At 39.6% G+C, this 72089-nt stretch overlaps 1 protein-coding gene and 1 long non-coding RNA gene across 3 annotated transcripts; one reads left to right on the plus strand and one right to left on the minus strand.

The window, feature by feature from the left end:
* Positions 1 to 26071: 26071 nt before the first annotated feature.
* ZNF366 (zinc finger protein 366) lies at positions 26072 to 48142 on the minus strand. 2 transcript variants are annotated; one of them, XM_066180725.1, is made up of 5 exons: positions 48082 to 48142; positions 42134 to 43462; positions 39881 to 40072; positions 34004 to 34178; positions 26072 to 32011 (listed from the first exon to the last, which is right to left on the minus strand). In XM_066180725.1, the coding sequence occupies exons 2-5, from the start codon at positions 43430 to 43432 to the stop codon at positions 31476 to 31478; spliced, it is 2202 nt and encodes a 733-aa protein (XP_066036822.1). In that variant the 5' UTR covers positions 43433 to 43462; positions 48082 to 48142; the 3' UTR covers positions 26072 to 31475. The 2 variants fall into 2 exon arrangements, with proteins under 2 accessions (XP_066036822.1, XP_066036821.1); XM_066180724.1 differs by lacking the exon at positions 48082 to 48142 and adding an exon at positions 44603 to 46601.
* Positions 30068 to 46640, plus strand: LOC136288027 (uncharacterized). Its single transcript, XR_010720470.1, has 4 exons — positions 30068 to 30104; positions 41968 to 42059; positions 43147 to 43297; positions 46556 to 46640. It is a non-coding gene; the product is annotated as an uncharacterized lncRNA (long non-coding RNA).
* Positions 48143 to 72089: the final 23947 nt, after the last annotated feature.

Raw genomic sequence — 72089 nt, forward strand, 5'->3', positions numbered from 1 at the left:
ACATGCTCTAACTACAAACCCTTGTGTATGGTACCCTTCTGTAGCAGTAAGTAAAGTCAGCTTCGAAGTTCTTGTGCCAAGCAGCCACTCAAAATAAATGCAGGAACACTGATGTTAGAGGGAAGTTGAGTTAGGGACCATGTGCACAGATCAGATATATGGGATCAAAGTCAACTTGGCCTGAAGCTTGTGTCTGCATGAAGGATAAAAGCCCTCTTGTTAGTTAAAGGAGACTCCTTCCTATGGAGGCAAAGGCAGTAATCCAGCAGCCAGTCCGGAATGTGTGGAGGTGCTGCCCTGGCTTGTTTATCTTTTGGATTTTTACCCTTTGCTGATCTTCCCACAATGCTGCAGAGAGCAACCTGGAGTGCATTAAGGATGGCAACACGTGAGAGGAGGGTAAAGGGCAGGTGGAACAGATGATGTCTGTCAGAGCCTGACCAGGAGAGAGGGAAAAGTCTGAGCGGACTGAGTGTGACAGGGTGTTGAAGCTTGGCTGCATGGCTGGTCCCGCAGATCGGCCTTTGGCTTCTGTGAGCACAGTCACAGCAAGAACTGGTGGTTGGGTTGGGGTATGCTTGACAAAGGGGGTCTTTGCAAACAAGCTTCCCAGCCTAGTGAGGGTAGCCAGGAAGGGTTGCTATGACATGGAGAGACCCATCTCGAATGCTTGTGCACAAATCTGTGAGCATAAGGAATATGCAGGAGGATTGTGTTCACACAACTGTAGATCTAAGACCTTGTTAGGATTGTGGTGATGTGGTGGGATAGCTCTCATGACTGCAGTGCTGCAGTGGAGAGATGCAGAAAAGACTGGGTGGATGAGGATGGGAGAGAGGAGAGACTGAGTTCTGTACAAAGCAGGTGCATGGATTTTGCCTTGGGACAGGTGATGAGTGAATAGAGAGCTTTTGGGTGAGGATCAGAGGACAGATGAGCACAGGGATGTCTCCTTTTATCTTCTTTTTGCCAGAGCTGGGATTAAATGCTCGAGACAGTATTTCTTCTTCGGACTCAGATGTTTATTAATTCTTATCTCTATTACAGTCTCACAGGCTGTGAGTTCTACAGCACTTCTAGCTAGCAAAGTAAAAATGGAGCCCTATCTATCTCTCTGCAAGGCCTTCTAAGTAGAAACAGTCCAATTGAGAAATGACATCTAAATTATTTTTATTTTTAACCCAATAACCAACCACCCATGGCCCACAACGAGGACTTTTCTATCCAATTACAAAATACCACCTAAACCCATGAAGAAGAAGGTTAAAAGGGACTAACTTCTGCCCTAAAACCTCCATCTTGCTTTATACATACATATTACTGTATTCTAAAACCTTAAACTCTAAGTTTTCCACCACGTGATATCACACACTTCTATTCAAACTACACACCCATAATCCCAGTGCTATCATTCAGTTTTGGAAGCCTTTGCCATGGCCTCAGGTCGAATGCAGTGTTTTCTTGGGGGTCAGTGCCTGTCAGCCCGGAAAGCCTAAAATTCTCAGTGTCCAGGGTTCCAATACAGGGATACTTCAGTGGTTATCTGCTGCATACTGCCTGATAAAGAGGGTGCACACGCACACACAAACACAGTGAAGCATTCTTTAAGCAGCTGGAGAATGTCTCAGTCACAGACCCTAGTTCCTATCTGGGCTTTAGGCATCCTGCTGGAAGGACAGCATAGCTGGACACAATCCATCTAGGAGATTTCTGGAATGTACTGAGGGTAATGTCTTGGTGCATGTGGCAGAGGAATGGGTAAGGGAAGATGCTCTCTTGGACCTGTGACTCATAAATGCACAATTGCTGGATAGTGTAAAGGGCAGCATTGTTTGCTGCACTAATAATGATTCTTGTGGAGTCAGAAGAGTGAAGTTTATGATCCTGAGAGGAGTAATCTAGATCCAGAGCTTCAGAAGAGTAGGTTTTGACATGTTCAGGGACTTACCTCCAGGTTCCTGTAGGAAACTACCCCAGAAGGAAAATGCCTGGGATGATCTTGTTGATCTTCAGAGGCAACATTCTCAGAGCACTGGAATGATCTGTCTCAATGTGTATAAAGTCAAGCAAGCTGACAAAGGGCCAAAATGATTACAGACCTCCTGGCTGAGCTCAAACACAAGAAAGATGCACACAGAAGGTAGAAGCAGGATAGGCTGCCAAGGAGGAGTGCAAAGAAATTGCCTGTGCATTCAGAAATGGAGTCAGGAAAACCAAAGATTAGTTGCACTTGAAACTAGCAAAGAATGTGAAGGATGGCAAGAAAGGTCTTTTCTCAGGATACTGGCAGCAAAAGAAAGTTTGAGGAGAATGTGGCCCTACTGGTCAGTGGGAGAGGGAAACTAGTGATAAATGGCAGGGAGAAGACTGAGGCACTCTGCCTTTTTGCCACCAAGTTTGTCAGAGGCAAAAAGGCTGAGAGAAATGGGTTCGCTCAGCCTTAAGAAGAGAAGGCTTAGAGAAAAATCTTATTCCTGTCTACAGCATCCTGATCAGATGACAAAGAGGTGGTGGAGCTAGACTATTCTCAGAAATGCATGATAGGATTGGGCACAATTGTCACAAGCTGAAACATGGGACATTCTGGTCAGGTACTGGGATCAAATACTGAATACTGAAAGAGTTTACCCAAAGACGCTGTAAAATCTCTATTCTTGGAGGCCTTCAGGACTCACCTGGAACCTGGACATGGCCCTAAGAAACTTGACCTTTTTAGACCCACTCTGAGCTGGGATTTGGAGGTCCATTTCAAACTGAGTTGTTCTGTTATACACCTGGATGACCTACTGACTATCCTGTCTTGTGAGAAACAAATGAAAAATTTGTATTCCCAAAACGCCATGATGTAGCTGTCTTCTACGCAATTGTACAGAAAAGGTTCTCTTTTTAGTCTCTTTGATACTGAAACTGGTGATTTCCCATGCTGGCCCCAATGCTCACTTGAGATGTCAGGGTTATGAGTTACTGATGCCTTGGGAAAGCTGACCTGAAACAGGTCAGAGCTAGAAATAAAGACTGGACAAAGCTAGAGAATAAAGTAGGTATTTATTGAAAGGCCTTTAGGATACACCTTGGGCAGGACTAGAGCCTGACCAGGGCTACACCCAGGGTGGACTGAGAATAGTCACAAAATGGATGATCTGTCACAAGATCTTACATTTTTATAAGTTTTGGTTCATTTTCACATTGGGATTTAACTGTCCAGTTATGGCTTCAGGTTGTGAGGTCTCATCCTTCTTGTTCCTCCCTTCAGGCCACCCTTGTTTGTGCTATTGGGCCTGAAAGTTGTCCTTGGTCTTCAGCTGGAAAAGGATTTGTTTTGTCTGCCTACTCTGAAGAGAGCTTACCAGCACTTAATGTGAGGCTCAGAACTACACCCCTAGGCAGCACAGAATCTGAAAATACAAAAGCTAAAACTTAAGACATCATTCCAATGGAAGTTCTGGACTTAAACCTGGCCTCTCAAATCATATGACAGCCATGTGCTCTACAAAGAGCCATGATGGTAGCTAGTCTGCCTAATTCCAACACAAGGGGATGTATGCTTACAGGAGCCAGCCCAGTATCCACTCCAGCACCTGGCCCAGAAAAGAAATTGCCATCTTAGTTTACATTAAGGTGTTTTCTTCAAGGTTTGTATTTTATAGACTGTAAGTTGAACTTTTTGTGCCCAGTTTCCTAAGTTGTAAGCTAGTCCTTTTTTTGAGTTTCTGTTGAGGGAAGTTTGTGGAATCTCACTCCTGCTGACCTGTGTGAGGTTCTTGAAGAGAGATTAAGGCCTCACCCATATCCAGCAGAAACTGCAACATCAAAATGACATATAAAATCACCAGTCTTGTGGCTGATAGGCAATTCAGGCTAGCAATTTATCCCATTTACTTTAGGAACTGGACGTCTTGTAGCAGGAGTCTTGGCAGCACCAATCTTGATGGAAAATTTTCGAAAAGAATATTGGAAAAGGTAATAGCAATACTTGAAACAGCTGAGTGAGAATTCCCATGGCTTAACCCCAGGCAGCAGCCAAGCCCTACACAGCTGCTCACTCACTCCCCCACCAGAGAGATCAGGGAGATAATTGGAAGGATGAAAGCTGGAGAACTCATGGGCTGAGAAAAATACAGTTTAATAGGGAAAGCAAAGGCTGTGCACACAAGCAAGACAAAACAAGGAATCCACTCACTACTTCCCATGGGCATGCAATGCCATGGTGTAGTCTAGGAGGGCAGGGCCTCATCATGCAAATGGTTACTGGGGAAGGCAAATGCCATCCCTCCAAGTGTGCCCCCATTCCTCTTTCTGTCCTTGCTTTACACACTGATCTTGGTGCCTCGTGGTCTGGAATATCCCTCTGGTCAGTTGGGGTCACCTGTCCTGGCTGTGTCTCCTCCCAGGCACCCCCAGTCCCCTCCCCAGTGTGGCAGTACCAAAAGCAGTAAAGGCCTTGGCTCTGTGCAAGCCCTGCCCAGCAACTGCATAAACATCTCTGTGTTATCAATCCTGAGCTCAGCACTAATCCAAAACACAGCCCCAGGCCGGCCACTGAGATGAGAATTAATTCTACCTCAGCCTGAACCAGCACACCAAGTAACAACTCTTTTGCAATTATTCCATCCATAAGTACTTGCAAATGCTCTAACACTTCTTTCAGTTTTATGACAGTAATTGAATCTTGCTCTGGATGGCAAGATTTGAATTTTTTTTTTTTTTCCTGATTTAACTGTTAGAAAGAGTGGTCCTGCAGTCCTTTCAGCCACCGTGTCCTGCAGAACTGGAGACAGAGAGCCCAGCATAACTTGTTAGAACAGGAAAGAGAATCAGTTCACAAATCCGCTTTATATAATTTAAAAAGTCTTAAGTTTATGCTTAAACATGAGCAAAATCATCTAGAAAATTTCTCATCCTCCTTCTCTATAATACCATCACTTGGGGACGGGTAAAGGGAAGGGAGGAATAAAAAGGAGAAATAAAAGGCAGAGACATTGTTAAGAACTTCTTCTTTATATTTGAAGCTTTATCAGTTCTCACATCAGAATGACAGAAAAAGAGAACTGTGATGGAGAAAGGATGATACATCTACAGAATTGCCATAGTGGTTAGGTACTTTCAGGGGAAATTCAGACCACAAAATTTGCTCTGATGCACTTTTACTACCCTTTGGAAGGGTTTAAGATTTGTAAGCATTGGCAAATAAAAGCTTTGAAAAATTTCTCACAAAATGCTAAGAAAAGTGTATGCTTGAATTTAGGAAAGAACCTGCAGTGTCTGTTACCCTAATACAGCATTTTTTGGATGGTCACATGGATGAAAACATCAGCATGTCAAATTTTAGGCCTGAGAGTTTACACCACATGCACTTTTGCATGGGCCCAACTTGTTGGAATGCAAGGCATTTCTCCCTTGAGTTGTCATGTATCTTCATCTTCTGTGCACTTCCAAGCAAAATAGTTTCCTACCTTGAAGAATGTGATGGGGAAAACTGTGGTGCCTTGTAATATTTTTATTACCAAAGACCATTTCAGATTTTTCCATTTTTTTTCATGTGTTTGTGTCACAATCTCAGTGACAACTCTATTTTGGGTTGATTTTTTTATTATTATTTCTTACGAACAAAGCACTGAACTATAGAGTAACTTACAATGAGAGAGATTTCTGGAGGTCACCTTGTTCCCCCCCCCATTACAAATCAGCAGAGAATGGCATGAGGTATCAACAGAGAAAGGAAATCAAATGCCTTGCCTGTGCAATTGTAGCCATGTGCATATAACTCCCTTTTTTTACCAGTGAAATCAACCTTGTTCTTTCACTTTTTATTCCTTTTAAGAAGCACATATTTTCAGTTAACTCTCTTGCTTTGCACATGGTTACAGGTAGCTCGCGTTCTTGCCTACTCCTAAAATGACTGTGAGTGTATTAAGTATGGGCTGAGAACCACTCCAAATTAGGGCTTGCAACAGTAACTAGCTTTTACTGTTTTGTCCCTAAGTTGGGATGCTTAAAAGTATCCTGTGCCCTCCAGAGAGTGGAGCAAAAAGCTGTTCTTGCACTGACAGGTGATTTTAAGTAACTCACTGCTGCTCCATTCTATTCTGCCCACAGACTAATCCTTACCTACTGGGTAAACGTAACCAGTCACCTTCTGCTACAGGTGAATCTCTACAAAACATAGTACACAGTGTGAAGTCCCATATACTTCATTAATGTTCTGTTGATATTTATATCAGTCTTTTAAAATATCTTTTCCTTAGGGTCAGAGTATATGTAGTACTTCCTGAACCAAGTCAATAGTTCCCATGCCAGTCATCTAATGGAGTACTTATATAGTTAGCCACGCCTTTTCCTTTAAGTCCTAGGGGTTGGAGTGTTTGTGATGTTTTTCCAAAAGATATTTTTCTGATGAGCTTTTTCCAGATCTTGATGACGTATCTAGAAATGTCCAGGATCAAGAAAAGACTTTTCACACTGCCGCAACAGCAGCAATAAGAAGCAATATCCCAGCATGGCTCTGACTATTCCTGTGTGAGAGTATGTTTTAAGGCTTGTAAGTAGTATTGGTCTTGCTGTGCTGTCTCCTCTACACCCAGATTTGAAGTCCAAACACCAAGCTGCTTTCTCTCCCAGTCAGAGCAGTTAGATGTTTGCTCCAGTCCCAATGTGACAAGTCAAGGTGTTTCTCTCTCTCGTGCTCACATATGAAGCCAGGTGTGATTTTGTTCCTCCATTTTATTGTGCTTGGTCCTATTGCTGCCCTATAATTTAGCAAGAGGTCTAAAACTGTGTTGAATTTGCCTATTATCATGCACATTGCCGTGATGTTTTGTTCACCTACATGCCTAAAAGCTGAAAGTCTTCCTGTTAGCTGCAGGGAATAATTTACACTTGTGGTTTTTGGTCTTTCAAATATTCAAGGCCATTTCTATAAATAGTAAGTCAGGCCATTAGTGTGTGTTTTGAGCAAGACTGCTCCTGTAATTAGTCAAGACATTTATGCGGGCAGCCTGGGAGCAGCAAGTTAGAGTCACACTGCTCTGTTCTTCTGTTTGGTTTCTTAATATTTCTGTTCTTAAATTTGCACACTGAGAGGAAACCCATGAAAACAGGGTTTTGGGGAGAGAGGAAACAAGACCTGCTTCTCCATGGCAGAAGAAAAGGACACTACTGTGTGTTTACTTCATCAGAGCTGTTTTCCTATACTGGTGGCAGTCACAATTTCTGGTGTCAATCAGGGCAAATAAAAGAAATGAGTGAGGGTAATATCAAATTATCTGGTTTGTATTATGCCAAGAATGTTTCCCATTTCTTTCAACACCCATGATACCCTATTAAATAGCCCAGTATGCTTCCAAAAAATACACATTTAAATACACTGAAATACACTGAAAATTATTGTAATGCTGAATAATTGAATCAGGTCTACTATGCAGTACCTTAGAAAATTTCCTGTGAATAGCATGAGAGACTGCCATCTCTCTTTGATTCTGAGTGCCAGTAGAGGTGTATTCTCAAAATGATCAAAATGATGTTATGACCATAACCATAAACTCATGTGAGAACTGAAATCTGTTCCTTAGAAACACCTGAGATAATTTAGCCATCCTGATTTCTCACCTTCTAGCCAGAAACACCAAGGGTCTAAGAAGTAACATTCATGTAAAGGGATTATTCCATGTATCTTATGGACAAAGATGTACTTATGGCCAAAATGTTGGCATTTGCCTCAGTTTTAAAGAGACTTTTCCTGGCAATTTAGGGACAGAATTTCAGATACTGTTTCACATGGATTTTCTCTGCTGTCTGGCTGCTCAGAAAATTGTACAAGATAAGGTGTCCCAGAAATTAGGCACTTCAGTTTGGATGCCTTCCTTAAAATTGTTGTTGGTAGTTTTGGCTGGCAGCTATATGATATCTTGGTGACTTCCTGATGTAAAATTAATTAAAAGCTCTTTCCAGTCAAGTCACAGTCAATTCACTCTAAGTGTACTTAACAAGGGTGATTTACTTCACAAGCCCTTCCTTGTGCCAGAAATACATGTGTGTAAGGATGATGGAGAGCAGTGTTATCTTGGTTTTTTTTCCCTACATGCCTTGTAAATCCAAAGATCCTGAAATCTTAAAAATTAATCTGAAAACTTCCATAAAACATACATTATCTTGAAATAGAAGTAATTTTGTATTACAGTATACTTCATTCAGATACATGAAGCACCTGGACTTTTGTAGAAACTCAAGAAAATATAAAAGTCAGACCCATTGGTGTAAAATAACTGTGTGCCACTTTGCTTCATTTCAGCTCTGGGATTCTCTTCTGCTGTAAGAGAATTTTTCAGTGGGTTCCAACACCAAGCATCCAGTCTGTAGACCTGGTAAATATGTTTAAAAGGCCAGCTCAGCAAATGCTATTATTTAAACAATAAGCAGAAACTTAATACATGAAAATGCTTCCTGTTTCTCTAAATGACCTTTAGGGGACAGATGAAAGTATAGAACAGAGAATATCAGACATTTTTTAAAACTGCCTTTTTGAGTATCAGAGACAAATCCAGTCCAGAAACACAGGAAAATCCACAGCAGATTTTCAATTTATTGCACAGAACTAATTTTGGCCTGGTCTAATCTAACTTATTTTCCTCATTGTGTGAGTCAATAAAGGGCTTTTTTTTTTTTTTTAGATTTTAAATTTAAAATTTAAGAATTTTTTTTAAGATTCATGCCTCATCATTGGCAAATGCTGCCTGTATTGATCTTTATCTCTGCACATAAATTTATCTCTGTGAGGGCAGTGTTATTGCTTAGCACACGCCCTCCTGCTCTGCCAGGTAAGAGAAGAGACAGAGACTTTTACCTTTATAACAGAGGGTTCTTTCTTCTTGTATTTCACAACTGCTGCTGATGCTGACTTGAAACTCCGAATTCACTATTTTTACAGCAAAACAGTGGTAAAGGTGGCTTGCTACATCTGGATCCAGCTATGTCTTTTTCTGCAAAGCTAGGGCTAGACTGTAATTGAGTTTACTGATGGATTCAAATGTTTGAAAACTAGTAAGGCCAAAGGGCTTTCTGAGTAAAAAAAATATTCTGCTTGCATACTCCACTGAAGCCAGCTGGTTCTTTGTGCACTTCCCCTCCTTAATGATGAATGTGACACTGCTCTTCTGGCATAGAACATCTTTTTGTCTGCATAAACTTTACACTGTGGCTGTAGGCTATAAATTTTGGCAGCAAGGACAGAAACTGGGCAAGTCCACAGAAGGGTATTTTGCTGTTTCAAGGGACCAGGTAATTGCACGTGCATTTTGAAATATGGCAAATGAAATAATGTGAGATTAGCTCACAGTATTACAAAGCATTTACATCTGGAATCAGACCTGGCAATACAAATAACATCATCATGTGGAATTCAGCAAAAGCAGAAGGCAAATAAAGGCAAGGCAAAGTAATAACTTTTTCAGGCAATGAAAAAAGAGCTGTATCTCAAAATCCTCTGTGTCCCATACAAAGTGACCAGCTAGAGCAAACTCTATGTACACAGGAGAAACTTTCTCCAGCTGGAGACCCAGAGAGCTAGTGCTGGTTATACTGGATATTCCACAGAACAAAATTTATTCATACAGTGAAAAAACCAAAGCAAACACAACCACCTACCTCTCTGAAAAAAAACAAAAACAAACCCAAAACAACAAACCAAAACCAAAACCAAAAAAAAAAACCAGACCAAAAATACCAACAAAGAAACATGCAAAAACCCCCCAAACCAAAAACAAAATAAAAACAAAGCAAAAACAAAACAAAACAAACCCCAAAATAAAACCCCACCACAACAAAACCCTAAACAAAGAAACCCCAGACAACTAGGAAACACTGTTTCCTCTAGGCCATAGTTACCTAAAATTCACTGTGTCTATTGCATGGCTTATAAATAAAATTAATTTTTTACATACTTTGGATGTAAGGAGAAATGTAGTTAATATTTCTGATGTGTTAGGGCAACTGCAAATTTGTGTTTGACCCAGTGAGCACAGTTTACCTAAGTCCAATTACTTGCCATATTTTAGATGATGTATTGGGTTTGCATGGTCTGGGTTTTGGTAGCAGGGGTGCCAGAGAGGTGGCTTCTGTGAGAGGCTGCTGGAAGCTTCCACCATGTCTGGCAGAGCCAGTCCCTGGTGACTCCAAAGATGGATGTGCCACTGGCCAAGGCTGGGCCAGTTAGAAATGATGGTAATGCCTCTGTGATAGCAGATTAAAGAAGAAAGGGAAAAGTTGCTGTTATTGCACTGTTGTAATTGCAGTCTGAGAAGAGGAGAGTGAGAACATGTGAGAGTAACTCTGTGGACACTGAAGTCAGTGAAGAAGCAGGGGCAGGAGATGTTCCAGGTGCCAAGATTGCTCTGCAGCCCATGGAGATCTATGAGTGTGGGAATACACAAGACAGAGAGTAAGATAGACTTAATTAGCATAGTTAGTCTGATGACTAGGATGCCATGGCAAGGACAAACAGAACTTTGAGATCATGAGAAGATGGGATTAAACCTGCTTAAGGGAAGAGATTCAATCAACCCCCTACGATAAAGATGTAAAATGCATAAATTGCTTTTATGATCTTTTAACCTAATTATTGTAGTAGAAATTATTAACCTTACTGAAATGGTATGTAATCTCTTGGAAAACCTGAGTAAAAGTGATTTCTAATCACCAAAATCAGTCTTCCTGTCTCTCCATCAATCGCCAATACATGGGGTGTGCAGGGATCCACCTGCAACCCATGGAGGAGCCCACACTGGAGCAGGCTGTGACCCTGTGGGAGGCCCATGGAGAGAGGAGCCCTGCTCCCAGTCTGGAGCAGCCTGTCCCTGAAGGACTGCACCCCGTGGAGCAGTCTGGGGAGGACTGTTGCCCGTGGGATGGACTCGCACTGGAGAAGCTCATGGAGATCTGTCTCCCGTGGGAGGGACCCCACAGTGCAGCAGGGGAAGGACTCCTCTCCCTGAGCAGTGGGAGAAGCCACAGGTCATGAACTGACCTTAACCCCCATTCCCTCTCTCCTTGTGCACTGGGGGAGGAGGTGGAGCTGGGAAGGAGGGAGAGGTGGGGGGAAGGTGTGTTTAAGGGTTTATTTTACTTCTCACTGTCCTGCTCTGATTTTTTTTAGTAATGAATTCACTTCATATCTCTAACTTGAGCCTATTTTGCCTGTGATGGTATTTGGTGGGGGATCTTTCCCAGTCCATATCTCAATCCATGAACCCTTTGTTAAATTTTCTCTCCTCTGGGCAGTTTGCAGATGGGAGGGAATGAACAGCTTTGGTGGGTGCCAGGCACCAGTGCCAACCCACAAGAGGTATTTTCAACATGATCCTTCTCTCTGTTCAACACCTGTACTAAAGTATTGCTGTTATGGATACCTTGCAGGTAAACACAACCTTTGGTTTTTATTGCATTCCTGCTGAATTCTGTACTGCATTTGCTGATAGAACAGGCATCTACTGGCTACAATAAATTTGTAAGTACTTAGAAGACAGTCTACTTAAACCCCACTACCTCGTTTGCAACTTAATGGGACTATGACCTTCGTTTCACCTATCTGAAGACACAACATTGAGGAAACACATTCTTGTGTAAAAGCTTTTGTTCACAAAATTGAATTTTTTCTTACTGTGACACTGATAAAATAAAAATACGTGCTCTATCACTTTGAGCATGAGATGTTTGCTCTAAAGAACTTCACAAACTGTTATGCTAGCAAAGTGATTGCAGTTTTTGAACAGTTTCAAGCAGTAATGGAAATACAGAATAATGCTAGAAGTTATTTATGTATGGTTTTAAAGATGCCCCAGAGGTTATAGTGACCTTCATCCTTCCACCTCTACACATAAAAGAACAATCAGAAGAATTTTGTGGTTAAATATATTTCCTTCTCTTGAGTCACTGTAAACACGTTACCAAAATGCTAAATGAAAAAAGAAAAAAATCCAATCATATGAGGTATACATTATGGGGTTTTCTATTCTGAACACATTTTATTGTTTTTGTACTGATGTCCCAAGTTTGGTGTCCATGGTTCTCAGCAGCCAGGAGTCAAATATTAAATGAGCATTGTTGTATTCCAAAAAACTCCTGAAATGCCTGACAAATGGTCAACTGCTGTGCAAATCTATTCCGGTGAACAAAACTGAAACTTTTCTTCACTAAATGCAGGATCAGAAAGCCAGAGTTCCCTGCTCTTGCACCTTGTCTCTGCAGCAGGACTGAAAATAGACCTTAATACATCACCTTAGTTACAAAAGTTTCATCTCTGAAGGAATTATGTCCTTAATGTTCCCTCCAAGGTCTCATATCATTGTGTGAAAATGTTATTTCTCCAACATATTTAGGATGCTCAACTATGAAGGCTGATGTCATATGGAATCTGCAGCTTGTCCAGAGAGGTACTGATGTTCTCCCTCACATGTGCTACAAGGGTGACTAGACATGCTTTAGACTTCACAATAAAAAAAGCTTAACCAGTCCAATACCTTTCTACTAATACTTTAAAAACAAAACTTTTGGAACTCGTACTCTTAAAATCATATCCTGTGTCGTATGTGGTTGGAGGGAATGTAGTTTCCAGGAGAATAAGCAGCTGTGCAATATAAATAGTCATCCTTTTCCAATTAAGAGGCAAACTGACACCAAGACACATTGACTTCTCCATGCTATGTCATTTATTATTCATGCAGTTTCCCAATATACATTAATGTAATTTCCTTGACAAGGTGCCCACTGTGGATCTTCTTACTTTTCCTATATGGAAGAACAATAGCAGGAAGGAGAAATATGTGCACATTATTTAAACTGAGGAAGGGACAGGTGCAAAATTCAGTGATTTTTAGCTGAATAGCACAAAATGTTTACACAAATTCAAATGGGAACGACTTAGATATATGTTAATAAGGCATTTGCAAGAACTGATGTCATGCAAGGATGACACAGGAGCTAGAATTCTAACACTTTTGCTGGAAAGTTCAAGGAAATAAGCACAACACCCTGAGAAAGAATGCAATGGAGATTTGTTAGAAAACACCAGTCATCAGTGAGGTCACATGGATGTTGGACATATCACACTACAATATTAACTCTTGTAAATCTGTGTTGGTCTCCTTCATTACAGGGATTTGTAAGGAAATAAATGGAACTTCCACACTGTTTGATGCATTTTACAACAACAATAATAATTATTATTATGATATATTATTATATATTATATAAGCATAATATAATATAATAATATAATAAATATATAGTAAAAATTGTTACATTTGTAGAATGAGTATATAATAATATTTTTCATCATTATATATTATGACATATTATGATAATCATGTTATTATAATTTGTTATTATTATTAATGTTGAGTATTCAAACATATACTTGAAATATTTATTTGAATAACTGCAGCAAAAGTTTCAATAGTGGTTTGCAAGCAGACATTTTATTAGGAGTGCCTTGGGGCATTACAAAAAGGGTACATAAGGGTCAGTTCTATCTTTACTTTTAAAGTACATGACTTAGTTTTCATCTAGGTTCTAGGGACTCACCACACCTAGCCTCAGCCAACAGATTGAAAATATTCTCTGGCTAAACTGGTCTTTGGCAGAAAACTAAATTTTTTAATAAATATTTTCCCCAAGTATGTTCTGTCTTCCAGGAAGAAAAATTAACCCTTGTTTTGGCCAAATAATGGAATTCCTGGGAATCAGTGAAAGTTTTCACTGTAGTTGAAGTTTACTTTATTTTAGCTGAAATTAAAGACCTCTTTTCTGAATAGTGTCTTTGCAAACTGTTGTCTATCAGCAGCGATTAAACAACATCTTCTCTCACACGTCTTGACTTTGCAAGCCCAAAAAAATTTCTTTCTTTTCTGAAGAGGAGTACACAGTGCATGCCCAGAGGCTTCAGGCAGTCAAGGAACCTGGCCAGTAAAGAAAAATAGCACTCTGCCTGAAAAATATGTTTCATATCCATGTTGAGACAACTAGCAGAAGCTATAAGACAGTGAGTGCAGGTCTCCTTTCATGGGCTCCTGTCCTTCCATTTACCCTTTTCACATTTTTTGAGATTTCAGACAGTACTGTGTCAAGTGGACAACAGAAACCAGAAGTTTTAACTTTATATAAGTAGCAGGGTAAAAACTAGAAAAGAAATTTAAAGAAACAGTCAAAAATCAAGAAATCAAAACTAATCCTTAGCAGCTCAAATGTCCCTGCTCCCAAACGTCCAGACTCCTGTAATGAGACAGCTGCACCACAATTTGCAAAGCTTTTGACATGGTTTCCCATGGTGTCCTAGTACCAAAGGTGGTGAGCTAGAGATTGGATATGCAGATGGTCAAGTATGTGGAAAACTGGCATGATTGCAGGACTCAAGGGTTGTGTGACCATGAATATAGAGAGTGCTGTCTGGTTCCTCACTGAGTCTCCTCAGGGAACCAATATGAGACCCGTTCTGCTAAATGTCTCTGTTAATGACCTGGATCATCATAAATTCACCCACAGCAAGCCTGCTAGTGATAACAAGCCAGGGGATGGCAGATATGCCAGAGGGCATGCTGAGAGGAAGCTGAAATTCTCAAGAAACAAGGTGTCAAGAGCCTCAAAGAGTTTAACAAGGACAAGTCCAAAGTCCTAGTGCAACACCACAGAGAATGGAATGAGTGGTTCAAAGTTATCTTTGATGGAGCCAAAGCCAAACCCTTCATGGAAGTGCACAGTGACAGGACTGGAGGGAACAGGAACAAATCAGAACACAGGAATGACAAATTGTTTTCATTGAGGAATTCCACTGGATTGGAACAGATTTCCCTGAGAGATGGTGGAGTTTTCATCCCTGGGAGAGGTTAAAAACTCAGCTGACATCTTCAGGCACCTGAACTACTTGGATCCATTTTCAGCAAGATGTTGGACTGGATGACCTCCAGAGGTCCCTTCCAACCTCACTTATCCTGTGATTCTCCAACTCCATAAATACTGTGTTCTCCTCAGATGCTGAAGATATTAATATAACAAATCTATTTTCTTTTGTCAGTTGGACAACTGGTAGTTTCCATGGTAACAAGGGGAATTCCTATGTCTCAATTTTTCCCACTTGTTAAATTAATTCCCACACTTTAGGGAGATTTAAGTGAAGGTGAAAGAATTCCTGATTCCCACAGGATTATCCTTTTTTTTTCACCATGCTGTTTCTTTATCAGATGGGGATTTTGGAATACAATGTTCAGTCAATTGTCTGCACGAGGTTGTTGGTGCCAGTAAAACATGTGGAGAGACATTTTACCATCTGCTTATTGCACAAAAGTAGCTAGAAAAAAGGAAACTACTCTTATCTCTTTCACTGGAGTTTCACTAACAGCTTCTCATGCAAGAAAAAAAATCAACATTAAATTATTGCTACCGTAAAAATGTATACCATAAAAAAGGCAATTAAGTTATATTCCCAGTTTTAAAGGTACTATTAAAAACCAACAAATACGTTACTTGCTTGGAAAAGGGGCAATTACGTTTTATATATCCACTGAAATCCCTCATTTTGTTTCTCTGATTTTGTGTTGCTTTTTAGGTGATTTAGAAACACACTTAGTTTCAGCAGTGTCTGTGGTGCTGTAAAACTAAGTCTTTTTGCTATTTACCTTAATAGTTCTCAGATTGCATCCCACATAGTTACCAAAAGGGAAACATCAGCTATATTTACAATGTCAAGAAAGACAACTTTTTTTTCCTTAAGCTTTCATCTTGTTTGCTCCCTTAAAAGCACTAAAAATGAATTGAAAAGAATTTCCTGGGGAAAACCCTGAAACACTTAGATAAAATAGAAGGAAATGACAGTGAAAGAGAATGACAGACCTGTGTGTCATGGATGGGGGTGGGAGACTCCAAATTATGAAGCAGAGGGTAAGAAGTGAAGTCTTTCTTCATAGTCAGTGGCTAAAAAGTCATGACATTATTAATCATTTGTATAGGACAAGAAATGTGCATGGCTCTGTGCTGTGAAAGATAAACAAATAGAAGAATCTGTCATGGGTTTATATTTAAAGGAAGGGGAAAAGTCAAAGGAACACAGTACTGTACATGTAACCATCACGGCTTTCAAGTTTTAGAGAACAGTTGAAGTTTTTATAAGGTCAGGAGTAGCTACAATTGAAAATTGCTTTCTGAATAACTTCTATCCAAAAAAGTTGTTTCAAATCAACCTGTTTCTCTCCTGCAAAGCTGTACTGGCTTTGTAAAATTCTGCAGTCAGAAAGGCTTGTAATTCAGAAAAGCTTCAAGCTGCATTTTGGAATCTATTCTGCAAAAAAAAAAAAATTATTACTTGAAGTCATTAAATTATATTACATAAGTAACATAAATTGTGCTCATAGATGTTTCTGGGGCACCGAATAGAAACATCAGTACCTCTTTATCTGTAGTGTAATATGTGACTTATATTTGCACTATACTGAAATATTTTGTGGACAAGAAGTTGGTGTATTTGCCACAAACGTTTATCCAGGTAAGTTGGGTACTCACTCAGAAGAGTCTCCTTACACAACCAGCAAAGAGGATTGTGATGTGTGTGTCTGTTTTCTCTGAGGATGAATCACAGGAACAGGGAGAGCAGATTTGGAGGCTGAGACAATTACTGCCGTCCATTTGCTGAAAGGGAATCCTAGAAGAGCTTGAGCTCAGAAAGCATTTTTCTGAGGCAATGCTTCAAATTACTCTTCATTCATACCAAGGATTTCAGCTGACTTTAGGACCAGCTTACTTACTGGTAAGTAAGGAGTTCAGCCCCTTTCCCACTGATGAATTAACTAACCCTCCTATTTGATAGACTGGGCTAGCTAGGGATATGCCACACTTACAAGCAGCCGAGCATTTACTAAATCAGAGTGGTTTTGACTCTCAGCCATTGCTGCTAAGAGCAATTTTGGCAAATGGGTCACATTGTTTTACATTTTGGTTTGTATATCATCAGCTGGAGTAACTTTTCAGAACAATGCTGAATGCTTGTTACATACTGCTTCAAGCATGTCAGTATATATTAATGTTACACTGAGCAGACATTTCATTTCACAGAAGGAGTCACAGAGGTTTAGGCGTAAAAGATGACACTCAAAGATGTGAAACAAAATTAATTTTAAAGTACCAAAGGCAAGCTGCATTTAACCTTGTGTACTGGTTTTAAGAATCAATTTTTTTTTCTAGTTTAATTCATATTCCAAGGGATTTGAATCAAGTCCGATTCACAGTACTGTGGCGTTTAATTATCTAAATCTGCAAGAATGCTCCGCTTTACTTGTATATAGTTCATATTCATCCTCTCAATACCCAACCTGTGAGTTAAACTCCCGCTTAAATAAATCTGTTTTCTTTTAACAAATACAACACTTCTAGGTTAAAACATGCTGGTAACTATCAGGGTTCATAATTTGACATATTGGTAGTTCTCAAACCTCAGTATAGATGGCTAGTAGACTCTCATACAAATCTCACTGAGAAAATTATCAGAAACCTTTTTGTTTAGCAAGAGATGGAACAGTAGTAACTGCTGTCTGAGTCACAGACTAGCAAGGTTCTAAGGAAAGCCTGGTCTGTGCCAGTCAAAAAGCTTCATTTGGGACGTTCTGCAAACACAGATGACTGGTTGAGATCAGATCATAAAGGTGCATATGTGTAAGTGTGACATGAATCTAACAAAAATGCATTCAAAAAAGAGCCAGAACCAGCCAAGAAAGTACCAGAAGGATGGATGGATCTGGAACAGATCCAGGGTAGGAGAGAAAGTTCTAATTTTGTACAGAATTCGGGTTTAAAACAGATTTGATTTTCTGAACAAAGAAATTGCCTCCTGTTGCTTGTCCCTACTATATTCCAAGAGAGAGAATTTTATGTACTTTCTTTGTAAACACACACCCTGAATTGCAAACTTTACAGACTTAACATGTAATATGTAAAGACTCTTGGCTGAAAGCAGATATATACACCTCAGGGTACTTGATGTTTGATTCAAAGCTACCACTTTCCTAAAATCCACTGCCTTTTCAAACTCTCCTCCTCAGCTTTTTTTACACAGTTGCAAGTGAGTATTTATCCTAGGCTGAAAAAACTAGGCAATTCAAGGATCTAAATGAAACTTGTTTTTTTCTCCGTGCATGCTGTGCAATAACATAAATAGCAGAACACGTCACTATATCATTCTCTCCCTGCAGTGCTCCCTGTTGATGTCAAGCATGCCTCCAGAAAGGCACAGAATCATGGAATCTATATTGGAAAAGACCTCTAAGATCATTGAATCATAACAATGCCATGTCCACCACTAAAATCTGTCCCTCAGTACTATGTCTACACATCTTTTAAACATCTCCAGGGTAGTGACTCAACCACTTCCTGTGCAGGCTAATCCGTACTTGACAACCCTTTCTGTGAACAAATTTTTCATAATATCCAATTTAATCCTTCCCTAGAGCAACATAAGTACTTCTCTTATTCTATTATTTGGAAGAAGAAGCTGATCCCCATCAGGCTACAACTCCTTTCAGGTAGTTGCAGAGAGCAATAATGTTCTCCAGAGCTTCTTTTTCTCCAGTCTAAACAGCCCCAGCTCCCTCAACCACTCTTTAGAGGACTTGTGCTCCAGACCCTTCAAGGGCTTTGTTGCCCTTCTCTGGACACACTCTGTCATCCTGACATTTTCATTGTCATGAAGGGCCCAGAACTGAACACAGGGTTTGAGATGTGCCCTCACCAGTGCCCAGCACAGGGGGACAATCCCTGCCCTGCTCCTGCTGGCCACACCATTGCTGCTACAGCCCAGGATGCCATTGGCCTTCTTGGCCACCTGGGCACTGCTGGCTCCTGTTCAGTCACTGTCACCAGCACCCCCAGGCCCTTTTCCTGTGGGCAGCTTTCCAGCCACTCTGCCCCAGCCTGTGGCCCTGCCTGGGGTTGTTGTGAGCCAAGGGCAGGGCCCAGCCCTGGGCCTTGTTGAACCTCCCACCACTGGCCCCAGCCCATGATCCAGCCTGTGCAGATCCCTCTGCAGAGCCTTCCTGCCCTCCAGCAGATCAGCACTCCCACCCAGCTTAAGTGTCACCTGCAAAATGACTGAGGGGATTGGCTAAAACAGCCTTCATTCCTGAGGAAGCTCCCTAGGTGCTGGTCTGGGCTGTTTTAAGCTAGTGTAGACCCACATCCTACTGTGCAACTTTGTGAGAATATCCCTTGCCTTAATTCACCTTTCAATTCTCTGGGAATTCTCTGGTGGAAATTAGTGGAAATGATCAGCAAGAGGTAAAAGATTCTCCTGGGGTCTTGACTCAAAAATGCCATGGTCACAATGATGAAGCAGCTTGGAGGGAAAGTTATTCTGCCAAAAGTATTATATTCTTCTATGAATACTCTTAGTTCATTCCTGTTGTGGATTCCTTATCTCTCTGGATAAGGTGAATAGAGGGTACACTGCAGATCCTATAGTTGGATATTACAAATGTCAAATTATTCTAATTTCCTTAAAGTCTTTCTAATCACTTTTTGATTACCAGTTGCTCAATTGAATAGTAAAAAATAAAAATGCTAGGATATAGGCTATAACAGGGGTGGGGGGTTTTGTTTCAGTTGGAGACTAAAATAAAGGCTCCCCATTTCCTTCTTGCTGCTGTTCCAAGCTTCTCCTTCCCCTTCAGGAAGGACCAAAGGAGACCTGTATTCAAACACATGGCTTATATTAATGTTATGATGTTCTTAGATGGAACAGATATTCCTGCTAACTTGGTGTCCTCCAGGAAGAATACTGATACCAGCTCAAGTGACAAGACAGAAAAGAAGAGCAAGAAAGTGCTCTCATATAACCAGTTCAACAAAAAAGTGATGAAGCTCTTCCTACTGGGTTAGTATTCCTAGCCAGCAAGATAAATGTAATCAAACTGCAGTGGACCCTTCAGTTCCTGTTTTGATTACCACCTTTCATGGTCCAGTTTTTCCCAGGGATTTGCAGGTCACAAATTAACATTTGAACATGGAGTAAGTGCTTCTCTAGGAGCTGCTACAATGATTCTCTTTTGCAAGAACTCATTTTTTGTCTTTTCCGGTTTGCCATGGGTAATGGTAGTTTTTTCTGCTGGCTAGCACAATAAAGCTGAAGTAAAGCCTTGGGTCAAGACCCATATTTTATAGGGTCAAACTGTTCTTTATCTAGCTCAGCATCTCTGACTGCACTGCTGGTCAGGCAGAAGAAGAAGGAAGTTTGCATGTCAGGAAGATTGCTTCCTATTGCAGCATGAATAGCCCAACTGGTAGCAAGTTGGCTGTGTGCCATTAAAAATTGAACAGCCAAGTCAAACTGGGTCAGGTTTACACTTTACCAGAGCAATACTGTCTAGTCAGACACCAACACAGGAGCATTTTCAGATCAGAGCCTCCTCAGCCATGGGAGAAGGAAGAGAGAGTAAAGGAAGTTTGGCTGTCAGAAACCTTATTTTATCTTCTATTGTAAATACACAACTGGCAGCTGCTCAGACATTCAAAGTTGAAAGGTCTACTGCCACCTGTTTTAGGTACATCCCTTCCTCAGTAATGGGCTGAAAATTTAAGCTGCAGACAGCAGCCTCAACTGAGAGCTATAGCTGTTTTCCATCTGAGTTGTGGGGTGGACGATGTCGTCTTGTAAGTCCTGCCTGCGTGCCTTGCCTAAGGACAAACAGCTCAGGTTGGCATCATCATTGCCACTGGATGAGGTGACCACTGCTCTGGCTATCAGGCCCAATCTGCTGCCCATTAAAGACAGGAGGCTGACCTGAGATGCTGTTCAAGTATGCTGAACTGTCTCCATGTAGTCCTCTTCACATGTGCTACACTTGGATTATGGTAAAGCAAGTCAGTTCTGAAGGTCAATTCAACTTCCCTGTAGATCATGGTTTTAAAAATTACCCTTTGAAAAGCAACATTAATAGAATGGCTGAAGACAAGAGGTTTTAAATTTACATTTAGACATAGAGAGTGAAATCCCATCCACCACAAATATCAAGCTACTGCTACTTTCTCACACAGTGGACCTTAACACGCTTTGGAGCAGCATGAAGTTTTCCTCTATATTTGGTCTTATAGTCTGGCTAACATAACCACCCACAGCTTCCCACTTGTTAAGAGGATGTGCCAGTAGCAGCTGCCTAGAGGAAAGAATAAGCAAAAGGAAGATGGAGCAGAAGGGGAAAAAGGATTGCTAGAAAAGACAGCTGAGGCAAGTGACGCTATTCCCCCTCTCACACAGCAGAGCTCCGTAACAACTAAATGTATAACAGAAAAGGACATTATTCAGGTTGTAAAGGCAAACACAAACAGGCTAGCAGAAATAAAGGAGTGAGGAGATGGACAAGAAATTGGTTGAATTGTCTCCATCAGCATGGAAAAAAGAGAGCTCACACATTCAGTGAGGGAGATCAGTCAGCCACCGTGCTGAGGGAGCAGCAAAATGTAGGAGAGAGGCTGAAGGGAAGAATTTCTGTCTCCTCAGAACACGAAGCTAAAGCCGAGAGTGTGGAATGTTTGCTTTACAGATGTTGGAAACCCATAAGAGCAAAATGAGAAAAGGAGCACAATATCCTTGTCACATTGCTGCTGAAGGTGTTAGGAGAATGGCTTGTAGCCTGCAGTGGTGAAGGACCTGAGAAAATGAAGGTAGAGTTAAGTGAAGGGAGGAGCTAAGAGAAGTGAAATACACAGCTGTGTCTCAGTTATGACTGCACTTTTCTCCCAGTTGAGCTATGAAGCTGGTTTTCAGCCTAATTGACTTCTCCTGAGTGTATTCATGCTCTCCTGAAAGGCGCCTTTCCTAAAATAATTCCAGCCACTGTACAGAGTGGGTCTAATCAAGACCCTACCCCTTGCATCCCCTCAGACTGAGCTTTATGGGAGAAATTGTAAGTGCTGACTCATGGTAGTCATGGCGTACAGATGTAGTTCTCTTTTGTGCACTTTTTCCATCCTTTCTTTCCCTAGAGCAAGGCTGACCCCAATTTTCCTTTGTGCCACAGGGCAACCCTGACCACTTTCTCCCTGGGAGCCACAGGGTCTGAAGCGTGTGACTCCCTGTCAGTGGGGAAAAGCCTCATGTCTCTCCCACAAACCTGGTTGCAATGGCTTATAACCCATGAGACCAAGGTGAAAAACTTTGGTTCTGTAACCAGCTTGTAAAATACAAGAGACTCCTTGGCTGGAGAGGACAGGGCTACAGGGAGAGGGAGTTGTGGTTCTGCTGATGCCTCCAGGCATCCATTTAACTGAATTAGAAAATGGCAGGAGGGTCAGAACTGAGAAACTACAATATAACAAAGAAAAAATGGAGAGTCAATCTTGAAAAGCTACTTATTCAATTAAATGGTTTTGGTGGACTTTCAGGTTTGACCAGAATAGGTAGAACAGCTTTCTACTTACTGGGTAAGTAGGCCTTATCATCAAGTTAACAACATAAAGCAGCTCTAAAACAAAAGAAATTTTAGGGATGTTTACTATACAATGTAAAAGGCATTTGGTATTGGTAAGATGATCTATTTTATTAATCAAGTAGACTTCCAAAATGATTATGCTGTCTTTCCCTGCTCCTCTAACTCTTTTTGTATGTCTCATGGCTATTTGGGACAAGACTTTAAGACAAAAAGTTGAAGACACTTGAAAACAAAAAATCAAAATGGAGAAATTTTCTGATGTACAAATAATTGCTCCTCTCCTTTGGACAACGCTATAATTGAGGTGCTTGAGCTGCAGAAAAGAGAATCACAGAATCACTAGGCTGGAAGAGACTTTGAAGATCATTGGGTCCAACCAGAAATGTCTCTGCAGCAGTGTCCTCAGAGATCATCCTGACCACTTAGAATCCCCTGTAGAAAGATTACTGGTGGTCTAAACACTAAGGTCCTAAGGAGTTAATGAGAACAAGTAAATGGAAAGAGAAGAAACTTTTTTTTTTTAATAAAAAAGAGCAGAAGAATAAGAAAATGTATTTTGCTATTTTGCCACTGTCTGTCAAAAACATATGCAATTAATCTTTCACTCTCCTCTCTATGCATAATAGGATCTACACAAATATTGGCTCTAAATGAAAGCCTAAAAATGCACAGTTAAAGCTCTAGAATAAAATAAATCTGTTAAGTATCCAACAGGAATGAGTAGTGGCATGGTTTCATGCTGTACAGGTATTGGATCTGCTAGTACGAGTCCGGTGGGAAGACCACTGACGTCACTGCTGAAATCAGGAATGCTCATCCTGATGTCCTCATCAGATGTTCATTAGTGAAATGGGCCCAACTACTTAAAACATTTCTGTCTTACAGCGGTGTGCTACAAAAAAGTGGGTTGAACAGGCCGCACAAACATGCCTCATCCCCTTCTGAGTGAAATCAGGCAGGTTTTCTGAACCTGGGGATAATATATTCAGAATGAAGTGGCTGCAGTGTAACGGGTGACATTTGCACAAGGCTCCCTCATGATCCGTTCTGCCAGCTGGCTGGGGGTGGTTCCTCCCACAGAGGGCTGGTAACAAACATGTGTGAGCCACCGTGGTCGTGAGCAGCCCCAGACACTTCTGTAGGAAACATTGCAGTGGAATTCGTTTTCCTAGTGTCTAGCCTTGACTATTCATGTGAAGTCTGTCTCATACAATCCTTTTAGAACCTGCTGCATAGCAGCTTTAGTAAAAACTCTCATTAGAGAATGGCTATTACTGCTTTCCACCAAAGATCAAGCTTCTAGGCAGTGTCTGCATGCATGTTTATTAGACCTATATAATTTTGGACCTGTCTCATCTTGGTGCTGCTCTCACAGGCCTTCAGGACAGACTGTACCTGGCACAATGCTGTTTCAATTTTAGTGTAGCTTTCTTCACAGCAAGAGTGCACCGCTGTTGTCAGTTCTCATTATATTTATGTTGCTGGCTAGCTTTATAACCTGATTTTGAAAAATCATTTTGGCCTTTGAAACAAACAAAAAAGATCATGATTTACTGTTTCGAGGAAAGTCTTATAACTTGTAGTAGAAATTCTGTAAAGAATAAAGCAACTTCCAGAATCCCTTGCAACATATCATTCATATCAATACATATTGATAAATATTCTTTGGGGTTTATATCTGCCACTTACCTTGTATAAGTGTATTTCTTTAAGAGACATTGATGTGACACTTTCTCTGACATTTTTAAACAGTTCATATTTCCATTAATTTCATAATAGTTCTCCTTAATGTAGAAATACCTTTCTAGTTTTCACACAACTCCATCATTGTCAGCTTTACTGCAACCCATTTTTTAGTTGGCTAATTAGTGTCTTGAGCATAATTCATTCCTCAGTGATTTTCCATTCAGAAATGTAAGGTATTTAAGTACTGAAAAAAGTGTGTACGATCACAGAATCCCAAATCCAAAAATACAAGCTAACATTCTTTACTGATGTAAATTGATGAAGGTCTTTTGAATAAAATGTTCCCACTACAAGAAATACGTCAGTACAGGAAATAATTCAGTAACAAGAAAGTCTGGCTTCACCCAAATTAAATAATTTCTGTGATGGGATAGATTTAAAGCATTTTTTTCAGAGAGGATAATCAAAATGATAGGACACCAGAAGCCTTATTCATAATCTATCTGTTTTCTGTTCAGCTGCACTTTCATTACAGGAAACCATTGGGAAAAATTATGCTATGTGATTCATCATATAGCATATACCATTATAACACAAATTATCATATATAGAAACAGCATGAGCAGCATGTTTCATCATTTGCAAATGCTGAAATTACTGACATCCTGCATGTATTATTAGATCAGATTTTTGCTTTATGAACCAGTGGGCAAATACATTTAGCTGTATCACACTGCATGAGCCTAGGAGTGTATTAATGGGACAAATTCAGTAAGAGGTTGTGTATTAATTTGGCAGTCTCCATACCTTTAGATTCTTTGGGCCTTTCAACGTGTCACTATTGTGACAGAAATGCTCCCCTGGAGCATTTGAGAGGCTCTCTTTCTCATCTACTTAATTTCTGATAATTTGGAAGTGTAAGTGAAACCTTAAATGAACATGGCTCAGTTTTGAGCTATTTTGGAGAGGAAGTTTGTGAAAAATTCCAGACATATATTTTTCTAAATCATATTTTTGTGACTGACAAAGAAGAAACTTTGAGATTCACTGATACTGAGTCACATGGGAATGAACTAGGTCACTCTCCAACATAACCCCATCCTCCTCATGTAGAGGAAGTCTATAATCCTAATAAGTAGTTGTTACCTACCATCAAAGCATCAGGGAAAACATAAGAAAATAGAGAAGAAAACAAAGGCTTAGTTCTGATGATTTTTTTAGACTCCAGCACCTATTTTTACTGTTTGCATAAGCCTTCTTCCACTTTTTAAGGAATATACCTCTGATAATTAGAAACAGAATATCTATCTTTGTTACCATTGGAGTTATGTTATAGCAAACATTCCAGTTGCTTTCTCTATGCTCAAAAAGTTTGAAGTGCTCTCTGTGAAGTCTGATGATGCCAATTCAATCAGGATCTCATTCAACAAACAAATTCAAGTGGCTAATTAGTTTTTAAAAGTGATCCTTTCATTTAGAAGTAACATTAAGTCTCTTATTCCAATTTTCTACTTATTCCTTAAACTATAAGGAATTCTATTTTCTTGAGTTCAATCTTACCCTGCAGCTGGTTGTTTTTTCCCCTCTTTTTACATGATGCAGTTCTTCAAAAAATCTCTAAGAGAAAGGTCTTTCTCTTTTAGCTTGTCTGAAGCCAAATTGACAAATACTGTAATCACTTCAGAACATTTTTCATGTCCTCTGTGTGGTCTGTAATAATAAAATTATCTCTCTGCTTTAGGGGACCAGGCAGCTCTTCTGCTCTTGTCTTTTAACTAGTCCTCCATCATTGATTTAGCCTTCCCTTTACAAGAATCACTCTTCAGTGGTGCTCAGTGAGGGATGACCTTGTCAGACCAAACCCATGCATTTTCTATATAAAATACCTAGAACGCCAAGAGCTCCGTATCCATTTCGATACAAAGTACAGCAGCTTCTCCAGTACATATTTATTTCCTTAAATTAATACAATACATCATACATACTTTTACTATTGAGATAGAAAGCCAGAAACTAAGGATTCACATATAGTTGGTTCACTTCATGAGCTGTGGCTTTAAATAGGAACTCGATGTTCTAAGTGAAATAAATACGCATCACATTATTTGCAAAATCTGTTAGGAGTACAAAATGTTAGCTCTGTTACATCTTGTTCAGCTAAGCAGACATGACATTTTCAAAACTGTTAATAATTATTAAAACTTCTAGGAATAATAAATACGGTACTTATATTACTTCTTAACTGTACACTCAAAACAGCAGAGTCCAGCAGCACCATATGAAGAGAGAAATCAAAGAATAGGTAGTAGACAAACACAGAGTTGTAAAAAGGTGGGTACAGTAGCATTACTTGGTCTTTCCAGCAACTTGTTTTACAGGAAACAGCACAGGATAAACATTAATTATGGTATTACCATAAAGTATTTTGAGCTTCTGAACACAGAGCACCTGTCTTGCTGTCACAAACTGAGGGCTGTCTGGCAGCCAGGAAAACTCAGTTTCACAAGGAGATGGCTGAGTCCCTGTGGCCAGACTGAAAACACCTTGTTCCAAGGTCACATACAACTTTGCTTCCCTAGTAAATATGTTGTCTATCTTCACCCTTAAACTTTATAAGCCCAGATTTTGGCTTTTCCTCCACCTACTCTGCACTCCAGTGTGTCTTGCAGAACTCTCCCAGAAAAACCTCTAACTTAACAAACCACATGCCTTCTTCTTTTGCCCAGACTCATTATGGTAGGGCAAATTTTTCTTTCCTCAGCCTGACTTCTGGAAGCATCTCAGCTGTGCAAGTTTGTAGCTACTCTTATTTGCTGTAATGCCCTCTGAAAGGATGAGAAAAGGATGCATCAACAATGCAGGGAAATGGTATAGATGTGCTTTTGTATAGAGGTGGTGGAGACTGGGCTTTAGTTTCTTGTGTCCCCATAAACTGAAAACCCAAGTAACACTGAATAATAGTAAGATAAATACTTTTTTTCCACAACATAGCTAGAAGACGATAGATAAACTCACATTAGGAATGAGAAAAAGAAGAAAATATATCCCCCAATGTCCAGGACACAGGCAATGTCTCTATTGGACTTCTGAGCCTCTACACAAGGCAAAATAAGGAAGCTAATCCCTTGAAAATTACTAATGGGAAATAGCTTCATTATGACAGCAAATTTCTATAAAGCATTTTCAAAGCTATTAAAAAGCAAAGGCTGTTACTGTCTGTTCCCTAAGCGGTGCCAATGTAAATAGTGTGAAAATAACTAATGTTTGAAAAGCAAGGTGCTTCACAATGAAGGCTGTTATTTAGTTTTTAATTTGTCCCTTGAGGCCTCTCTGGAACAAGTGTCTTAGACCCATTTGCATTATGTTCTACAGTAGGGAGGACTTTCATCCCCTAATCACTTCGTTTGGGTCACTTAGCACTGTCTTCTTACCTCAGTAACAATTTTGTTTGTAATTTCTCTTACTGATTATTTGCAGTTTTAAATGAGGTTTTTTCTTACTATTCTAACATGAATTAGACTTGTGTGTTTCAGAATTAGCTTAGTGTGACTATGTGACTGGGCAAAATCTCAAAGTCTCATTGTGAAGAAATATTCTGCTTTCTAGAAAAATGTGATGAGAAGGGGTTCATGTTATGAATGACTTGCAAATAGTATTGCCATTCTTGGACTTTTTTCCTGCTGTGTGTATCTGTCAGGTGCTTCTGCTCCAGTGAGAACTGGAACTGTCCAAGTGGGTAAATTTACTGCATTGAGTGTGGCTGAAGGAGTTTGGATTAACCATTTAGACAACGCAGAATTGTCTGCAGTGATTTCCTTTCCTAAGGACGCATCTGGCACATTGTCTTACAAGGTCAGAAAGGAAACTGTGGACTGCGTGCTTCCAGTAGACATAGTTTTTGCAGTTGCAGAATGACATAATCACAGAAGCATTTAGGTAAGGAAAGACCTCTAAAATCATTAAGTCCAACCTTTGACCAATCACCACCTGGTCAGCTAGACTAAATGCCACATCCAGTCATTTCTTGAATGCCTCCAGGGATGTTGTCTGGCTTGTTGCCCTTCTCTGGTCTCCCTCCAGCACCTCAATGTCTTTCTTGGAGTGAGGGGCCCAGAACTGAACACAGGGTTTGAGGTGTGGCCTCACCAGTGCCCAGTACAGGGGGACAATCCCTGCCCTGCTCCTGCTGGCCACACCATTGCTGCTACAGCCCAGGATGCCATTGCCCTTCTTGGCCACCTGGGCACTGCTGGCTCCTGTTCAGTCACTGTCACCAGCACCCCCAGGCCCTTTTCCTGTGGGCAGCTTTCCAGCCACTCTGCCCCAGCCTGTGGCCCTGCCTGGGGTTGTTGTGAGCCAAGGGCAGGGCCCAGCCCTGGGCCTTGTTGAACCTCCCACCATTGGCCCCAGCCCATGATCCAGCCTGTGCAGATCCCTCTGCAGAGCCTTCCTGCCCTCCAGCAGATCAACACTCCCACCCAGCTTAGTGTCACCTGCAAAATGACTGAGTGAAGGGGCTCTCCATCCCCTCATCCAGAGGATTAGTCAAGATATTAAACAGGGCTGGGCCCAGTTCTGACCCCTGAGGAGCACCATTGGTGACTGCTGCTAACTGCAGTTAACTCCATTCATCACCACTCTGTGGGCCAGCCATGCAGACAGGTTTGTACCCACGAGAAGAGGTCACCTGCCCAAGCCATGCGCTGCCAGCTTTTCCAGGAGAATACCATGGGAAGTAGTATCAAAGGCTTTGCTGAAACCCAGGTAGAATACAGCCTTTGATATTAGTGGATGGGAGCGGAATTCTGCTGAAAATGTCTCCTTTGCTCTATTTGTCCGGACTGCAATTTATACGTAATACTTTGTTTCTTTCTTGGTAAGGATTGTCTTGCTGACCTATGGCACTCTCCAATAAACACACAAGACTTTGCAATGGAAAAGCTGTGTACTTTCCTACTTTGCTCACCACAGGAGTGAAGGATTTGCTAAATTCCAGCCACCTGCATGATCATCTTTCTAGAAATTGCAGAGATTCCTGATTCCTTGCTTATTCTTCTTATCCTGGGAACTAATATATCTGGAAAGGTGGAGTGGACTGATCTTGAACCATGCACAGCAGGAAACTACACCACCAAGAGGGAGATAATTTCTAAGAATTAGTGACTCCCAGCTCTTGGCTGTATACCCCTCAAATGGGAGCTTTTGTCTGGCAGGGACAAGCTAGGGTCAAGAAGTTAACTGAAGGAATTTCTTCCATCTCTGAGGGACCATCTACTAGACCATGCTGAATTTCTACCTGATCATTTCCCCTATAGTCTAAGAAAGAATACAGTTTCACTCGTTATTCTAAAAATTTTCTAGTTGCTTTGCTTGACCAATGTCTTCCTTGAAAGAAAAATGGCTTCTTTTGCAGTAGGCATTGTCTTACAGCTAAAGCAAGGAAGAAGAATGTTTATGATGGAACAGTTCATCCCTGAAGAAACATGACTATGTACCTCTAAAATACACACCTCACTTTCAAAGCCTTGTTAAATTCTAGGATTAAAGTGACCTATCTTCCAGTCCAACTTGGCATAACATTTTTATTTTTAAAAATACGCACATCAGACATAAAGTTAATTTGGAACAATCACCTGGATGTGACTCTTTCTTTCATCAACAATTTTTTCTGCATGAATTTCTGCATGTGTTATGCCATATTTGAGCCTTAAAAAAGGAAAACACTGCCTAAAGCCTTGGACCACACAAATCCAGTTTTATATGAGGAATAAGGACTTTGTCCTGTGAATGCTGATTAACCAGTAGGTGTGAGGATCATTAATTTGCCAGGTGTGTGTTTTCTTACAGGGCAGAGAGCTGCAGCTGCATGACTTGTCTTAGCAAGCTATAAGTAGATGACTACAGTTAATTATAACTTGCTATATAGACGGCATGATTGGAATATATTTCAAATCAAGAACTTGGCAGGTAAGTGAAGAAAGTAGTAATATTTGAAAGCGATGTACCATATATATAGATTTCAACCTTTTGGGCTCGGATGTCTGAAGGACATAGGACAAATTTTATGATTAATTTAATTTTTATTTCCATGTGAGCCATAGGATGGCGCAGGGCTGCTTTTTGTCTTTCTTGAAGATGCAGGAACTTATATGCTGTTCAGAGTATTCATGCAATTAAAAGTTTAATGGTATGTGTTTTTTACATGTTTGCTATAAACTTATAATAATATGGGAATCAGAGGATGAAAAGCTGAGTTTGACTCCGTGAAAACAGCATGAGTGAAATTTGTCTGAAAGGCCTGCAGCTTACAGCTCAAGTTTAATAAGAGAAGATTTCTGACCCCAATAAGAGGAAAGTTTTCCTCTGCGAGGTACTGCTTTTTCTGTAAGGGTGATTTTTACCTTCTGAAACAAAAACTGATGAGATCTGTGCTTTTAAAAATTATCCTTACTAGTCATGATAAACTGAAGAGATCAATGGCAAAGCTGCATAATTTTTCCAATTAAATGATTCACACTGTGTTGTGTGTAACTATGGCAAGACTGTGAATGCCGCATGCTGATGCTGCCCAGTAAATGTATTGGTCTAAGCAGGCAGTAGAAAAAAAAGTGACCACACAATCTATGCTATTCCACTTCAAGAATTTCTGAATATTCCCATACTGGCTGAAACACAGCAAAGCACTAACATTCCTTGTGCCAGAGGACTAGCTTTTGTAATAAATTCCAGTCCTTCCAAAGCCTTACAGAACTGTCCTTTATTGCCTCCCAAGACATTAGTATTTCTTATTAATTTTGTCCCCATTTCTCATTGTAAGCAGCTGAACTAAGAGTCACTTCAGTAAATCAGAGTATTTGGACTGTGTTAGTTCTGAATGTTGACAGTGTTTTCATGCATGTCATATTTAATAGTACTCTGGTTTATAATGTGAAATACTTTGTATTTTCAGGTATTTTTGAGGCATATGGTTAGAAGTGTTCATATATATTTAGTCAGATAATAAATCAGATGCTAAAGTATGTTGCTTTCTGCTAAGTAGAAAATTGCATGTAAGTATCTATCCCCATATAATAGGAAGTAAACTTCTGTACCCAACCCATTGTCTGTTATACATTAAATGGATAAATATAAACCTGTTATTTTTTCAATATCTATTGCATTTCTTGGTGACCTCGAGCTGCTTTATTCTTGTAATATATGTGCTTTACCCTAATTTTTTTTTAATAATTTGGCTTATTAATTTCTAAATACTACTACAGACTTCCAGGCTTTAGTAGCTTACAATTCATCTTAAAATCTTTCTGGTTACCATTTTCCAGCTGTTTCAAAATGTCCATTTTAAATGCCTATAAGCATCGTTTGTTTTTCCATTTTTCTTTCCAGCAATTCTTTCAAACTCTTGTTCCTGTGCTTGAAATACAAGTAATCAGAGAGAGAGTGACCAAGTCTGGCCTTTTCAAAGGACCTAAAGCTGAGATGTTCTTTGTTGTTTGCAAGCTCTCCCTCTCCACGTCTCTCCTCTTTGTCTGCATTCCCTATCCTCTTCCCCAGTCCTCCCTCACTTAACACCTCTTCCTTCTCATTGCAGTAGGACTCTCTGAAGTCCTTGATCACGTACTCAGGCTTGCCAGAGAGATCTTGAGCCATGTACAGCTTGTTGTCATCGTGATGGTAGGTGGCAGGGCTGTACCTCTCTGCCTCGTAGCAGTTGTCTTCCTCTTCCTCCTGGCACGAGCTTCCCTTGGCACTTTCACCATCAGAATGAAATGAGATTCCCTTCCCTTGGCTTTTCTGGGAAAGATCAAATGGCTCTTCCTGTTCCAAGCTTCTCAAGACATTTGTCTGGGACAAAGCAATCCTTCCTCTTCCAAAACCTTGTAGTGGTTTGAGGGGAGGAGAAAAGGAAAAAATTATATATAGGCAATTTTACTAGTTGATACATGGCTTAAAAACAAAATCTGAGGTGTCTTTGTATTTCATATTTTACTTTTGTCTTCCATCCAGCTATCTCCAAGTACTTCACTTGTTATATCTCATGGCACCTCCTTCGAGAGCAAAAAGGAGTGCTATTTTATACACTTCACAACCAGATTAGGACACAAAAAACAATGTTTTATACAGCCAGACCCTGGATGATGTAGCTGGGAAGGAAAGTGAAATGATCTGGCCTTTTGTAAAGCAAATTTAGCCAATCAACCTCCTCACTTCCTCCTTCCTATTCTTTTTTTAAAAGAAAATTTGGATCTAAAGCATCACAGTCCATAATCCAAGTCCCAGGTTTTGTATCTTGTTTTTCAGAGGAGTGGATGAGACTAAAAACATGGTCGTGTGTTTGTTCTATGGACACTGTGGTTCGAAGTTAAGACTTCAAAAATGAAAAGACAACAGTCTCAGCAGTCTATGAGTCTCCTTAATTTTTCCCCTTTCATCCACTTGAGTTCAGTTGATTGAGAAATCTACTCAGTTATCCAATCAACTTCAGTTGATTGAGAACCAATCAACTGAAAATCTCTATGCACTAGATAGTGCTTCAGCTTGAGGAAATCATTATAAAGAAATGATGATTTTGAGCAGTGTATATAAGTGTGCATCTAATCCTGGATCTGGTTTGTTTTAGTATTTGTCAGTGTCCTCCCTTTAGCTGGAAATAGAGATTATCCAAGAGGCATCTGTGGACATCACTGAGACATGTTTAAAAGAATTCAGATACTGCAGGCATAGGCCAGCTTCATTAAAGACTAGTGACAACGCAAGGTGAAGATTTCATCCGATAGCAAATACCTATGGAAGTCAGTATTTTACTTGCTTTTGTTTTCTTTGCTTTTTTATTTCCCCCTCAGCAATTAAATCCAGTTTCTGAAGGATAAGTGCAGTCTCACTGGATAGCAGATGTTATTTTGCAACAAGGTGTATTTGTTAAAAAGATTCATAAACAGGTATCAGGCCTCACAAATTTTCTCGTATCTGATAAGCCTCAAGGGCTGCAGAATCTCTGTACAATGAAAAGCTCTTAGGCAACCTCCAACTACAAGCAATTGTCTAATTAGCATGATGCTGTAGGAGATTTACAGAAAAAAACCACTTTTTTCATTAGCCATTAGGATCATCATGAATTTCACACCGAATGTCATTAGAGTAAGTGTTTTACACATGTGCTAAGCTGCCCTAAAACTTGAATGTGAGGAACACCAAGAAATCGTGCCCACTAAAGAATTATTTATCTGTGAAATCTTAAAAAAACATATCATGGGTACCCAAGCCCTCAAAAAATTCTCCACAATTCCCCCACTTCTTTAGATAGCATTGATCTGTGTACATGAGGATGACTTCAGGAAGCATATGTGGTGGGTGGCAGACAGGAAAAGTTTTGCAGGATGCCCTCAGTAGTTAAAAATTCTTATGCTGTGAGATTTATACTTTGAGAAGTATCTCCTCCTGTTCATGTGCTTCTTTGTAAATGGAATCTTGAGCCTATGGCCTTCATCTGACAGCAGCTATGCCAATACAGTACAGAATGACCACAGCTCCTGGATGTGGACCCGTCGAAGATTCCACCCCTGTTCCAGACTGGAATCCAATAAGCAGTGAGAAAGGACCGCAAGTGTGCCAGATTTTCTTTTTCTGTCAATTTAGGATTAATTTATGATTTATTTTGGACATATGTCACTGATATGTAACGCTATTAATACTGTAATAACACTAGTAATACAGCTAATAACAGCTTCACAGGCTTATGGGATTCTACCTCTTGCAATAGCATTGGATCTATGTCACAGGTTTGTGGATTTGTAGTACGAAGTCCATTTGTGTTTTACTGATATGCATATTCAGATCTCACAGAGAATGCTCTTGCTGAAAATTATTACCTTGAGAGTGGAATCCTCTTTCCATGACCCCATGTTTGACTTTCATGTGCCTGGTTAGGTTCCCCTTCAAGGTGAATTTGCTGGGACAGTAGAGGCACTTGAATGGCTTACTATCTGAGTGCAAGTGCATGTGTCCCATTAAATTGTGCATTCTGTTAAACTCCTTTCCACACAGCTGTAAAAATGGTAAAAAAAAAAAAAAAATATTAGTTTGAAGCAGTATTTTCAAGGACAACATTTTTGAAGGAAATAGGACCTACGCTTTTCAACTTAAACCCTGGCAGGTTTTGGCTGCAATAAGCTTTTCAAAGCTCCAGGCAAAAATCCTACACGCAAAAATATATGGTTGAGTGTCTAAGGCGTTCTGAATTGCTGAGATTTTTTAATATTGGTCATCAGCGTAAATAGCCAGGGATTCTCTAAAACCAGTCAATGTTGTTGTGAGGAGGGGAAAGATTTGATGAAGTAATCTGGAAGGCTCTTAATTTGAATGAGATTCAAAGAACAAGTTTTTGCCCTGGTGAACCGTTCCATTTGTAGTTTATACATCTATCCTTTAATCAAGAACAATGCCAAGCAGAAATGGAATTATAAAATAAAACAAATTACGGGTTTCTGTGAAACAGTCAAGCAAAATATTACTTCTCTTTAAATGGAAATGAAATGGCTGCACATTTTGCTTAAAGTTAGAAAAAGCAATTCCTTGTTTTTCTCTGTTTCTTGCTCACCCCTTTTTTCCCTGCTTCTTTCATCATTTGTTTATCAACTCCTGTGTTTCACTGTCTCTGGTGAATAAGCTGCAATTTAAACAGTCATGAGGCTGCAGGAATGACTCAGCTTTCCCTGAAGTATGTTCCTGCCAGCTCAAGCCATTGATCGTAGTTTTCTCTTTGATGGAACAATAAGGGTGGGTTTTATTCATTTTTGTTTATTTAGATGGGTCCTTTTGTAGTCTGGACTCTTATGTATTCTCAAGACATGAGAGTTTGACATCACTATTACAGGCATCCAGACTTACTTGTCTTCTGGTCTTTCCTCATCAGGATTTATAATTTTATTCACTTTCAAGTGGCTATTTCCATCCTCTGCAAACTTCTGTGTTCTCTTTCTACATTTTTTTTCCTGACCTGTCTTACCACTGAATTTTTTTTTTTTGATTATTCCTATTACTAAATTAACCAGAGTCACCACTACTGAGTAACTGAAACTTTTATCTAGCAGGGTAACCATCTGGCAGACAATTACTAAATAGAAATTACTAAGACTCCACCAGATTTTTTTTTTTTTTGTATAATCTGAATTACAATTTTATTTATTTGGGTATTACAGAAGAACTGATACAGAACTTATAGATGCAAATTCAGAAAGTCATCACCTGGAATATCTGGATGAAATGTAGATAGGGAAAGGATCCTTGGAGAAACAGGTATAGTATGCTTTCTGTTTGAAGCCCTTTCTTGAGGAAAAATTGAATCAGTTCATAAATACAAAAGTTACCAGGTGTACTGTTTTAAAATAAAAACTAGGGCTGAGTTAGTGCTGCAAAAAGAAAGACTCTGAAACCATTCACTTACTTTTCAAAAATTATTTGTTTCAGCTGCTTATGTACCCTTTTGTGGTTTTCTGTGTGTGAGCTTACTAAAATGAAAACTCTAGCAAATAAATTTGTCAGCAAAGTGTTAGACAAGACAGTCGGTGGAAAAAGAAGAATAGCCACTGAAAGTGAATAATTAATTTTTAAAAGTAAGTTAGTTGTTTCCGAGGGTCATCCATACACTGAGGAAAGAATACTGTCTTCTTCACGTTCAAAGAAATTTAATACACAGGACTATTTACACTCAGAGAAATGATGGAACCAAAAAATAGTTCAGAAAGTGCTGGGAGGAAGCAGACTCTTGTCTACTGCTGAGTGTTACTAATGAGCACAGAAAACTTGCAAGGACTAATAGCAGTAACAGCAGCTGAATGTATCTCGATAGCTGCTGGAACCTCCTATAACATGTCGAGATTACTCTTGCTACAACAATGTCAACAATAATATCTCTCTGACACCTCTTTGCTGAAGGCTTCTGGTTATCTGCTTGTGTTGTGGCTGACATATGTTATCACCAGAACTTGCTTTCCTATAGCTAGGTCTTCTCTGCCTGAACTACTAATCAAGGAAAATCATGTTGAATAGATGAGTGGCTTCAGTACTGCATGCAAACCCTTATCTTTACAAGGTCTTGAGTATTAAAATCGATTTAGGAGGAGCATTTAGTCGCTTTTTGTCAAGACAATATTTGTTTCTCTTTCTTTATACTGAAAAGACATGGACTTGGTAAAGGATAATTCTTTTCAGCGTAAAAGTTCTGTGTCTCTGACAGGTTTTCCACTTCCCAGAGTCAGGCATATCTTAAAGATGTGTAATGTGTTCTTGTCCTGAAATCTCCTCAGGGGACATTAGGAAATGGTACTAGAGTGCACAGGTGTGGCTGGAAAATCAAAGAAATGCAGAGAGGAAAATTGTTTTTCAGAATGATGGGTCTCTGTGGCATAATCTCTGTTTTACTGCTCATTTCAAAAAGGCACAAGACACCTTTCAGATGAATATCTATGATCCAGATGCAAAAAGGTGGAGGTTTCTCACTTATATGCTGGAACACTGCAACTCAAATCTAGCTGGAGTGCACAGCTAATGCTCAATGAAGAGCCTGAGTCTGCAGATCAAACTAGAAAATCTTACAAGATTTTCTTTCTCTCTGACATGACAGCCTTGTGAGCACTGATGAGCAGGGTGTGAAATGTGACCCTGAGACAGTTGCATGGGAGGAGTTCCAGCAGAACCCACGACACTGCACCATAGCACTCAAGGAGATGAGAATGCAAAAGAAGTTCTTTATGCAAAAGAACTTGTGATATCAGGAACAACATGGTTTACTTGTAGACTTTCTGTTAGGCTGTCTACTTTAGAAAAAATAAAATTAAGGTCTTGAAGAGAGTACCTCAGCTGCAAGTCTGTTGAACAGATTTTGTTGCACTGGCTGGTGAAATGGACTTTGGTATAGTTTGCTAGAAAAGTCTGCATTGGTTCAACCCTAGATTTTGTCCTCCTAAGCCAGCACTTGAAGTAACATCCTTCTAGATGATTCACCTGTTTCTACTCAAAGTACTTCTGTCTCACATTTTCTTTGATTCAGACTCCTATTTAAAACACATATTTTTAGATGGGGGGAAAAAAGTGGTTTTCAAAACACCCACTGCAGATAATTTTCTTGGCTGAAGAAAAATCCATTACATCCTTTATTGGAGGTCTGAAACATTGATTGCTTCAGCACTAAAAACAACAGTAAATTTTATGGAGCCTTTCTCTACAAATACAAATTAATACTGCTGCACCAGCTGGTGGAATACCTTCACAACTCTTCAGGTGTTCTTTCTTAAACAGAAATAAACATGACAATGTGGGCTCAGGCCTTTAAATGCTACAGACAAGTTCACTCCTTGGGGGAAAATCAAACAGAGATCCAGGCTGCAGCTGGGTGAGGAAACAGAAGGGACAACTATTTGCTACTCCCTCACTTCTGATAGTATGTGCTTAGCTGTGATTAGACACATAGGAAAGCTCGTGTTTTCTTTTGCTGTGAGAAAAAGGTAAAGAAAACCATTGCATGTGGTGAAGTATAAAGGCTACTGCTGTGCTCTCTTTCCCTTGCATTCTTCTTCTTCTTTTTTCTTTTTTTTTTTTTTTCTTCAGAAGAAGGGTGTTCCTTTCCTCAAAGAAAGAAGGAGAGGGAGAATGACTGTAAACTGTCCAAAAGGACCGTGAGAAAACAGGAAGCTTTGAAAAGTACAAGAGAAAGCAAGATGAAATCTATTTGCAGGCAGTTCCCCGGGGACATGTGAGCCATTGTTAAGCAGGCTGTTCATACAGCTATATCCTTCCTTCTGCTGAGGAGGAGCTTGGTGCCAAAAGGCTGCTATCTGGTCATTGCCTTAACCCTGCAAGTACCAGCCAGGAATATTTGCTTTCAAGTGTCTTTGAGGGCTCTGTCAGAGAGGTAATGTCAGGATGTTCCTAATGCAAAAAAGCAATTCCTGATTCTGCCTCTGCTTATTGTTGCAATCTTCGCTATCAGGGGGCTCTGATGTTAATTCATTCCCTCTCAGCCATCTGAGAAACAGATCCACTGTGCTCACTTGTTTCTTTCCTCATCGGAACACTGGGTGGGGACAGAAAAGTAAAAAAATAAGAAAAACAGGTGTTCCTGTAGAGCTTTTGTTACTGTCTGGAAAACATACTGGTGATACTCCATTTCCCAGTTCCAACTGTTGCCCTCTCCAAGTTTCAATAGTCTGTCATCATCAAACACTGAGCTGAACTCAACCTTCCAGCTAATCTGCACGTACCCAAAAAAGTCATGTGGATCCAAACACTGCACCCACAAAATCTGATCCAAAATTGAGTTTCTTCGCTGAAGTTTGAGGAGTCAGAGGAGGATTTCATTGAAATGGGAACAACAAGGCAGGTTTGCAGATGTTCTCAAAGAATGAAAACCTCCACCAGACCTGACAAGTTACACTCTAAGAATTTCAGTAAAATTTTTTTTTGAATCAACACAGAACAATGTAAGCACTACTATACAAAATACTATTGTCATAATTTATGTCATAAGACATAAATTAAAACAAAACACTGAAGTTGGAAGAATTCATTGCTAGTTTTTCAAGGCAAATTTTTTGAAGTTAACAAAGCAAAGTGATGAAGCCAGAAAGCTTCATTTTGACATTTTCTTACTAAAACTAGCACTGAATATCATATATTCCTATGACATTTTGAAATTCTATGGTTTTTTTGAAGACAAAATAATTCCATTTAAAATTTTTCATCCATCTCTGCTTTTTTAATGAAATGTTCCTTTTAAGAAAATATTCAATATCATAAAGATGCAGGATTAAAGAGTTCTAGAAATGGTTTCCAAATCAGTCTTCAGTTACTTATGCATAAGCTGGGTAATACACTCCATTCTGTATTTACAGTCATCTTAGAACAAATTAAAGTGGGGAAAAAAATCTACTGCCTTTGACTTCCCAACGTATGATTCCAGTAATGAATCAGATAGGCAGACGTAGCATCCAATACTGAATAAGAATATAGATATGAATAATTCCTAAGGAATATATTAGAAGTAAACAGGGTCAATAAAGTCTTAAAGGTTTATGGGAAGGGAGGAGAAGAGAGGATGGAAAGGCAATGTCAGCCTCCAGTGCTGGGGGAAAGCAGCAAATTGGAATTTGCACAGGATTGTAGAAAGGCCAGGTGGTCTCAGAGGCTCTTTTGTTAACATATTGATATCCTACCCTGAATTTCAGTCTTGTAATCACACTTGGCCCGTTCAAAACCCTTCTGTGCTTTTATTTTGCTGTGGATTTTTCTGACTCCTTTCTTGAACTGTTGCATAGCATTACTGTGTGAAATTGTGGCTGCTGCTTTTCCATGATCCTCTGCAGGGTGTGTGACTTAATTTCTGCTTTTTGTCAGTGTTTCAAGCTATCAAGCACTTAAATTTCTGTTTGGATGGTCATACTAAGCAAATGTCAGATGTGTTTATTGTCTGTGGCACTTAAACAATCACAAGGCAAAAAAACCCAAAACTATGTGAGGAGGAATGATATTGAAGGGAAAGGGAGTAAACTACAGGTATTTACCTCCATTATTTTGTGTTACATATGCAGAACCTGGATAAAGAAAGAAAATCAGACTGGTTTATGCTAATTTTTGAATGCAACTGCTGTGTGTGTCAGCAAGTTTTGTTTTTCTAATTCTACCATATCATAAGATGAAAATACCAGAGAAATATATTGTAGGTTAATGCCTCTGCCACCAAAGGCACTTACTTTGCATTTAAAGGGTTTGACATCAGAGTGAACAATCATGTGGGCCTTGAGAGTCTGCTTTTGCACAAAGCTCTTGAAGCACAAATGACATTGATAGGCTCTGATATTGGTGTGGATCAGGACGTGTCTCTTCATGTTGGCCAGCAGGGTAAACTCCCGGCCGCAGATTCCACATTTGTGCTCTTTCACACCCTGAAAGAAAAGAAAACATTCTGTAGGTGGAAAATTTTCTAGGTAATTTAATCATCAGTACAGCAACTTATGAATTATTCATTCTGCATTAGCAAAGTCGATAATAAATTATTTCACTTTTAACATTTTTCAAGGTACTTATGTATTTTCTCCTGACAAATTCTTACAAGCTTCTGGGAAGCAGAGAAGTAAAACAAAATGTAAGCTTAATGAAATAATGAAGTCTGTTTACAAATCAATCAGACATAATCAGTGTCAGAGCTTCCCTCTTCTGCTCTTCTGCTTAAGTAAAGTAATTGATCAAACATATACAATTACCGACCTAGAATAAAAGCCCACAAGTTAAAAGACTGAAGTAGTGCCTGCCTTTAATAATTGAATGTGACAGGATTATGGAAAAGGCACAGCCCTATTTTGAAGAAAGTTATGCAAAATAAGCAAAGTAACTGAGAGTAGTCAAGCAGGATCACCAAATAAGTTTATACATCTTGCATTTATTGCAGAGAGAAAAATGTGTTTATTCTTAGTGGTATTTTTATGTAACTGTTGTGGAATGATTTCATTTTATATGAGGTTTATGGAACGTTTCTATCACTTTTTATGCTCTCCACTCAATTTACTACTTCATAATTCAATATTCTTGACCATCCGTGTGCTCTGTCAGCTTCTCAAACACTGATTTAGACACTAGGAAAATCAAAGAATTTGCTACTAAACAGCTTAAGATTTTAACTTGCTGAAGGTAATAAGGATTTACTAGTGAGGGGCTGAGAGAAATTACTCCTTTCACAGTCCTTCTTTAAAAAAGATGTGAAATGACTGTCAGTGGTTTTCACAGTTAATAACAAAGCTAAAACCGAACATCACCAGCAGTTTCAAGTGTCCGCTCATCTGATACTAGTTGCTTTTACTTGCTAAGTACTGTAAATTATATTCACAGATGAATCCACCTGCGGCTGGGCAAAGAAGCAGAAGCTCTCTAAGGGCTCAGAGGCATTTCATTCCCTGTGACAAAAAAACCCTACTAAGTCTTCAGTTAGTGGAATCTTGCATGGTAAATCCAAAGACCAGGGAATCTCCAGAAAGAACAGAAATTATAAGCATGAAGGAGAAAAGAAAAAGCAAATGTGGAAGTAGTAGTTGTCTGATTTTCAAAGAATATGTGACTATAAGACCCAAGTGCTGTTGTTTTCTGTATTTTTAGTGTTTTTAAGGTAAAAGCCTTAAAAAACTCAAATGTCATGGGAAAAAAATGCAAATCTGGAAGCAAACTTTTTTTAAAGTGAAAGGTTTTGAGTTGCTTTATTATTTTTGCAAAAGTGACTAGTGAGTTTCAGAACTTCTTGGATAGAACAATTACATTGTTCCTATTTTTGAAAGCAATCCTTTCGGAAATGTTCCAAAGCTTTCTCCTACCCTGAGCTGACCCTGCTGTCAGCACTGTCAGCAGTGGCAAGACTGACACTTGATATGAATTGGCTGTGATTATGATCTTGCTTGTTCATTTCTACTAACTGGCGTTCTGGATATGCACAAATGGGAATTTTTCTTAGGGTTATTTTGCTTTTTAAATGTCTCACTACAATGATTCTTCAAAATCTGATGAGTAATAACATACTTCTTTTTTTTTTTTTTTTTTCTACAGTCCACTGCAAAACCCACGTACTTCCTAATTAAGAGAACAAAGTATCAGAACTGGCCTTTAGAAAAAAAAAATCTATTAAAGTCTTGGGATCGGGGGGTGGTTATACACCTCTGCATAATTTTACTGAAGGCCATCCTGAAAAAAAACCCCAAGAAACAGAGAGATGTGAATCCAGTTTGGGAAAGTGATATGGGGGTTTAATTGAATTCCTGCTTATAACAAAGTAGGGTTTTGCATGTGCTTTCTTAAGGCTGACAAAGTCATCTGGCTGATTGAACTGCCACCAATGCTGGGGTTTCTGCATAAGCCTCTGCAGCTGGCAAGAGGAACATTTTTGAGGAGGTACCTATATTTATCTTTTAATAGCCTAGATAATCACCGTACTAACTTCAGATGCAAGGTGACAGCTGGCTTACCTTGTGAGTCAGGGAGTGTTGCTTCAGGTGGTGGGGCTGCACAAACTCCATGCCACACTCAGTGCAGATGTAGGGGCGGATGTCTTTGTGCTTCATCATGTGGTTTTGCAGCTGACTTGGATACTGGAACGTCTTATCACACTCGGTGCAGTTGTACTGTATAGGGCCACGGTGGGTGGTCAGGTGTCTCTTCAGCTGGGCCAGAGTTGGAAAGTCCAGACCACACTCCACACAAATGTTTTCCCGTCCACTCTCGTGCTTAGACTCATGTGCTTTCAGCTCACTGGGGTAGGCAAAACCCCTGCCACAGATCCTGCAGTTGTAAGGTTTGATGTCACTGTGCTGCATCATGTGCCTCTTAAGGTGACTGGTTTGAGTGAAAGCCTTGTGGCACACCTGACACTTGTGTGGCCGAGTGCCCTGGTGTGTCAGCATGTGCGTGTGCAAGTGGCTCAGCTGCTTGAAAAGCTTGCCACACCGGGTGCAAGCATGTGGCTTAATGCCACTGTGACCCAAGATGTGGGTGACCAAATTGTACTTGGATGTATAGGACTTCTCACACATGGGACACTGCCAGCGTTTCTGTTCACCCCCCACATCAACGTAGTAGCTGTCATCTATCTGGAGGTTGACATCTACCCTTTCTACTTTCTGTTTGCTTTCACCACTTTCTCTTACTTCAGCCCTCCTGAAGGGTGGTTCTGGAGGTCTTTTCATTTGAAAAGGGTTCCTGAAATGAAGGTTTGGTGGTACAATGAAAGGAAACATTAAGCCAGGATGGACTTTAGGATAGTAAGGGTAAGGAGCCTGCATGAATGCTGGGCTACTGGGCCATGCCATGTTAGGCTTCACTGGTTCTTGCTTAATGGGCTTGGCTCCAAAATGCTCCAGAGTTCTGTAGAATTGAAAACCAAAGTTGCAGAGGTCAATCATCTGGGAACTATACTTGGGCTGAGCTGGCTGTTGGAACACCAAGGGGAGACTCGAAGAGCCTATGTCATTGTGATCTTCAGGTCTGTCTGGTGATGATGAGGAATCCTCAAGGGTGATGGGAGGAGGCACTTTCGTTGGCATGCTCTTGCGTTTACGAGACCCTCCTTCCAAGGACCCCTGTAACGTTTCCATATTTTCAAGAGGAGGAGGACCATAGCGGAAATGTGAGAGGTGTGTTCTGAATTCTTCATCAAATTGTGTTGTTCTGTGTGGCTTTGTAGCGGGGTTGAGTGGGTGCAGGCAGCGGGAGAAGGGAGAGGCTTGGGTATTGTCCACATTAAAACTTGTTTCTTCGTCCTTCATCATAGTCAATTTTCTTCTCTGTGGCCCAAATTCCTTAAAATAAGCAAAAGAAACCCTAAATCTGCTTATTTCTTCCTATTCTTCCAGATTTAACATTCTATTGACCATTTTATTGTTTTGAAGGTTGTTGGGTTTTTTTTAATACATACAACTAAGGATTTCTTAGGTCTATATGAGACAAAGACCTTTTGAAGCAGAATTAACTTTGTAAGTGAAAAGAAAAAAGCTTTGGTCTTCCTGCAGCAGATTTGACCCGCACAACATTTTTTTTACAACATAAACATTCTGTACTGTGACACACTATTTCACAGATGAATCAGTATGGCAATGTTTCTGCCTAATTTAATTCAGTCAATCTGTTTGTGGGCAAAATTCTGTCCTTGGCTGTGCATGAGCAGGCTCTAGAAATTGGCGGTGCATCTAAAGGATATGGCAATACAAACAATAATATGCACATTTATTATGGTTGTGACATGAAAAGCCAAAGCCAAAAAATGTTAAACTTCTTTGTATCATTAACATGTGCTGCTGTGAGAGAAAACAATGGCCAAGTGATCTAAGGACACTGTGTACCATCAGGTTTTGCGCCATGTTTCCTGGCTGCTCGCACTTTGTATTGTAATAAGAAGGCGGAGATTAATTTATTTTCTTTGTTTTAATCACAGAGATATTTGCCTGGCAGATCTGGGGGAGGAAAGACATTTGACAAGTCTCCAAATTACATTCAGTTTAATAGGCTTTATCTGAGATTTTTTGTTTGTTTGTTTGTTTGTTTCTGAACAGGTGGGCAAAACCACCACTATAAAACTAAATATAGAACTGATGTCAACGAAAGCCCTGGAACTCTAGAGTAACTGACACCTAAAAATGCTCTGAGCATATATGATGATACAGTGTGATGAGGCAGACTAATAATTTTCTTGTGGCAAAATTTTATGTTCCATTGATCATACAGGGAACTTCATTTGGATGTGTGGTTTATCTAAAACACTGGTTATAGATTTTGGTTCATCTTAAATAAGGCTTCTACCTTTTCCCTTGTCTTTATAGAGTTACAGAATCAGAAAACTTTCCTTAGAAAAGATTTTTAAGATCATCAAGTTCAACCATAAACTGCCAAAACCACCACTAAAACATGTCCCTGAGTACCACTTCGACATGTCTTTTAAATACCTCCAAGGATGGTGACTCAATCACTTCTGTGGGCAGCCTGGTTCAATTCTTGACCACCTTTTCTGTGAAGAGGTTTTTTTCCCCGGAACAAATTGAGGCCATTTCCTCCTGCCTATCACCTGTTACCTGGGAGAAGAGGCAAATACCCACCTGGTTACAACTTTCTTTCAGGCAGTTGTAGAGAGTGATTGTCTTACCCTGAAGCTCCTTTTCTCCAGGCTAAACAACCCCAGCTCCCTCAGACACTCATTACAAGTCTTGTGCCCCAGTTCTGTTGCCCTTCTCTGGTCTCCCTCCAGCACCTCAATGTCTTTCTTGGAGTGAGGGGCCCAGAACTGAACACAGGGTTTGAGATGTGCCCTCACCAGTGCCCAGCACAGGGGGACAATCCCTGCCCTGCTCCTGCTGGCCACACCATTGCTGCTACAGCCCAGGATGCCATTGCCCTTCTTGGCCACCTGGGCACTGCTGGCTCCTGTTCAGTCACTGTCACCAGCACCCCCAGGCCCTTTTCCTGTGGGCAGCTTTCCAGCCACTCTGCCCCAGCCTGTGGCCCTGCCTGGGGTTGTTGTGAGCCAAGGGCAGGGCCCAGCCCTGGGCCTTGTTGAACCTCCCACCATTGGCCCCAGCCCATGATCCAGCCTGTGCAGATCCCTCTGCAGAGCCTTCCTGCCCTCCAGCAGATCGACACTCCCACCCAGCTTGGTGTCACCTGCAAAATGACTGAGTGAAGGGGCTCTCCATCCCGTCATCCAGATGATTAGTCAAGATATTAAACAGGGCTGGGCCCAGTTCTGACCCCTGAGGAGCACCACTGGTGATTGGCTGCCAGTTGGATGTAACTCCATTCACCACCACTCTCTGGGCCAGGGCATCCTGACATTCTTTTTTACATGGGAAACAGTGCACACATGAAGCCATGAGCTGTCTGTTTCTCCAGGAGAGCTCTGTGGGAAATGGTGTAAGAAGCTTTGCTGAAGTCCAGGAAGACAGAATACACTGCTTTACCCTCTTCCACTAAGCGAGTCATAGAAGCAGTTCTTGTTGTGGGAGTAGGACTTGCCTGTCATGAACCCATACTGGCTGAGGCTGATTCCCTGCTGAGTTGTTCTGTATGTTCTGTGTGATGGCACTCAGGATGAGCTGCTCCACAGCCCTCCTTCCAACCCTTCTTGTAGGTGGGAGTCGTATTTGCCAACTTCCAGTGAGCTGGGGCATCCAGGAGTGCTGGTAAATAATGGAAAGTAGCTCAGTGAGCTCTTTCACCAGCTGCTCTGATACCCTTGGGTGGATCCCATCAGTCACACAGACTTGTGCAGGTCTAAGTGTTGTATCAGGTTGCTGGCTATTCCCCTTTGGATTATGGGGGCTTCATTTGATTCCCTGCCCCTGTCTTCCAGCTCAGAGGCCTGAGCACCCTGAGTACAGCTGGTCTGACTATGCAAGACTGGACCAAAGAAGGCACAAAGTACCTCAGCCTTTTCTTCACCATTTGATGCAAAGTTTCACCCCACATCCAACAAAGAATGAAGATTCTCCTTAGCCCACTTTTTGATGTGAATATATACATAAATGAAACTTCCTCTGGGGTTTTTTTTTGTTGTTGTTGTTGTTGTTTTTGTTTTGGTTTTTTTTTTTTTTTTTTTTTTTTTTTTTTTTTTTTTTTTTTGTGGCAGTGGCTGGATTAAGTTCCAGTTGGGTTTTAGCCTCTCAGAGTTTTCTCTCTGATAAGTTTGCTGCATTCTTGTGGCCCTCCTGAGGGATGCACTTACATGAATGTGTCTGTGTGCATGTATCCAGCCAACCAGGCAAAGGTTAGGTTGGAAAACTAGACACATTTTCCCTCAATCAAATGTGACATGTTGGTTCTATTTATACCATCATTCTTGGAAATGCTGGGTGGAGAGCATGAAGGTGAATGGAGCACTAAATACACTCCTATTTCTATTTCAGGAAGCTCCATGCTGGATAAGCCTTCTTCTAAAGATAGATGAAAGCACATCTCTGTGACCTAGTTAGGCCATAGGCAAGAGAAGGCATCTTAACTTTCTGCAAACAGATTGTTTCCTTCTAATAGTATAGACTGAGTAATTATCTTTGACATAAAAGTGTGAAGCTAAAGGCTCAGGAACAAAACCCTAAGACAGAAAGTTCAGACAAAAGGATCAAACAACTCCCAAAGAAGAAGGACTAACTGAAGGAAAAATTGAAGGATATCTAAACTTATGTTGCAAAACCCACATTGGACAAAAAGAAAAGATAAAATAATTGCTTGCAACTTGGACAAGTACCTCATAATTATACCATGATATTACTTTCAGTCACTAGTACACTGACTGGAAATAGTGCACATATATATACACAATATCAATTCAAGTAATCATGGAATATCTTGATTTGGGAGGAACCCATAAGGATCATCCAAATCCAACTCCTGACCCTGCACAGGACACCCTCAAGCATTACTCCATGTACCTGACAGTGTTGTCCAAATGCTTCTTGAACTCTGTCAGACTTGGTGCTGTTACTACTTCCCTCAGCAGCCTCTTCCAGTGCCCAACATCTGAGTGAAACACCTTTTCTTGATATTCTAACCAAACATCCCCTGACTGTATCAGGCTATTTCCTCAATTCCTGTCACTGGTCACCACAGTGCAGGGATTTGTACCTTCCCTGCCTCTTCCCCTCACAAGGAAGTTGTGGACTGCAACGAGGTCTCCCTTCAGTCTCTTTTTCTCCAGGCTGAACAGGACAAATGACCTCAGCTGCTCCTCATAGGGCTTCCCCTCAAGGCCCTTCACAATCTTCATTTATATTCTTCATATAATGCGGTACCCAAAACTGCACACTATCTCTTTGTGCATCCATCCATATATATGTAATATGTGTGTGCATGTTCCATCAGAGAGAATTTTTACTGGGTATTCATCCAAGTGCCTCCTTGTCACGCTAGCTCCCTGGTCAAAATAAGGAACAGTTAGGTCTTGAAAAGTCTTTGAGTAAAAAGGTTTGGCTTAAAGAGGGGGAAGGGGAAGAGATTCCCCTGAATATTGAAAAATTCTCAACTTCTTTCCAAAAGAGATGAAATTGCTTTTAAAAATCCTTTTTAGCAAAGTAAACTCACACAATTTGAACATAATGCTTATAGATCAAAATCTTCCCTATAAAGCATGTGCCTCAAATATCTTTCAACTTTGTATCTCATTTTTCCCCAGCAATAAGGGTATAAAATTCTTTTGAAAGCCCACAGCAATTGAGGACTCAGCTACATTATTTACAGCTTTTGTTGGATTATTGAAATGCTGCCAAAAGTACCCAGAAATGACAGTAAGTTGTTTCCAATTGTTTACTTGTTTCTTGCTGCTTGTTACTCCCTTCTTCCACACACAGTTTTGTGCAAAGTTTCACTCTTTCTGGAACACAGAATTGTAGAACTCCTTTAAATGACTAGAAAGAAACATTTTTCTTGCGCTACTAACCTGTGACTGCTTTCACTGAGCATATGGGCTTATTCCACTGGCCACAGCTACAGGCATCACAGGACCAATCCTACAAGGGAAAGTGTTTATAGTCAGCAACCAGCACAATCAGAGACATGCTGTATAATCCAACACAAATGGACTTAAAGGAAAGGGGAAGTCTAAATACGGATCACCTGTCTGGTTTTTCTTCCCCTGAAATCACCATGATATATACATTAATTATTTCTTCTTTCATTCTGGTGTCAAAGCCTTGCTAATTTGAATGGAGGCATGATAACAACTGTGTCCAGAAAGTAATTCCACAAAAACATGAGTTCTGAGGAAACCGTAAAAGAGACAACAGGTTTGACCTCAATGCAAAATTTACTTTGGGAACAGTTCCTTGCTCTTTAAATAACTTCAGCTGAGAACTTTAAAGTTTTTTATACAGGTCCAGGTATTCTTTTTCTACCAGGCTCTGGAGTACCAGCCATCATTTTTATACTCAACAACAAATAATTCAGGGAGATAGTTTGAATTTAAATTTTTGGCATTATTTTAATATTTATTCTTATTCAAATAATTTTATATTAAAATATCACCTGGGGACCCTTTGTGTTTCCTATAAGGACTTCAAAACTTCTTTCTTTCTGCAGATATTATTATTTAATATGTAGTGCTATGTAGTGTGATTCTAAACATTGGATGGTCATTGAAAATTCTAGCTTTTCTGAGTAATCTATAGGCCACTAGGTTTTCAAAACTTGGTCTGGAAACTCACTGAGACAGAGATTTCCATGCTGTATTGGTCCTTAAACATAAGACCCCCCCACTAAACTGAGCACTCCAGAACTAAAATCAGTTTCTGTAGAAGAGACAAGCATCCTCAAATTTTATTTCTTTATGTAAATGGAAATACAATATTTTGAAGAATAGAACCACAACTTAACTCTTCAAAACAAGAAATAAATGTTACAGTGAGTTGAGATAGTTGTTGAGGAATTTCTGAAATAGAATATCTATGCAGCAGCTAACAATCTTGTTAACTTCCATGAAAGAGGAAGAGAGCTTGATGCAGAATATAGGTCACCATTTACTTTCTCATGTCCACTCATTTCTAAGACAAAGGATTAAAGAAAGTATGCAAACGATGCTAGTCACTCTACAAGCAAATATATTGCTACAGTCTCCAGTTGATATCCAGTACTGGAGTTAACAGCAAATTTTCCTAATAATTCAGTAGAATCAAGATTCTGCTTCCTGGATGAAAGTACTTTCTGTCTGTAGACTAATAATATGTCCAGCCATATAAACATGAGGTTATGAAGTTTCTCAAATTTAAACACTGTTTACAATGGTTCTGATTTTTCTCCTGGGCCACACAATCATTAAGCCAGAAATAAGGCTAAGATGAGTGAAAGAGATATGACAAAGGTAAATGGGTTACTTTATTAGGAGGTTTGCTCTTATGTTTGCCTGTTTAGAAGATGAAACAGACAAGAGTGGAGGAAGTTTAAAGGGGACCAAATTGGCTGAACAACTTCTCTTCTCTGGAGGAGAAATTTCATGTTTAATTGAACATGTAGGACTGTAGAAACCATGCCCTGTAAGAGTGCAATTCTGCTCTCCTTTTGAGGCCTGAAATATGGCCATCTACAAGCAAAGAATAAAAACTAACAGCTGTTTCTTTTGGGTGTGGGAAGGATTAGTGACAAATTCAACACTATTATGTTTCTTCAGCTAAAGTTGAGCAGTTGGTGAGCTTCAGCTTTATTGAACAACCAGCTGGGTATTTTTCAATCACTGATTCTTGTCAACCATTATTATGGTGATAATTATCATTATTTTAATAGGTTTAATGAGCTCTCAGTCTGCTCTTCCAAATATGTTTTGGTTTTAAATGTATTCAGTTATACAGCTGTTGAACTAAGCAGCAAATTATTTACAGTTTTCTCTCATTTGCTATTTATGCAAAACTTGCATCTGGCTGAGGATCTCACTGAGGGATTTTATTATACTGAATTAATTTCATTTCAGCAGTGAAGTGCTCCCTACTGAATCTAGAATATGTTAACTTATTTGTCAGACTTAGAAAATGCCAAGAACACCTGTACTAAGGTGAAAATGTCCATTACTGGTAACCAAGTATTTTTGGGTAGTACACATCTGATCCCTCCTTAAAATTTTCCCTGCTATCTTCCTCCAATGAAAGCATGGATCCTTCTAGGCAGAAGGTAATAAAACATGTCCAAACCCATATCAGAATTTCTCTAAAATCAGTATCAAACCTACTATTCTGTTCTTTAGAGAAGCCAGTGTAAGGTGTACTCTCCATCCATGTTATGCAGGCATAAATATTCATATTTCAAACAGAACATTTTGAAAAATGGACCCCATTAACATATATGGAGTGTATGCTAATAAATTCAATCTGAGTATATAAACTGTGTGCATATTATATATAAATGAAGTATATATTAACACACCCAAATCAGCCTTCAAGTTTCTACACTACAATATTTGAAGCTAACCTAAGAGATTATTTATGTTTTAAATGAAAAGAGCACTTCTTCTGCCATAGCATGGAGCTGGGAGAAGACAAAAATTTGAGCTATCTTGTGAAATTTGTACTATCTTGTAAAAATAAATGTGGATTTACAGAAAGTATCCAAAATCAATGAGTGCAGATGTTGATGAGGTGACACAAATAAAGTGGAAGCTTTTAGAAAAACAAACCTGAGCTGAGAATAATAGTCATTGAGTTTAGTAAAATCCTTTTCAATACCACTTCTACAAAGACTTGTTTTCTCAATCTCACATGCATGTAGACCCAGTGTCAAATGAAGTCCATTATTTAACCATTAACTTCATTGTCTAAAGAGGTAAAGTTTCTTGCCCCATGCCTTTTACAAGGGATATGTCTGCTTAAATGGAGAGCATTATCAAGATAAGGATACTGCCGTAAATATTCCTCTTCCCTTTTTGGATTGCTACCACTAATAGAGCTGGAATTGGAAATTAGTAAACAATTGTTCATGAGCATGATCTGGAATGACTGAAAATGAGAAGTGGACCAGATCAGGTTTTTTCTTCCTACATCAGTATGAGAGTGCTAAGAAGATCACTGTCTTTTCACTTCTCCCTGGGAAATTACCTTCATCTGCTGGCAGTAGGCTTCAGGATAAAACTTCTTCTTTCCATCAACAAATGTGGGGGTTTTGTTCTCAGTGAATGCCTGGTAAAAGAAAAGTTATAACCTTTGTAATTCTTCATAGACTAATCAGACCTCATCAAGGCCTGTGGAAAGACTTCCAATAACATCTGAAAGTACTTCTCATAGTTTGCCTTATTACTTGTTATGGGTTCTGCTGCCCAATGAGATAGGAACCCACCTATTCTTCAACCAAATGAAAAACATATTTATATCTTCAGAACATATGTCTGCAGGTAGCAGCCCTTGCAGACAAGCTTAATGAAAATCAAAGATAGTTAGTTGATTAAAAATATGACAGCTTGACATGACACATTAAACAGATACAACAAGTAATGAACTTTCAAGGATATCTTATTTATTATTTTTCCCTTCGTTTGCTATTTTTGCATCATCCTAGCTTCATGTTTGAAGTTCAGCCATTTTAGATATTCCTTCTGGTTTATGAGCTTCCTATCCAGCATAGCTGCACTAATATTGTCTGGGAGGTGACACCTATCCAAAGAAATGGGTCTTCTCACAGAAAACTGTGCAGTAGAAACAGTCTCCCCGCAAGGTCTTTGTTTCTCCCAAATTTTAACATTTTAAGTTGTGTAAATTTTTTTTTCTACATTAGCTGAGAAATGCAGAAGTTTAACATGCCCATTTGCCTGCACTGACTATAGTCTTTGAAATCATCTTGGATTTGTGTTAGTTTGTATTCACTTGTATTCATTTGTTTCATCGTTTGTATTCATTTTTAGAGAGCAAGACACTATCAGCACTTTCACAGGAGTATAGTTACTTTGGTGTTCATTATAACAGAGAAAATGCCTTTAAATAGTATCAAAATGATACACACTTTTCCATAACTTACAAATCATTTTTAATTTGACAGTTACTGAAAGTATTAAACTAGATTTTCAGATTTCCTCTGCTGAAAGCCTGGGGCAGTCCCACCATGCAGCCTGCCAAAGCTGGGGTACTGTTTGTGGCATCAGATGAGTTTATAGTGTTTATGCCATAATTTCCTTTTCCATGTTTGCATTGATTAGATTTAAATGAAAAATAAGTTGACAGGTAGTGTAGTGAGGTAGCTGCAGATATACTTCTTCCTTCTAGTGTGAGTGCTTAGGTGTCAGTTTAGCAAAATGGTTTGCTGTCCTTCTTGTTGCTTTTATGTGTGCTCTGTCTTTATTCTTTATACCTTTGCTATCATTCTGTCCTCTCTCCTATCAAAGGAGTGGGTGAGGGTGACAGAGCAGCATGTCTGGGTTACCCACAGATGATCTACCCCAGGGGCTTACTGGCAATGCCTCTAGCAGTACTTAGCCCTGTGGACCTCTCTAGTAATTACAGGTTATGAACAAAGCAGGTTTTGGGTATAATTTAGGCTGCTGTTTTGGTTTTGTATTTTTCTTTTTCTTATCCTCCTTTGTGTTTTTTGTTTTCTTTTTTTCTTCCTCTTTATAAGTTTTCTTAGTTCTTCTCTTGCATGTTCTTCCCTCTTCACTTCTGTATTCCATCTGTTGTTCATTCCCTTTCTACTTCTCTATTCTGTTTGCTAAAATGATCAGCAGCACAGAGACAACCTGCATAATGAAATTAATGTTAAGTCAACAGACTCGGAAGCATTAGCTATTTACACAGTCACCCCAAGCCACAGCTACATGTGATGTGAGCCTGCAAGGCACAGCAAACTATATGGTCCAAGAGTGTGCAAGGGCTCCTGTCCTCAACTGACCATCTGCATCTTCCTAATTTGCTGGTAGTAACATGGATTTCGAAGGTGCTTTGGAGTGCAAAGGGGAGAGAACAACTGTTTGCTGGCAGACCTCTGGGTCCTCGGTGTAGCCCCAGCCCATCCCTGCCCACAGCAGGGTGGGCTCTGGCCCAGCCTCTTGCCTTTCACTGTTCCTCCGCAAAAACCTGCCAAGTGTAGCTCAGAGGAAACAGAGCCTCTGGTGAGGCACAGGAGCATGTAAAACCAGGCAGGTCAGCTCAGGCTAGCAGTGTAGCTGACCCAAGAAGCTGGTCTTGTGAAGAATGCAAGAAACAGGAAGGCATAATATGTCAGCTTTCCAGCCTGATCTTCAGGCATCTTAAAAAACTTCCTGCAAACAGATTGTAACCTGAAGTTACACCTGGGAGGAGTCCAGACTCCAGAGGGTTGGAGTCTGCAGCCCCTAACAATCACATCTGACTTCCCTCTGCTCCCTGCCCCTTGTCACTTGCACTTTTATTAATCTAAATGTCTAGCAAAAGGAGACCAAAGTCACCAGCACAGGCTTTAGCTAGGGCACTCCCCTAAGAGGTTAGAGACGTGATCCAAACTCTGTGGGAGGGAAATTAATCAGACTCCCATCTTGTGGCTGTTGTATTTTCCCCCAAAATCGATGTTTATATTCAGTATATTTGTAAGTATTCTTACAGGACTTGGTTCCTGAGAACATTTGGGCACAGGTATCCTGAGTTTTCAGACCCTGCATATAGCTCAGGGCTGACAAGATCAGGTTGGCCATAATGATGACATTTGCAGCGCATGTAGTAGAAGAGTTTCAAATGTGCAAAGTGTAACTGGTGCCCCCAGACAGGGTGGAAATGCAATTTGATCCTGCCCTCACTAGGCATTGGAATTAATGATGGATTGGCCAGCTCAATTAATTACTCAATTAAACAACTCTCACCCTAAGCAGCCGACTTAATTCCCTCTCTGACATCATCTGTGTTGTACTGAAATAATTATGGAATATCTGGGGTGTAGCTGAGAACAAGATTTGGGATTAGACTGCTGTGAGGTGATGACAATTAGAAAAATTTCTTCCTTTTCTTAAGTGGATAAGGTGATCTCATGTCATAGGCTGGAACCAAGGATGTGACCCAGCCTTTATAAAATATGTGGAGTCACTTTAATCCCTGTTTATAAAAGTCCTATCATTCCATCCCTGTTTCCTGTCTATCCCATATCTGCCACTGCCAAAATAATACATTTTTGTCAGTGTAGGAATCCTATGTGTTTAACAGTTTTTCCTCTGGAAAATTATCAAATAACATCCATGAAGCTTTAGGATTTTTTTTCTCTCCATACAGATATAAAAAGAGACAGCGTGAACAGAAGACAAATGAATAATATAAATATTAGGAATGATTTTGTAGTAAAATAGCAATGTTTGATAGAATGTAGAGTCCTTAGAGAACACTTTAGGTATAATCTTTCCACCTACAATGCACAATCATTAAACATTATAAACAGAACAGAGAAGGTTTAAGCTGTTATTTTAAGAAAAGTAACAGAGCTATGAAGAACATCCAAAATTAGAATGATCAAAAAAGCATGCCCTTCCATAACCCTTGTGGTGTCCCACTTGAGCTGTTATTTTGAAAGCAAACCTTTCACTGGCATTCATGACCTTTAAAAAGGAAATGCACTGAGCTTTTCTTCCTACTGTAATCCCAGTGTCCTTATCACCTATGTGGAGGCCAGAGAGCTGGTCTGATCTCCTCCCATCTCTTTGTTGCCCTAAAGGGTAGCTCAGGGCCACCTTCAGCTTGTTCTGCTTGGTTCTTCAAGCCAGCCAGCTGCAGCTGATGGCACATTATGGGCATGGCATGAACCTCAAAAAAGAAAGGACCAGATAAAATGTACACACATGATTGGAAAAGGGCCAAGGGCAAAGAGGATTGTATGGAAGAGATTTCATAAAAAGTTTCCAAAACAGATTAAGCTTTAATGAAAGACCAAGTTTCTTTAAACAAGGAAGGGTATTGTTAATCCTCAGCAGGACCATTGCTTTTTGTATTTCTTTTGTGCTCAATTCCTTGTTTCACACAATTCAAAACTCATAGTGAAACTGAAGGTTGTAAAAGCGGTGAGTACTATGTGTTTCAGTAAGACATGTTACATCCTACAAGAACTGAAAGAAGAGGATTTCACCCACAAAGTGACAGAAGTGAGGATAAATTTATGTGTGTGTGTGTGTGTGTATTTATAAAAATATATCTGCTACCAAACACTTCTCTTGGTGTCCATTTATTAAAAGTAATTACCAGATAATGCTTTTCTATTCATTTGGGAAAGATAAATAAATTTTATTTCAGCTGAAGACTGAGCAGATTTCTCGCTGGAAAAGCTGCTTGGCTGTAAAGACTGATTAATCCTTATTAGCTCCTATTACTCACTTGTAATTAAGCTGGCTTAGTAATGACTTAGATATTTCCCTCTGAACCTAAGTACAACAGAGAACACAGTAAAGGAATTAGACATATCAGTGCTGTTCTCAGGACACCACTGTGTTTATTCTCTTGAAACTCAACAAGAAAAAAAAGGAATCATATCAATAAGCATTTAAAAAGGCTCTTAAGGCAAATTGCTGAGGCATTGGAAGGAACTTCTTTTGATAAATCTGCAGTGTGATTAGGGAGGTCTGCTTTCCAAACTGCCAGAGCATAAAACCTCTGTTAAAGCTTTGAAACTGCGCTGAATAAGTATTTGTTGTCCAGAAAAAATATTGTCTGCACATACATCTCACAATTTCTTTCAAAGAGGGTTCATTTTTTTAAAAATCATTTTATTTAGTTTGAAGAGAAATGTGTTTACTTCTTCAGTTTCAGCACAGAATGGAATTTTTGTCTGATTATATGAAGTACCTCCGAGAAGTAATTTAAGATACCTTCCTCTCTGTCTTTGCCCTTCACTTTTGATGCCAAACTTGAATATTGTCCTTGACAGTACAAAAACAAAAATACTTTCCCTCTCTGATTCTGAAAACACATCCTGCATATTGCTCTTAATGATTTTGTTGACTTGTAGAAAGTTTTAAAAATTAGCATCAGTTTGTTGCCAAAACTACAGAAAATCTGAAATTCAAAATTAATTTTATCTTGCTTCTGCAATTTTCATGAATAAGAAAGCAAATTCCTCTGGTCGATATGGAGGAAAATTCTTGAGGTTAATTATTTTAAACTGAAACGTATTTAAAATGCTAGTTTTACTAAGTTGAAGAAGCTAGCATATTGAGTGGGAAAGACAGCTCAGACTAAGCCAAGTGTCACCAGCAGATACTGGAAACAGAGACTAGAATCACAAATAAATAAGCAATTATTTTTTGAGAAAGAGAGGGGGAGGGGGGGAGGAAGGGAGAGAGAGAGAAGAAAATCAACATTGTTTGAAGCCTGAAATTCTGAACATTTCCCAAACTACTCTGGTACTACTCCTTCACCATGAGTGATGACAAAGTCTTGCTCAAGATACTAACTAAGTGCAGATTTTCATCACAGGGAAAAGGAAACCAAAAAACCCCATCAAACCACTGTGACTCTGCAGCACTACTAAGAATGGCAAACTAATATCATAAAATGAAGTTTTGTGAGAAATCACCTTGTAGATTAATATAACTGTCACTACCAATCCCTGCCCATGCCTCCACAACCCCAGACCCAATCATTCCACCCAAGACCTTTTCCCTGGAAAAAACAAGTATCATATACAAAAAACCTGGAAAAATTAATAGGAATTGCTGCTGTCTTTTAGAAGACTTTGGTCTGAGAATGGGAACATTACCTAGTGAATTCTGCCATGATTTACTGTCCTAACCAGATTCATTGCCTTCCAGTGAGAGACTGTTCATTGTTTCTTAGCAGGAAACAAACTACTCAAAGTTCTTGTAGCAAGTTATTAGGGTGAACCCTGAGTCCTGATCATTGTCCTGCAGAATCCAGTGATAGCCATTCAACTGCATTCTTTACCTGTGGATGAAGTTTAGGTGAGGTTCACTTTCTGTGGGATGTGAAAAAACCAATTAATGTGTTTGGAATCAAAGATTGGTATTTCCATTTTTCTGGCAGAGGAAAGAGGAGTTGGGGAGCACCATTTCTCTGATATATGTGACTCCTTCTGTGACATCCTGACAAGATGCTGCCTACAGACATAAAATTCTTCTAGAAATTTTGCTGTCTTAATATTGTGAGTGCAGTGTTATTTAGGAAAACTCTTTGATACAGCATTCATACTGGTGTGATTTCTTGCTCCGTGGTTCTACAGAAAAAAAATATTTTCCTGCTCATTTATAAATGGATGGGCTTAATTTCTGTTGAACCTATGAACAAATTGTTGTCAGTTGGTTCTTCCAGGAGGTCCTCCACAGTTTTCTGTAATTCCTAGCACAGGACAATGGTTTTGGACAAATACAGGATAATCTTCACAGCTTCTTAGAAATCTGCACTAAGGAACTGACCCAGCATGGGCTGGTGCCTACCAGATGCTTCAAAGAAATTCTGCTGCTCCTTAGAAGCTGACAGATGCTCTAAAAGCAGGTGATTCCTTCCCTTTCCACCTCCTGATATTGTTTTCATTACTCATGTACTCTAAATACTTCTTAGAAAAAGCAGACTAATAGGAAAAATATTGTGCTAACTGGAAGTATTGTATGACAGATGCCCTCTTTTCAAATAATGCTCTCAAATAATTTTTATCTGGAGCTGAAACACCAAGCTGAAACACTACATGCTTTAGAAAGCAACTCAGAGAAACAACTAAACCTGACATAGTCACTACATTCCAGTATATCCATCCTGGATACCTTTCAATTTGGTTTAAATCCAGTGTATTGCATGTTGGTAACAGCACATACTCTGTCCAATTTACAAAGCTTTTAGTGGCAGGTCCATCACAGAGCCCACCATGAAACAGGAAGCCTTTCATCATGGCAAAAAGGGTTTAACAGTTACACTGCAACACTAAAATGGGAAGACTGAAGCATAAGTGTCTCTTTCACAACCAGGAATAGCAACAAACAGATTAAAAGAAAGACTAGATATTATCTTGTCCTTCCCAGACAACACATTTGTGGCTTATCAGAGGGACTGGTGTCAGAACAGGAAGGGGCAAAGACACATGCTTCTCCCCCAGAGCCACCACAACTTGTCCTCTGTCGTGGGAAGACCAAGATTCTTTCATGCAGGGAAATTAGGTGATGTCTGTTCTTCATCAGGCCTCCAGACACAGACTGTGTGGGTGATGCCTACTTGCTGTGCATTAGCATCCCTTCTACTAGAGCATCATCAAAGAAAAGCAGTTAAAAATGAATGCTCCTTCTCACAGCCTTGCTTTCGGTTTCTAATCAATTGTACCTGTCTCGAGCTCTTGGCAAAGAGTGGTGTTATCAGCATAGGAGACTCCACATTGTCACTTTTAGTAATTAAACCAGTCTTCAACTTCATGTTTTTCAGTTTTCTCTGAACTCTAGTGCTTCTAATGGACATATGCCGATGAAAGGTTGAGTGTTTCCAGGTTTAGCTTTTTGAAGATTGACAAGAGAAAATTAGGTTTTCAGGAAACACACTTTTTACCCTAAGATTTTTCACTTAAATCAAATTAATTCCTGTGAAGGAGAATGTGTTAGTGTTTTAGCTTTCATGGCAGAAGAGGGAGGAAGGGAAGAGAAATTAAAAATGGGGTAGTATTTTCATCCTACATTTAAATAATTAATAACGGGGTTTTTCTAACATAAAAAGCAGGAAGTTAGAAATGAAAGTTTTAAAAAAAAGCAATTATTCACATAATTTCTTCTCATAACCTCCAGAGCACAAAAATATTTTCTTTTACCTCATGATTACTTTGCTTAATTACTACCAGTAACATTACAATTTTTTACAATCCATTAAGAATTGTTGGTTGACAGAGAAAATGCTGTATTTCACTTATTAAAAGCAGAGTGATATACATAAACCATTTGTTTTACAAAAGCAAGTCAAAAAAATTTTGAAAGGAACTAAACCAAACATTAAGTAATATTTTTCACTGGATCATTAGTATTTTAGAAGTCAAACAAGAAGGACTGCTCCCTGTCAGGTAGATATAAATAAAAATACACAACCAGTGTGCAATTCAACGCATGTTTTGAATAAATGCTGAGGATTAACTTATGCCTCTTCATTGGATAAAAATCTGAGTATCATTTATAAAATGCCACAGTAATGGAAAGCTGCAATCTCAATTGCAGGAGAGCAAATTTTCTGGAAAAAAGAATAATCCCAAGTAAATTTTTGTGGTGTTTAATTTGGGTATGTTTGGGTTTCTGGGTTTTTGGTTGTTTGTTTGTTTTTTGTTTTTTGGGGTTTTTTAGTTTGTTTTTGGTTTTTGGTTTTTTTGGGGTTTTTTTCCCAGATTTGTTTCTTTCTTTTCAAAGGCTTTGCATTATTTGTCACTCTATAATTCTTTCTTATCCAAGATGACATTCCTTTCTTTTTAGTGATCTTCTGAGATTGTAGGCTAGATCATGGAAAACTACTAAACTTAAGAAGAAAGGAACTGTTTGGTTTCAACAGGCGGGGGGTTTTTTAAACATTTTTTGGGTTATAAAATTAGTCCATCAAACAAATGTGTAATTTGACAAACTGTGGCAGCCTCACAGCTTGTTTGAAGGAACAGTTTGATTGGATCAGTTGGTACCGAAGAACATGCATTGGTGCTCAGAATCTATGGATCATTTGTTATCAAATAGTAAGTAAGATGTTGCCTTTCACACCACTGATTTTTATCCTTTAACCACAGCCACAGAAAACCCCCATTATCTTATGCAGCCTTTACTGCTTTTGTTTCTTATGCTGCCATTCTGCTGACATGTCCAGAAGAGTGGAGCAGTCCACTCAGAAATATTTCTGCACCACTGAATCTTTGCAATTTCAAAGACTGAAAACAACCTAAGTGCTGTCTGAGATCCATACTCTTCTGCCTCAGTGTGTGGGGCTTGTCTTGGGTTGCTTCCATGACTCATCCACTCATGTTTGTCTTGTTCTAAATCCTGTATATCTCCCTGGCACTACTAGGAACAACACCTTAAAGACACGACACTACATTTATCTGTGAGATGCACATCGTGCCTTTCAAATCACCACTATCTGCTCTGCACCCAGATGGTACTAAAAGAAGGCTCTTGTTTGTGAGAATGAAAAACAGTTTTAAAAAAACCAACTCCTTGAGATTCAAATCTTCAAGTTATCTCCTGGTCCAAAATGTACATTAGGCATGCCAAAATGTTACTAGGAATGTAACTCAGTGCTACTCTTCTGTATCCAAAAAGTCTCAATAGATTACACCATTAAAGAAGATGGTCTTACATATAAAAAGGAAATTGATATTTACGGAAAGACTTCTCTTAACTTCTCTGCTTTTTGAACCAGACCTGTTAACAAGGGATTTCCATGGGCTACAAATTGTTTCTGTAACCTCTCTGTCATGACTAGTATAGCTTAATTTTTCTATTTCCAAAAAAAAGCAACATTCTCCTATATTTTATTTAATTACAATTGAGGACACATCAAATGGAAATAATGGCTTTAAATAATTCTCTGAGCAAATACATGCACTGACTGACCATGTACTTATTTATGTTATATACATAAATATGGCTATTAGCAGTAAAAACTGTAAGATTCTAAACAAAATAAACACAAGCCATCTCTTTATTCTTGGCTTCTTCTATGAATATTTTTATAATTTTAAGAGTTTAACCATTAACAGTACAGTCTCTCACAAACATTGGAATGAATAACTAAAAATTCATTGCACAAATATTTAATTTTTGCTGTAAACTAGTAGCAAATCTGTACCCAATACAGACTCAGATTATACCTTTCTTTGCTGTAAATATCTCAGTGATGTAGGGATAACATGTCAGCCAAAAAATCATCTTCCTGATACCTCAAGAAAGATATTAGTTCTGTTACAAGCTCCTGCTGTACTAAATCATGTTACAGTGGTTCTGGCAAGAAATTATACAGAGTGAAAATAAATAAACTCCAAAGGATTGAAAAGATGTGGTTTTTTAAGGAAAGTAAGCCTAATAGGTAAAATATAAGAAGAAAATAATAAAATTCAAAATTCAAGGTCTGTATTTTATTGTCAAATTACTAACATCAATTAAAAATTTTAAAAAATACTGTCAAATTTAAAAGGCTTTTTCTCTGTGCTTGCTATTGGTGACTGAGTTTTGAAACAGTATGTACTGGTTTTGTTCACCTACTATGACTTAAACAGTTTTGTTCATATTTATGTATTTCACACAATGTCTCAGAGAAAGGATTTGTTGCATATATGATCTAAATCAAGAATACACAAACGCTTATCATCTTCAGAAATAAATCTGTAACTAAAGGCTGCAGCTTGTTTTTACCTACATGGCAGACTAAACTTCATGGCAACCAGACCAAAAACCTAGGAGTGATTGCAACCCAGACCAATACCCTGCAGTCTGAACAAAATACCATTACAAACACAAAGCTTATGTAATTTTCTGTGTGGATTTGGAAGACTCCTGTATGTCTCACTCAACATAAAAACTGGTATTCCAGGTGTTTGACATGTAACTGTCAAAATAGCCATCCGAATCATGTCTTTAATTTGCATCAGTACATAATCACATAAAAATAAACCCAGATATGCCAAGGGGAAGATGTGGCAAATGGTTTTCATGGCAAGACCTGGCACAGATTTATTATTAGCAATTAACAAGTTGGTTTTGAGTTAAATATAACCAAACAAACTATTAACTCGTGCCAAACGAGTGGCAACATTAAGGTAAGAAGTTCAAGAAAAAAGTTATTTCCATCTCCTTTGGCAGAACCCCCTTTGTCTGCTCCCAAAGCATAAGGAATCTACAACTTACCCAGAAACTGGGCTGAGTTTGTGCTAGATCATTCCTTCCTATGGAAAAACCTGCAGAAAGACACCAGAGAGAGGGAGGCAGAAAGTCTTTCCCACTAGTTCTTTCAATGAGGGGTGGGAGCAGGAGGTTGTCCCAGGCTGGAAGTGCAGCCCAGGTACCCTGGCGGGGGCACGATTTTGAGCAGGGCAGCTGAAGCTCCCTGCAAGCCCTCTGCAATACCTGCCCACCTTCTGAAGTCTTTCAGTCTGGGCTCTGGGCATTCTGCAGAGGACACTGCACTTCAGAGAGCAGCAGCTTGAAGAAATACTTAATCATAGGATGAGCAAATTCTCCTTCTGCAAAGAAATGGACACCTGTCCTTCTTGCCCCACCTCTGCATTCTGCTTCTATAAAAGTGTGCGTGGATTTTTCTCTTGAAATATTTGAAACATACTCTCGCATTCAATCACTCATTTCACATGGCAATTCTGATCACTCTGGTGCATTTATGATCAACATGAAAAACATTATTGATGGCCACAAAAATGCAAACAAGAGATACACAATTGAGTCCATCCTATTACTGATGTGGGTGATCAGTCTCAGTGCTGTTACGTACTGCGCAACATGAAATTTTTCTTTTGTTTTGTTTTTTTCCAAGTGAGATCCAGGAACCATCTTACCACCTCTTAAATGTCATTGTTCCTAGACTAATCATATACACAGATGAGTAGAGATAAACATGTGTAATCCTAAACACAGTGCAGCTTGAAGAGAACAAAAACCAGCCCCTGTAATTCTTCTCCCAGTATAGCACAGGTTGGTGTGCTGGAGAGGACTTCAGTCCTGGCAGATGATAAATGAAATACATTGATTCCCATATGACACAACTCCTCTCTATATTTTAGCAATGGCCCAGTGAATCTTGTTGAAACGTTTGGGATGAAGTTAGTGAAGCCTGTAACGAGATTCTGGTAGCAGGACTTATATACACAAAATTCACAGCAGATTATATTACGAATAATATCAGCCCCCTTGGAAAATACTTTCCTATCTGCATAGGTTAAACCATATGGTAATAGCACCAGTATCTAAAAACCAGACTATAGGTATCTCTAGCATAAATAGACCACTTGTTAATGCATATGGTTATTATTCTGTTTTCAGTTAAATGTGTATCTGATTAACGCCTTTTCCTAATACAGAAGCATATATATATATATATATATATATAAAAATATATATTGCACTTCTAAAGAGTTAACCATAAAAGCATTTTACTTAACTTACCAGTTGTTGAAGCTGGAAGAAGTCTTGCCCTAAACACTACCTGCTCTCATGTTTGAAATATCTGTCTCTCTCTCCCGCTGTCTCCCTCCCCCCTGTGCAGAGATTGCAGTAAACTTAGAAAACTAGCAGGGACAATGTTTCAAATGACTTAAGAAGGAGAACAGGAACAATCATTTCGTTCTCTTTTTTTTTTCAGATGAGTACAGTACCTTCAGAAAGAAGGAAGGAAGGGAGGGGAGAGGAAGTCAACAACCCTTTGCTTTCCTGCAAAAAAATAAGGAAACAGCAGATAGCAATCTCGTTTTCTCTCAAACAAAATGTTTGGAAAAATAAATATATCCAATCCAAAAGGAATTCCTCAAGTATTATATCTGCATTATTGGCTTCATAAAACCTTCTTTACAGCTTGTTATGTGCAACTACATGAAATGAATTTCCGAAGTAGTAAGTAGGAATGAGACACCCATATCTTATGCAGAACAATTAGCCGTAAGTTTGCATAGATAATGAAGGCTTTTACTCTAGAGAAAGACTAATCATAGATGTATACACAGATCTTGTTTCCATGGTGATATAGGTAAAAAAATGCCTAAAATATCTGTTTACACTGATCATAAGGAAACAGCACATTGGCTATTTAGAGAAGGCTGTGGGGGAAAAGGAAGGGTGATGAAAGGGGTCAGAAAAATGGCAAGGATCATAGATTGATACTGGTAGTGCAGCAATGAGTAATTCATCTCAGAGAATGGCACTATAGAAGGTATACTGATTTATAAGTATATGCTATGTTTTAGAACAGATTTTATACTCAATTTCTTTCTTTCTTTCGTTCGCCATTAAACATATTTTGACAAGAAGATACTGGCCAGCTGGCCAGAGTTATACTTGGGATAAGTTTAGCCCATTGTACTCCACTGTGTTTTTTGTTTGCATGTATCTTTCCCTCTAACTTTATCTATCATCTGAAGGTCACTTACAGTGATTGGATGCTCCCTTTTTTTCCCTCTAATTTTTTTCATTCTAACATTCTTGCCAGTAAACACCCTCACACTGTCACAGAGCTGTGTGAGGTTTATCTGCTAGTTTATCTGGTAATGCAGTAGTGAATATGGAGCTGCCTCACAACAAGCAATTCAGGTTGATTTCTGTGAAAGACTTAAAAAAAAAAAAAAAAAAAAAAAAAGGCCTTTTCAAAAGGCCCTCTCCTACGTACTCCGCATCCAGACTTTGCTCTGGAAGCAATATCTAGATCAGTGCTGCTGAAATAAATTAGATTACTGCTGTAAATCCAGTTTTGATGGAAGGACAAGTTGGTATGTTATCCCACAGAGATTACTATTTCATTTATTGTACACGAGAATTGATAGGCTTTAAACCAGAACAGGAAGTGGTCCTTTAGCACCTGTGTTCCTTCATTATTCCTGGTGCTATTTCCTGAAGATATCTAGCCGTTATTTGGCTGGGCAGGCTTTTGTGTTAATATTCAGAAAATTAAATCTTTAGTAATGGACATCAGCATGTGACAGAGCAGTGCAAGGGCTATGAGTGATCTCTGGCCTTACAAGACCACCAAGGTCTTCTGAAATAGGCAAAACCATGACATGAGGGTGAATTTTAAAAGCAAAAGTATGCAATGCACTTAGATTATATCTGCAAGTAAAGTCCTTAATTCTCCCTTGGGAATGGACGTCCTAATCAAAGAGATCTCCTCTGCATACTGAGCAGAAGGAAATTAAAGAGGCATGGAAAGCCATCAAACTAATGCATTGTCCTGCAGGGTCAGCCTAATAGCACAAAACCTGTGATTTTGTTTCAAAATTGTTTTTCATGATCTTGAAGATAGTAGCAGCTTCCATGCAGCTTCCAGATAGTTTGATTTATTTATTTTCCAGGCACAACAGGCTAATGAGACCATGCACGCTGCCATTATGTAGCATTTTTGTTTCTCTCCATTGGGAACCCAATGCAGAAACATATTTGAAAACCCATATTGATTAAGTTAGGACCATTCTTAAGTCTCGCAGTGTATGTGATAGTCTGTGTAGTCCTCTGTTAAGGACTTAGTTGCCACAGCTATCCTGTACTTCTGCAATGAGCAGCTTCCCTTTCCTTGAGGACCGCAAAGCAAAGGAGTTGGACACAAACATCTATGAGGTTCCTTCAACAGGTTATGAGACTTTGCTATCCTGATCAAAGGGAACTGTGAGAGACCCCCACTTCAGCAAGGACAGCACGAGATGTAAGATCTTCTTTCATTTAATTCTACCTCATGTTCCATTGTCAGCAGCCCTTCCACCATCCAAGAGGTCAGGACTTACTTAGGTTCTCCAGCCAAGCCCCAGCATGCAGCCACTGAAGCACTTGACCTGTTCTTTTGCCAATTTCTCCCAACTGCTGCCAGGAAATCACAACCTAATGAGGAAAAAGCACTAAAACTGTGATTTTCATGCCAGAAAAATACCTCGCAATGCATGTCTTTCGCACATCAGGTCAATGTGCAATTACTGACTGCAGAGAAAAATAAAGGCACGTACAAAATCATTAGTATCTAGAGCCATGCAAATCAAGTAACAAGGCATGGCACTATGATATTTGCCAAGTTTTAAAGGAACAAGCTGATGTGCTTTTCAAAACATTTCTGCGAAAAATGTTTGCCTGTTTTTTTTGTTGCTCTTATTTTAGTCTTTTCTCACTCTACTGTTATTGAAATGAAGGCACTGAGGCAAATTCAGAGAGATTTGAATTTTCAGTGTCAGCCTCAATGCAGTTAGAAAAACACTATTGAGTATAAATATATCCTGGGTCCAGTATATAATGTCCTGTAAGGAGTGGTCCCCAAAAAAAGCCAGTATTATGTTCATGGTCAAGATAAGTTCTGAAGACCAAGAAGATTCCTCCAATACCAGTCTGAATTATTGGACTAGACCTTTAATTTGACTCGCATGTATGAAGTTAAGGCCCAAATTTATTTTTGTTGGTTTGTTTTTTGCTTCATTGAGGAATAAATTCTGTTTCATAGTCTCTTTCCAGAATGACAATGACAGCTGGGATTCTTTCCTATATGTTCAAAGTAAGAATGGAATAAACAAGTTCAGCCTCTATCCAGCATTATAGGAGAGAACAGAGAGGTAACTGCACCAGTAATAATATCGCACTTCATCCTGAGAAAATGAAACCAGAGGCAAAGTCTAGACAAATTTACTGGTTTTCTTCATTGTTTTAGGACAGTAATTATATATATCTGAACTGCCTGTGAAAAAAATTACATTAATATCTTCCTTCTGGTCTGTGGCATTTAGCTGAGTAAAAATAATGCAGTTCTTATCCAGAGACAAAAGTACTGAAGGACGCCTAATTGTTTTGCAAAAATCCCTCTCTCCTGTGCTTTCCTGGTCTCTTTTCTGCTTTTCATGTTGAACATAGATCGTTCAGGAACAGTCTGGCAGAGGCTAATTCTGGGACCAGAGACAAGTACAGGCTGAGTCTAAAGAACTCCTGTGCTGCAGAATGTGGAGGATATAACTCTAGTTACCAATATTAGGTAATGTTTTGTAATTTATAGTATTGTGACACAATAAACCTGCATACACTGGTATGTACTTCATTTAATTTCTCACCTTATAATATATTAGAACGCTAGGAGATATTCCAAAGGTTTTGTGCTTCTGCCTATCTTCCATGATTATACTATGGCCAGAGTATTCTCATGAGTATGTGTTTGCACAGACAAATTTACTACTGTTTAATCAATGTATTTCTTACTTTTGAGACAGGTAACAGCCATTGCTACTTTAAAGAACAATGAACATTTGCAGACTATAAGCTCTGGACCAACCACTTATATGTCAATTGTTTGGGGGAGAGAAATGGGGAAATTTGTATCAGAGAGAGTAGTGTTCCTGGCAATAAACGCCTTACTATAACTTAAAGTGGCCTTTACAACTTATCCAGGGCCAAGATAATTTCTGGTAAATGACATTGGCTGCAGTCTTCTAAAGACATGCTTTTCCTGTACCCTGTATGCAATCATCACAACTACCTTCACTAAAACAATACGATCAAAAGCTATTTTAAAATTTGATGGTCTGATTAAGAGGATGTGTTTTCATCTTTTAACATGCATGGAGTTATGAGAGCAGGATCGTGAGCCTTATTCAGGTCAGAGGGGGACAAGAACTTGGCTTTGTGCAGTATGTTTGAATTTGGTGTCACACTGAAGATCTGCAACATGTGGAAATTGACAAAGTGTCCACCAAGTGTTTTGGTAGTTTCTCAAAATGGCTTTATGACAGCAGTTTTACCTGCAGTTTTACCTCTACTTAGACTGGAAAATAAGCCCAGCATTTGTTCTGCTCTTTCTTGCTTGTCTTGCTCAATTAAGTATGCAATGGGACTCTGATGTCCAGTCAATGAACTGTAGTACTGAAATCACTTAATATGTTTACAGGTGAAGACCAGGCATCTAACGTTGAAAAATGTGTGACTCTTCACAAAATATGAAGAAAAGGCATGTTTGCATATTCTTCCCTGTGTAGTGATGTTTCTTACCTTGTTAGGTCTGATAATAGAACTTCTTCTGGAACCCTGATATTCTCTCTCAAGATTAATTTGAAAAGAGTATGGATTTTTTTTTTTCCAGTCAGTCTCCAGCTACTGTGCACTTTTTGTCCTTTAGTTTCTGCCACTTTTTCCAACGTTTCCAAAGTGGTTGTGCTGCAGCTGAAATTCTGTGGACACTCTACAAAGGCCCTTTCTGAGAGCAAAATGAAGAAGTGCTGCCTAGTGATGCACCTCTGGTTTATGGCTGCTAGACTGTAGAGACAAAACAACTGTAGGGACATCTGTGCTCCATACCAGTGTGAATGTTGATAAATTGTGTCTCCAAGGTTTTTTTATAGCCTGGGTGTGGGAGGGTGAGAGAAGGAGTGAGAGAATGAGAGAAAAAGGGAGGGAGGGAGGGAGGGAGGGAGGGAGGGAGGGAGGGAGGAAGGAAGGAAGGAAGGAAGGAAGGAAGGAAGGAAGGAAGGAAGGAAGGAAGGAAGGAAGGAAGGAAGGAAGGAAGGAAGGAAGGAAGGAAGGAAGGAAGGAAGGAAGGAAGGAAGGAAGGAAGGAAGGAAGGAAGGAAGGAAGGAAGGAAGGAAGGAAGGAAGGAAGGAAGGAAGGAAGGAAGGAAGGAAGGAAGGAAGGAAGGAAGGAAGGAAGGAAGGAAGGAAGGAAGGAAGGAAGGAAGGAAGGAAGGAAGGAAGGAAGGAAGGAAGGAAGGAAGGAAGGAAGGAAGGAAGGAAGGAAGGAAGGAAGGAAGGAAGGAAGGAAGGAAGGAAGTTCTAACTGGGGTTTGTGGTTTGGGTTTGTTTGTTTCCTTATTTTGCGTTTGGATTTTCTTGTATTTTGAGGTTTGTTTTGTTCCTTTAAATACTCAGCAGAGCACACAATCCTGAAGTCTTCATTCGGTTGATGCTCTGGTTGACTTCTGTAAGATTTCTCCATAACTGGAGATAATTGTGTTAGGCCCCATACATGTGTTAAAGACTACAGCCAGTAGTCACAATGTAAACTAATTGACTGTGATGGAGCATGTGGATTGTCACATGAGCTTACAGTATTTCAAAACAGTTATCAATAAATAAAAAGAGAGTGTTATGATATGGAGCCAAGAATAATTAAGGGGAAAGAAAAGCAGACCTCTTAGGTTTGTTAGATTTCCTCTCTTCTTCCAAAAGTTTAAATGGGTTTTGTTTTCAGGCCTTACTCTTTTTTATTTTAAAAAAACACTTTTGTTGAGACTGCTGTTGTTTTGCAGAAAAGCAATTGGTTAAGATTTAAAGCACAGGGGAAAAAAACACTTACAGGAAAAACCTCAAACTAAACTAGAAGTCTTGTTACTCGGTTTTCTTCAGCTCTACATTCACCTTTGGTTCATCAGGGCTGCTTGGTTTGGTTCATACACCATAAGCATACCCTGATACAAATCTGCTGGTGATCATTCTGTATGGGCATACTGCCAGAATATCCCTTCCGAGATGTTACCACTTATGCAACAGTGTTGTAGGGTTCCTGTATAGTTCTGAAAAAGCTGTGTCCTAGAACTTCTTCACTACAATAAAAAAAAAAAAAAAGCTCGTAGATTATGAAGATCTTTTTCTTTCCTTTTCTTTTAATTCTCCCATGTCTGCTTGAAATACAGATTTCCTTTTTATCTTCCTTGCCAACAGCTGTCACTGAACCAGATACATGGAGAGATGATAATCACACAAAGATCATCTGTGTGTTATCAATAACAATTTGCTTCAATGACCTACCAAACAAACATTCTTCAGTCTTTGGTGCATTTATTTTCACATCAATACAGTGTCACTGAAGGATAAGATCTGAAGCACTTTGCAATTGCAAGACAGATCACAGCCTATTCAAGAATAAAGTGGGGATAAACACTTCATAAAAATAACACTCATCCTTGGAAAAGACAAAAAAATATTCATTTTATAGGCTTTTTATTGCATCCTGTATATCTTTGATATAACAGTCTTAGCCTCATGGGTCCCTTTGCCATTCCCTTGGAAGTCAGAAGAAGCTCAGGCATGGCCATTTATCTCAAAGGGGTCTCTTCAGATGAGTACACAAAGAGCACATGGGTGCAAACAGACAGCAGTGCTTGCTAACAGGAAGACCTCGTCATGCCCCAGCCATACCCCCCACAGGGGATGGTCCCTCAGAAGAAGAAATACTGGAGGATTTTTCTCCCTGCAGCAGCCCCTGCTTCAAGAGGGTGGAGCTTCTGCAAATGTATGGTCGCAATATTTTGAGCCACTTTGGACTTGTGACTGCAGGAGAGCCTGGGGAGAGTCTGAATGCCTGAGCTCCGATAGGGTTAATGGTGGAAGAGACAGGACTGTTCAGAAAACTTGTCAGAGCACATACATTCAATGTCTAAAATTAGGCAGTGTGCACACTCCTCTAGGGAGCTTATGTTGCCTTAGATAAGCTCTAATTGTCTTATGAAGCATCCTAGGAGCTCAAAGGAGAAATTGAATCCACAAGAACCCTCACTTTTTTCATGGCTGTCTCACTTCCCTCTCCATCTAGCTCTAAAATGTCTCTGTGGCCTGGGACCCGTTGGAATATGAGGAAGAGCATGAGAGAATCTGCTCTATGTCTGTGACCTCTGTATCAGACTCCCCAGTGCTAGCATTCTTCCACCTGGGCTGCAATGGGGCAGGGATGACCTACTGGTGACAGAGGAAATTAAAATTTAGGACAGACCTGGAGTGCTTTGGGCAGGAAGTGCTGAGGTGCAGAGACTCTGAGCTTAAAAGTCACGCCTGGAGCAACGATTCATCCATCCCAAACAAAAGGAATAGTCTCTGTTTCCCAGGCCACTTAGAAGCTGCAGCACTGCCACACAGCATGCATGTAGGGTGGGGAAATCAGGGCTGCAACATCTTTAACAGGTTCTACCACAAAAATGTCATGTCATGAAGCCACAGGTGCATGAATCAGCCACCTTCTGAAAGGTGCATGAGGAAGAAAGGGGAGAAGTGATGTTTTAGGCCCTCATCCTAAGGCCACCTGGCAGTCCTGCAGAGTTCTTGGATCATGATTCCACATCTGCAGCAAAGAGAGCTCCTGAGACAGCCAGGGACTCCCACCTTCTCTTTCCCTTAGGCCAGACTGGAGCCAAGTGGTCTTTATTTCTTCCTTTCTTCAGCTGTCTTGCTGGTTTGCTGCTATGTGTATTGGGACAGCCCATAGAAAGAGACTTCCTACTTTTATATCCTTTTTTGCTACAGCAGAACAGTAATATTTGGTCTAGATGTGCTTGTGGCGTATTCCCCAAAGGATCAGTAGATTTTATTCATGTGTTTTGGATAAAACCCTAGATAAGTAGATGGCAATATATAGGTCTGCAGTATCAAAATTTTACTTCCAGTGTGCAAATAATTCTCCAACCACAGTTTACTGAGGGAAGATTTTTCTCAAAAACACAGCAAAGCACAGCACTGTAGTTCCTCAAACATAACCCAGTTCTTACAAGGTGCTGAATTCACCGATCCTCATTAAAAAGAAGAAGTGAGGATGTTCAGGCCTGTGCTTTGTGGGGGCCTCTTCTATTCCCAAACAGGGAAACTGATTTGAAGAGTCAAATAGTGAAGCTAGTACTCCAAAGATGAGTCACTGTCTTCATTTTCACAGCAAATGTCTGTGCTTCAGTGTTTTGCATAATCTGTTCCCTAGCTAAATCTTCTCACCAGCTTTTAAAAGGTGTCCAACTTGTGATTTGAAATTCTGAATGCAGTATTTAAGTGCACAGGTTTTATTTATGTGATTTCCTATTGGAATTCAAAAATATATCAAGTAGAGGTGAGTCTAAGAGTCTAGCATGAGAGTCCTGTGCTAATTTTTCCAGCCTCTCCCCTGCCTTTGACGAGTTGCCCCATCTGCCTTTACTTTAGTACATCAGGTATTTATTTTGTCCTAAAGTCACACATTTGATAAAAATAGTGCTCTATTGCTATCAGATAGAAACTCTGTAGTTTAATATTTATCCTCCTTTTACAGTTTTTATGTGATTATAGGTATGGATTCTGCTAAAATAAACATAAATGCTCAATAAATAATTTTCTATGTAGTATGGGGTGGAGATCTTACTGTTAAAAGTTTTGGGGTTGAGATGCAGCAAAACACAGAGCTTCCAACAGTCCGTAAAATTTCCCCTTTTTTGAGATGACATTTTCCAGAATTTATAGGGCTCTCTTTGGGATTTGAAATGAGTCACAATGATAGACTGCAACAAATTGTTAAAAACCTACCAGCATGAAAATACTACGAGTTACGCACTGTGAAAACTCACAAGAAGATTCTTTCAGCTACCAGCCTTAGCCTTACAGGCTTACCTTGTCACATCA

This window comes from Chamaea fasciata, unplaced genomic scaffold, assembly GCF_029207755.1.
Source record: "Chamaea fasciata isolate MVZ Bird 193981 ecotype frontalis unplaced genomic scaffold, bChaFas1.0.hap1 SCAF_4, whole genome shotgun sequence".
Classification (NCBI taxonomy): domain Eukaryota; kingdom Metazoa; phylum Chordata; class Aves; order Passeriformes; family Sylviidae; genus Chamaea; species Chamaea fasciata.

Bases quoted from the DNA above. Each gene is read 5' to 3' on its own strand.
- ZNF366 (XM_066180725.1), bottom strand. From the start codon at position 43,432: ATGATGAAGGACGAAGAAACAAGTTTTAATGTGGACAATACCCAAGCC. The intron at 40,073-42,133 runs GTAAGCCAGCTG...CTTTTCTTTCAG, and splicing joins AACACTCCCTGACTCACAAG to GGTGTGAAAGAGCACAAATG. The intron at 34,179-39,880 runs GTAAGTGCCTTT...CCATTTTTACAG, and splicing joins TCAAACCCTTTAAATGCAAA to CTGTGTGGAAAGGAGTTTAA.